This window comes from Oncorhynchus nerka, linkage group LG5 (genome assembly GCF_034236695.1).
Source record: "Oncorhynchus nerka isolate Pitt River linkage group LG5, Oner_Uvic_2.0, whole genome shotgun sequence".
Classification (NCBI taxonomy): Eukaryota; Metazoa; Chordata; class Actinopteri; order Salmoniformes; family Salmonidae; genus Oncorhynchus; species Oncorhynchus nerka.
Window position 1 is genome coordinate 61027998 of NC_088400.1, and position 60948 is coordinate 61088945.

The window sequence follows — 60948 nt, forward strand, 5'->3', positions numbered from 1 at the left end:
GATCAGTCTTCTCCTTGTATGAGCTGAAAGTTTAGAGGGACGGCCAGGTCTTGGTAGATTTGCAGTGGTCTGATACTCCTTCCATTTCAATAGTATCGCTTGCACAGTGCTCCTTGGGATGTTTAAAGCTTGGGAAATCTTTTTGCATCCAAATCCGGCTTTAAACTTCTTCACAACAGTATCTCGGACCTGCCTGGTGTGTTCCTTATTCTTCACGATGCTCTCTGCGCTTTTAACGGACCTCTGAGACTATCACAGTGCAGGTGCATTTATACGGAGACTTGATTACACACAGGTGGATTGTATTCATCATCATTAGTCATTTAGGTCAACATTGGATCATTCAGAGATCCTCACTGAAGTTCTGGAGAGAGTTTGCTGCACTGAAAGTAAAGGGGCTGAATAATTTTGCACGCCCAATTTTCAGTTTTGATTTGTTAAAAAAGTTTGAAATATCCAATAAATGTCATTCCACTTCATGATTGTGTCCCACTTGTTGTTGATTCTTCACAAAAAATACAGTTTTATATCTTTATGTTTGAAGCCTGAAATGTGGCAAAAGGTCACAAAGTTCAAGGGGGCCGAATACTTTCGCAAGGCACTGTATATCCATCCTTCCCTGCTTTTCTAAAATCTTCGAAAGCCAAGTTAATAAACAGATCACCGACCATTTCGAATACCACCGTACCTACTCCACTATGCAATCTGGTTTCCGAGTTGGTCATGGGTGCATCTCAGCAACGCTCAAGGTCCTAAACGATATCATAACCACTATCGATAAAAGACAGTACTGTGCAGGATAGGATAAAGTAATCCCTCTCACCCCCCCCCCTTAAAAGATTTAGATGCACTACTGTTCCACTGGATGTCATAAGGTGAATGCACCAATTTGTAAGTCGCTCTGGATAAGAGCGTCTGCTAAATGACTTAAATGTCAAATGTAAATGTAAATGCAGCCGTCTTCATCAACCTGGCCAAGGCTTTCGACTCTGTCAATCACAGTATTCTTATCGGCAGACTCAATAGCCTTGGCTTCTCAAATGACTGCCTCGCCTGGTTCACCAACTACTTCAGTGTGTCAAATCGGAGGGCCTGTTGTCCGTACCTCTGGCAGTCTCTATGGGGGTGCCACAGGCTTCAATTCTCAGGCCGACTCTTTTCTCTGTATATATCAATGATGTCGCTCTTGCTGCTGGTGATTCTCTGATCCACCCCTATGCAGACCACACCATTTTGTATACATCTGGCCCTTCTTTGGACACTGGGCTAACAAACCTCTAAACAAGCTTCAACACCACACAAACACTCCTTCCGTGGCCTCCAACTGCTTTTAAATGCTAGTAAAACTAAGTGCATGCTCTTCAACCGATTTCTGACTTAGAATATGTGGACAACTACAAATACCTAGGTGTCTGGTTAAACTGTAAACTCTCCTTCCAGACTCACATTAAGCATCTCCAAACCATCTCCAATCCTTTTTCACAACAAAGCCTCCTTCACTCATGCTGCCATACATACCCTCGTAAAACTGACTATCCCACCGATCCTTGACTTCGGCGATGTCATTTACATAATAGCCCCCAACACTCTACTCAGCAAACTGGATGTAGTTTATCACAGTGTCATCTGTTTAGTCATCAAAGCCCCATATACTATCCACCACTGCAACCTGTATGCTCTCGTTGGCTGGCTCTCACTACATATCCGTCGCCAAACCCACTGGCTCCAGGTCATCTATAAGTCTTTGCTAGGTAAAGCCCCTCCCTTATCTCATCTCACTGGTCACCATAGCAGCACCCACCTGTAGCATGCGCTCCAGCAGGTCTATTGCATGGGTCATCCCCAAAGCAAACTTCCTTTGGCCGCCTTTCCTTCCAGTTCTCTGCTGCCAATGACTGGAACGAATTGCAAAAATCTCTGAAGCTGGAGTCTTATATCTCCCTCTAACTTTAAGCATCAGCTGTGAGAGCAGCTTACCGATCAGTGTACCTGTACATAGTCAATCTGTAAATAGCCCACCCAACTACCTCATCCCCATATCTCTACTTGCACATCATCTTCACATCTATCACTCCAGTATTAATGATCAATTGTAATTATTTCACCTCTATGGCCTATTTATTGCCTACCTCCCAACATTTCTACACAAGACAGATGTTATTTCCGTTGTATTATTGACTGTACGTTTGTTTATTTGTAACTGTTGTTTGTCGCACTGCTTTGCTTTATCTTGGCCAGGTCGCAGTTGTAAACGAGGACTTGTTCTCAACTGGCCTACCTGGTTAAATAAAGGTGAAATAACATTTTAGAAAATGGGTTCAAACAATGCACATTTTTTAGGAGTCAGTCCAGAAAATAATACATCTTGTAATTGGTGAACATATGGAATCTTCTATAGCATGCCAGGGAACAGAAGCTGTAGGGTTCAACCAGGTCTTCAGGAAATTCATTTGGAATGATAGGTGATACATGTTTAGATTAGGAACTGCAAGTCCACCTGATGCTTCTGTTCTCTGTAGTGTTGTGTTTAATCTGTGGTCTCTTTCTCCCCCAAATGAACTTTTTTTTATGACAGAGTCAGGTTTAGACCAATAGTCTATATAGGAAGTATCAGGTTTGAAGGTAAGACCCAGATGCAGACTGTCGGAGTAACAATGTTTATTATGGCAACAGAGCAGGCAAACATCAGGTTAAGGCAGGCAGGGGTTGATAACCAGAGTAGTGGGAGAAAGATACAGGATGGCAGGCAGGGTCAGGCAGGATGGTCAGGCAGGTGGGCGGGCTCAGAGACAGGACAGGCAAGGGTCAAAACCAGGAGGGCGAGAAAGAGAGAGACTGGGGAGAAGCAGGAGATGAGACGAATAACGCTGGTTGTCTTGACAAACAAGACGAACCGGCAACAGACAAACAGAACGAACACAGGTATGAATACACCGGGGATAATGGTGAAGATGGGTGACACCTGGAGAGGGGTAGAGACAATCACAAAGACAGGTGTAACAGATCAGGGTGTGACAGAGGCAGTGGTAAAGAGGCAGCGGTAACATGGAACTCAGAAAATTGATACGAGGGAGGTCATTCATTTTAATAATTGAGATTCTAGCAGGCGAAGTGGTCATACCGGACCGTTTTCTTCACATTTTCAAACAGTACATTTGTATTTTACGGGGCTATACATTTGGGGGAGGTATTTTTCTTACCCGAGTAGCCTCGGTTCCCTGCCAAAAATACAATTTAACCATCTAGTGTTCAGCTAAATACGTCCTCCACAATAGTATGTGACTAGGCCACCAGTATGTCAAATACAGGTGGCCTAGTCAAATAATTAACCGTTACTCTCTCGCAGGAAACCTTCACTCTTGCGCAGACATTAAGAAACTAATCATGACCATTTGAAAAACAAGACAGAAGTTTGAGCGAGAATAAAGACAACTTTCGAGTAGTACGACATGCATAAAAGAAAGATGCCATTAATAAAGGGCTAGATGCGTCTTATATGGTGAGTTACCGAGTGGCTAGGACAGGCAAACCACACACTATTGTGGAGGACGTAATTCTTCCCGCTGCAGATATGGCTGGCACAATGCTGGGGGAAAAGACCCCCCCCCTAAAAGAGACAATGCCTTCAAACTTTCACAACGCATCAGTGGCACGGCATGAGATTCTGAAACAATTACTGCGTCGCATACAAGCCAGTGAATTATATGCATTACACCTGGATGAGTCACGACGTTGCGGGCCTGGCACAGCTCCTGGTATATGTTCATTACGTTTATGGGGGGGGGGTAAATTAAGGAAGACATCCTCTTCTGCAAACCACTGGAAACCAGGTCAACATGAGGATATTTTTATAGTGCTGGACAGCTTTGTGACAAATGGACTGGTGGTCCAGATGTGTTGGTATCTGTATTGATGGTGGAAACGCAATGACAGGGAGACAGAGTGGTAACGCGCGTACAAGCAGTTGCTCCTGACGCCACTTGGGTACACTGCAGTATCCACCGAGAGGCTCTTGCTGCCAAGGGAATGCCTGAAAGACATTTTGGACACAACAGTGAAAATGGTTAACTTTGATAAAGCAAAACCCCTGAACTCTTGTGTATTTTCTGCACTATGCAATGATACTGGCAGCGACCATGTAATGCTTTAACATACAGAAGTGCACTGGTTATCAAGGGCAAAGTATTGACACTTTTTTTTAAATTGCGAGACGAGCTTGAAGTTCTCTTTATTGACCATCATTTTCACTTGTCTGACCGCTTGCATGATGACGAGTTTCTCACACGACTGACCTGTCTGGGTGATGTTTCTCGCCTGAATGATCTGAATCTAGGATTACAGGGACTCTGCGCAACTATATTCAATGTGCGGGACAAAAGTGAGACTAAGATTAAGAAGTTGGAGCTCTTTTCTATCTGCATTGACAAGGACAACACTTTCCATCAGTGTATGATTTTTTTGGTGTGCAAATGAACTCAAGCTTCAGGACAATGTCAAATAGCGAAGCACCGGAACGAGTTGGGTGCGCAATTACATAGGTACTTTCCCGAAACGGATGACAACTCGATTTGTAATCCCTTTCATGCCCTGCCTCCAATCCACTTACAGTCAGGAATCAAACCAGGGTCTGTAGTGATGCCTCTAGCACTGAGATGCAGTGCCTTAGACCGCTGCACCACTTGGTGCAGTTTAAAATGTCTAAAAAGCTGTTTCCAATTTAGAATAAGGCTGTAACGTAACAAAATGTGGAAAAGGTCAAGGGGTCTGAATACTTTCCGAACACACTGTGTTTATATATTTGTTTTGAAAACTTGGGGGGGGCCAAATAAAACCACCCATGGGCCAAATTTGGCCCGCCATTTGGGGAACCCTGCCATATTGGCTGGTATGAAAAAAAAGGGACACAGGAATTGAAAGTGTAGTATTTATATTTATTGTAAATTACAAAATAGTTAATTCCGCATAGGGTCTAGTCTTCATTCTGATGGAGGAAACAGTCAGTCAATATCGTGATTGTTTTGTGAATTAGGTGTGTAACATTAGTAAATGTTAAGGGTTCTTTAATACTATGGTCATTATAGTTAAGGTTTGTGAATAGTAGTGTAGTGAGTGCAATGTTAGTGACTAATGTGACTGGAAGCATACCCTGTGATGAAACAGAGCTTTAGAAACTTTACATGACTGTATGCTCAGATTTTTATTTTACCTCTATTTAACCAGGTAGGCAAGCTGAGAACAAGTTCTCATTTACAATTGCGACCTGGCCAAGATAAAGCAAAACAGTTCGACACATACAACGACAGAGTTACACATGGAGTAAAACAAACATACAGTCAATAATACAGTATAAACAAGTCTATATACGATGTGAGCAAATGAGGTGAGATAAGGGAGGTAAAGGCAAAAAAAAAGGCCATGGTGGCAAAGTAAATACAATATAGCAAGTAAAACACTGGAATGGTAGATTTGCAGTGGAAGAATGTGCAAAGTAGAAATAAAAATAATAGGGTGCAAAGGAGCAAAATAAATAAATACAGTAGAGAAAGAGGTAATTGTTTGGGCTAAATTATAGTTGGGCTATGTACAGGTGCAGTAATCTGTGAGCTGCTCTGACAGTTGGTGCTTAAAGCTAGTGAGGGAGATAAGTGTTTCCAGTTTCAGAGATTTTTGTAGTTCGTTCCAGTCATTGGCAGCAGAGAACTGGAAGGAGAGGCGGCCAAAGAAAGAATTGGTTTTGGGGGTGACCAGAGAGATATACCTGCTGGAGCGCGTGCTACAGGTGGGTGATGCTATGGTGACCAGCGAGCTGAGATAAGGGGGGACTTTACCTAGCAGGGTCTTGTAGATGACATGGAGCCAGTGGGTTTGGCAACGATTATGAAGCGAGGGCCAGCCAACGAGAGCGGACAGGTCGCAATGGTGGGTAGTATATTGGGCTTTGGTGACAAAACGGATGGCACTGTGATAGACTGCATCCAATTTGTTGAGTAGGGTATTGGAGGCTATTTTGTAAATGACATTGCCGAAGTCGAGGATTGGTAGGATGGTCAGTTTTACAAGGGTATGTTTGGCAGCATGAGTGAAGGATGCTTTGTTGCGAAATAGGAAGCCAATTCTAGATTTAACTTTGGATTAGAGATGTTTGATGTGGGTCTGGAAGGAGAGTTTACAGTCTAACCAGACACCTAGGTATTTGTCCACATATTCTAAGTCAGAGCCGTCCACAGTAGTGATGTTAGACAGGCGGGCAGGTGCAGGCAGTGATCGGTTGTAGGGCATGCATTTAGTTTTACTTGTATTTAAGAGCAATTGGAGGCCACGGAAGGAGAGTTGTATGGCATTGAAGCTTGTCTGGAGGGTTGTTAACACAGTGTCCAAAGAAGGGCCAGAAGTATACAGAATGGTGTCGTCTGCGTAGAGGTGGATCAGAGACTCACCAGCAGCAACATCATTGATGTATACAGTTAAATTACATTGTAGCATTAAACACGTTTTGATATTCTGGAACCTTACCGTGGGAAAAGGTCCTCTACGAACCTTCTCTGTAGTCTGGAAACAAAGAGGCAACAAACAACTTTAGACTTGTTTGAGAAATGTTCTATCAACATAGTAATCTGAATGAATAATACCATACTAAGTCAGCAAGGTGACTGGCTGCCGTGATGCAGCTCTCCAGGCCATTCTCTGCTCTCTTGTGTTCCCTCACCATCTTCCTAGTAGCTAGCCAGATCTCCTTGCGCTTAGCTTCCTCCGTGGACGGATAGGTCTTTCCTGCAAGCATGAAAAAACGTCAACTTGTTTTACGGAATTTGACTTATTTAATACTGGGAATATCTATTTCAGTTAGTGTTGAACCAGTTTTACCATATTAACTTTCCATGTTTCAAACTCCTTGTGCACCTCTGCTTCAAATCAAAATCAAATTTATTTGTCACATACACATGGTTAGCAGATGTTAATGCGAGTGTAGCGAAATGCTTGTGCTTCTAGTTCCGACAATGCAGTAATAACCAACGAGTAATCTAACCTAACAATTCCAAAACTACTACCTTATACAAAGTGGCTAATGATATATGTTACATCAATTCCCATTATTAAAGTGGCTGGAGTTGAGTCAGTATGTTGGCAGCAGCCACTCAATGTTAGTGGTGGCTGTTTAACAGTCTGATGGCCTTGAGATAGAAGCTGTTTTTCAGTCTCTCGGTCCCTGCTTTGATGCACCTGTACTGACCTCGCCTTCTGGATGATAGCGGGGTGAACAGGCAGTGGCTCAGGTGGTTGTTGTCCTTGATGATCTTTATGGCCTTCCTGTGACATCTGGTGGTGTAGGTGTCCTTGAGGGCAGGTAGTTTGCCCCCGGTGATACGTTGTGCAGACCTCACTACCCTCTGGAGAGCCATACGGTTGTGGGCGGAGCAGTTGTCGTACCAGGCGGTGATACAGCCCGACAGGATGCTCTCGATTGTGCATCTGTAGAATTTCTTCAGCCTCCTGAGGTTGAAGAGGCGCTGCTGCGCCTTCTTGATGATGCGGTCTGTATAGGTGGACCAATTCAGTTTGTCTGTGATGTGTACGTCGAGGAACTTAAAACTTACTACCCTCTCCACTACTGTCCCATCGATGTGGATAGGGGGGTGCTCCCTCTGCTGTTTCCTGAAGTCCACAATCATCTCCTTAGTTTTGTTGACGTTGAGTGTGAGGTTATTTTCCTGACACCACACTCCGAGGGCCCTCACCTCCTCCCTGTAGGCCGTCTCGTCGTTGTTGGTAATCAAGCCTACCACTGTAGTGTCGTCCGCAAACTTGATGATTGAGTTGAAGGCGTGCATGGCCACGAAGTCGTGGGTGAACAGGGAATACAGGAGAGGGCTCAGAACGCACCCTTGTGGGGCCCCAGTGTTGAGGATCAGCGGGGTGGAGATGTTGTTACCTACCCTCACCTCCTGGGGGCGGCCCGTCAGAAAGTCCAGTACCCAGTTGCACAGGGCGGGGTCGAGACCCAGGGTCTCGAGCTTGATGACGAGTTTGGAGGGTACTATGGTGTTAAATGCTGAGCTGTAGTCAATGAACAGCATTCTCACATAGGTATTCCTCTTGTCCAGATGGGTTAGGGCAGTGTGGTTGAGATTGCATCGTCTGTGGACCTATTTGGGCAGTAAGCAAATTGGAGTGGGTCTAGGGTGTCAGGTAGGGTGGAGGTGATATGGTCCTTGACTACTCTCTCAAAGAACTCCATGATGATGGAAGTGTAGTCGTTTAGCTCAGTTACCTTTGCTTTCTTGGGAACAGGAACAATGGTGGCCCTCTTGAAGCATGTGGGAACAGCAGACTGGGATAAGGATTGATTGAATATGTCCGTAAACACACCAGCCAGCTTGTCTGCGCATGCTCTGAGGGCGCGGCTGGGGATGCCGTTTGGCCTGCAGCCTTGCGAGGGTTAACACGTTTAAATGTTTTACTCACGTCGGCTGCAGTGAAGGAGAGTCCGCATGTTTTGGTTGCGGGCCGTGTCAGTGGCACTGTATTCTGTATTGTCCTCAAAGCGGGCAAAAAAGTTACTTAGTCTACCTGGGAGCAAGACACCCTGGTCCGCGAAGGAGCTGGTTTCTTTTTGTAATCCGTGATTGACTGTAGACCCTGCCACATACCTCGTGTCTGAGCCATTGAATTGCGACTCTACTTTGTCTCTATACTGACGCTTAGCTTGTTTGATTGCCTTGCGGAGGGAATGGCTACACTGTTTGTATTCTGTCATGTTTCCGGTCACCTTGCCCTGGTTAAAAGCAGTGGTTTTCGCGTTTTCATTTTACACTCGAATGCTGCCATCAATCCACGGTTTCTGGTTTGGGAATGTTTTAATCGTTGCTATGGGAACGACATCTTCATTGCACGTTCTAATGAACTCGCACACCGAATCAGCGTATTCGTCAATGTTGTTGTTGGACGCAGTGCGGAACATATCCCAGTCCACGTGATGGAGGCAGTCTTGGAGCGTGGAATCAGATTGGTCGGACCAGCGTTGAACAGACCTGAGCGCGGGAGCTTCTTGTTTTAGCTTCTGTCTGTAGGCAGGGAGCAACAAAATGGAGTCGTGGTCAGCTTTTCCGAAAGGAGGATGGGGGAGGGCCTTATATGCATCGCGGAAGTTAGAATAGCAATGATCCAAGGTTTTACCAGCCCTGGTTGTGCAATCGATATGCTGATACAATTTAGGGAGTCAGATTGTTTTCAGATTAGCCTTGTTAAAATCCCCAGCTACAATGAATGCAGCCTCAGGATATGTGGTTTCCAGTTTGCAAAGAGTCAAATAAAGTTTGTTCAGAGCCATCGATGTGTCTGCTTGGGGGAGAATATATACGGCTGTGATTATAATCGAAGAGAATTCCCTTGGTAGATAATGCGGTCGACATTTGATTGTGAGGAATTCTAAATCAGGTGAACAGAAGGAGGCTATCTTGAGGCTAAGGAATAAGAGAGGTCTCGAGCATACAATTACCATTACAAATGAATGATTCATATATTCATTAACCTTATAAGTGCAGTGAATTGCAATAATGCTTCACCCTACCCTTCGTCTTGTAACCTTCCCAGTAGTCTGTGAAAGGAAGCAACATGCATAGTATCAAGTAAGCCTATAAGAAAAGTATCATTATTAACCAAATAAGCAACCTCCGAGTTAAACGTTTTTGTATAGTAGGCCTCTTCCTGACCGTGATCATACCCTGTCAGAAAGATGATTCATCCCCACGGTGAAGCTCTCCGAGCCATTCTCTGCCCACTTGTTGTGTTCCATCACTCTCGTCCTAGTAGCTAACCAGACCTCCTTATGTTTGGCTTCCTCGGTGGAACCATAGCTCTTCCCTGCAAATGGTTAGATAACATCTATCATTCAAACTTGTAGTCAACTATCACTGGTTACTATTTCTGTTTCAGTGAGTATTGAACCAGTTTTACAGTGTTGAACCTTTCACATTTCAAACTCTATCCACCTCCGCTTCCTCCACTCCACCTCAAGGCAGAAACAACCATAAGAAGCCCTTTAGCGACCTCCTCAAAAGTCTGGAGGTGTAAAACAAAAAGACACTCAAAATCAGACCATAAAATGTTAGACAAGCTGTTGTAAGAATATTCAAAAGACTGATCAATTTGATAATTATTTGACAGTAAATAAATGGTACCACCTTATCATGTCAGTAGTAATTCAGCCCCATGGTGAAGCGGAGCCATTCTCTGCTCTCTTGTGTTCCAGCACTCTTGCCCTAGTAGCTAACCAGATATCCTTACGCTTAGCTTCCTCCTCTGTAGAGTTATAGGTCTTAACAAAAAAAAAATGTCCATTTAGTAAATAAACTCAGCAAAAAATGAAATGTCCCTTTCACACCCTGTCTTTCAAAGATAATTAGTAAAAATCCAAATAACTTCACTGTAAAGGGTTAATTAACACTATTTCCCATGCTTGTTCAATGAGCCATTAACAATTAATGAACATGCACCTGTGGAACAGTCGTTAAGACACTAACAGCTTAGACAGATCGCAATTAAGGTCACCGTTAAGAAAACCTAGACACTCAAGAGGCCTTTCTACTGACTCTGAAAAACACCAAAAGAAAGATGCCCGGGATCCCTGTTCATCTGCGTGAATGTGCCATAGGCATGCTGCAAGGAGGCATGAGGACTGCAGATGTGGCCAGGGCAATACATTGCCATGTCTGTACTGTGAGAAGTGTAAAACAGTGCTACAGGGAGACAGGATGGACAGCTGATCGCCCTCGCAGTGGCAGACCACGTGTAACACATGCACAGGATCGGTACACCCAAACATCACACCTGAGGGACAGGTACAGGATGGCAACAACTGGCCGAGTTACACCAGGAACGCACAATCCCTCCATTAGTGCTCAGACTGTCCGTGATAGGCTGAGAGAGGCTGGACTGAGGGCTTGTTGGCCTGTTGTAAGGCAGTTCCTCACCAGACATCACCGGCAACAATGTCGCCTATGGGCACAAACCCACCGTCGCTGGAACAGACAGGACTGGCAAAAAGTGCTCTTCACTGACGAGTCAGGGTTTTGTCTCACCAGGGGTGATGGTCGGATTTGAATTTATCGTTGAAGGAATGAGCGTTACACCGAGGCCTATACTCTGGAGCGGGATCGATTTGGAGGTGGAGGGTCCGTCATGGTCTGGGGTGGTGTGTCACAGCATCATCGGACTGAGCTTGTCGTCATTGCAGGCAATCTTAATGCTGTGCGTTACAGGGATAGGGATTGATTGAATATGTCCGTAAACACACCAGCCAACTGGTCTGCGCATGCTCTGAGGACGCGGCTAGGGATGCTGTCTGGGCCGGCAGCCTTGCGAGGGTTAACACGTTTAAATGTTTTACTCACGTTGGCTGCGGTGAAGGAGAGCCCACAGACAGAGCAGTACTTGAGACTGTTTTAATAAAGTAAAAAGGAAAGTTCAGGCAAAAATATAAATCCACAACGTCAAAAGTAAATCCAAGAGAAAAAGGTAATCCTCCAAGTCAAAAGGTATATCCACAAGGTGGCAGGTACAGCAGAAAAAAGCCTCAGAAGATAATCAAAAATAAATAAATGAGAACAAAAACAGAATACCACAAGAGAGTCCAACTGGAGCAACAAATGTTCACAGCATCGCTGGGGCTGGGTGCTAACATTCAAACACAGAGCAAAGAACTGAAGAAAACTAAGGGTTTAAATACATTCCAAGGAAACGAGGCACAGGTGCAAATAATAACTGGAAACAAGGGAAAACAAAAGGGTCGAAAAGCACAATGGGGGCATCTAGTGGCCAAAACCGGAACAATCCTGGCCAAATCCTGACAAAATGCATCTTATTCAATCCCAAAGCAACAATCTCTGACAGGGCCATTTGGGAGCAGGCCTACCTATCGTCTTTGAATTAGTTGCACCCTCATTCTCAGAGTCCCTCTGCTCTTTCCTGTGTGGCATTTCACATTGAGGCCCCTTGTGTCACCGGTGGATGATGGAGCATTAGAAATACAGAGGACAGAGACAGTATAGGACTAGTAGGACAGAGACAGTAAAGAACTAATAGGACAGAGACAGTATAGGACTAGAATGAGACGGACAGTATAGGACTAGTAGGACAGAGACAGTAAAGGACTAATAGGACAGAGACAGTATAGGACTAGTAGGACAGAGACAGTATAGGACTAGTAGGACAGAGACAGTAAAGGACTAAGCGGAGAGACACAGTATCGGACTAGTAGGAGACAGTATAGAACCAGTAGGACAGTATAGGACTAGAATGAGACAGACAGTATTGGACTAGTAGGACAGAGACAGTATAGGACTAGTAGGACAGAGACAGTAAAGGACTAGTAAGACAGAGACAGTAAAGGACTAGTAGGAAAGACAGTGTAGGACTAGTAAGACAGACAGTATAGGACTAGAAGGAGAGACAGTATAGGATTAGTAGAGACAGTGTAGGACTAGAAGGAGAGACAGTATAGGACTAGAATGAGACAGTAAAGGACTAGAATAAGAGAGGCAGTACAGGTCTAGTAGGAGACAGTTTTGGACTAGTAGGAGACAGTATAGGCTTAGTTTGACAGAGACAATATAGGACTAGTAGGACAGACACAGTACAGGACTAGTAGGACAGAGACAGTATAGGACTAGTAGGAGAGACAGTATAGGACTAGTAGGACAGAGACAATATAGGACTAGTGGGACAGTGACAATATAGGAATAGTAGGACAGAGACAGTATGGGACTAGTAGGACAGAGACAATATAGGACTAGTAGGACAGAGACAGTATAGGACTAGTAGGACAGAGACAGTATAGGACTAGTAGGACAGAGACAGTATAGGACTAGTAGGACAGAGACAGTATAGGACTAGTAGGACAGAGACAGTATAGGACTAGTAGGACAGAGACAGTATAGGACTAGAATGAGAGAAACAGAATAGGACGAGTAGGACAGAGACCGTACATAGGAGTCCATTAGAGAAATATACATTTGGGTGAATTTGTCAGCTATGCTTATTCTAACTCTATCCTTGCCCCAAACTGCCGCTCTTATGGATCAGAATATAATGATGTAATTACGTGGGGAAGGTCTCTGTGGATTCTCCGCGTGGACCGTTCAGGCTGCTCAATGACGCACTTCTCCAGCGCAACTCTCTGGTCATCCTCACAATGTCAGTGTCCTTTTGGCTTCCGAGTCTGTTCCCTCGCCCTTGCTCTGGAAGGGCTCTTCTGAGGACAGACAGCTCTGTAGCTCAGCGTAGGAATGAAACAGTGTAGATACCACGATTCGATGGGGAGTAGAGACTAGGTGGTTTGAATTGAATTCACCCGCTTAGACACAGCTACTCATCCGTAGCTTGGGTAGAAAAAGATTTTTGTCTTCAAACTTGTTTTGGGTTCGTTGACTTTTTAGACCTCGGCTGCAGCTAGGGTCACTTAGTCTAATCTGTAAATTCTTCACTCACAGGTTTTATACCCTCAGGTCAGAAGTGGGCGTTACCGCCTTCAGGACAATTCTCTAGGCGTACCAAGTTATGGGCAAAGTCTAGATTTGACTCCTATCCAATTTTAGACAACTTCACATTTCATCTTTACCAAAACATTCTCTTTGATTTGGACATTTTCCATACAACGTACATTTGGACATTTTCCATACAACGTACAAACATAAAACGTATATAAAACGTACAAACGTATAAACATCAAACATATACTAGATAAACTGTTGACGTTACAATGTTTTCGTAATAACGTTATCTATTAACCTTTAATAACAAAACAAAAATGACATACATGTTCATAGTCCCTCCATCATCATGACCACCATTGTGGCTGACGGAAACCATTGTTCCAAAGTCCCTTTATTTCATGCTTAATGTTCTGAGGCTGGTTCTCCATAGTAACAGGACAAAGGAATTTGTCTGTGGCCTGAGATTTACCAGGGGCGTGAGGGGGTCATAAAACCCCCCACATTTTCAGACCCCTAGATCTCTCCTCTGTTGGGTTTGATCAGGACAGTCATGACAAGGTCATTTTTAGGAGAGGATGACATCGTGGAGGTTAACGGCTTGAGATTGAAAACACACAAGTGGCTCAAATTCAGCACTTCCGCACTGGGCAATACTGGGCAACACTTAGAGCACGTTAGCCCCACTTCTCACCCACTAAGTCAACAGAGACCCAGAGACTCACCACAACACTTGGTTCCAGGATACCGGCTCGCCGTTATCAATCAATGTTGTATTGACGCTACATGGCACAAAGTCAAAGTGTCCTCTAAGCAGTAGGATGGTGAGCAGAAAGCCAAGAGAGATTATATTGCTTCACCCGCATACTAATTCACTCCTTGTCTGGGTGCTGGGAATCTGGGATGCACTGATGAAGACTCCATTCCATAAGGTCAGAGCGGTGTGTGATCACACATTACCGCTGATGGATGGACGCAGCAAATCTCATCCTGGTGTCAGGTCAGGGTGTCACGGTGTCAGTCATGGAAGTATCAGCAAGACCTGGTGTAGGGAATACTGTAGTACTAGTCTGTAGTACTAGTCTGTAGTACTAGTCTGTCCCAGGCTCTTCAATGAATCTGTTATCTTCACCTTTGACTTAGGAAAATCAACTATTGTAGAATGTATTATCATCTGCAGGCAATTTAAATGCACCATATTTGATTTAAGAATAAAAGGTTCCATTTCAAATCCAAAACATTTAAAATCGTAAATGTATAATGATAAACGGCACAAACGGTCGACAATCGTAAACAGTTACTTTATACCCTCAATGTAGATATTTGGATTCGTTTTATTCTTATGCAATACAGTTAATTACAAAAAAAGTACAAACTCAAAGATCAAAGGTAGCCACTCAGACCTACAGTATTCTCAGACATACTGTTTACATGTAACGACAACAAATAAATACACATGAACAATTAACACTGAAGAATGTGTGACGGTTGACAGGATCCCTTCTGCAGAATAAATACTATTTGACCCGGCATGATGACCTGAACAGGCATTTCCTGGTTTGGCTCCTATAACCCTGAGGAGTTAGCTGATTGGTGCACCGGTGGTGACAAGTTTGTAATAGGCCCCTTTGAGGGCTATGAGATAGTCATATGGACCCTGTTCGATGACGAAGCCCCTGGACATTACGGCAATGATGTCAGAGTTCTGGATGGTGGAGAGATGGTGGGTGAACACCATGCAGGTTCGGCCCTCCCTCGCGTTATCCAGCGCCTCTTGCACCGTCTGTAGCGCGCACACACACACACACACACACACACACACACACACACACACACACAGTAACGGTTTTGACTTGAGGTTATTATTTATAGGGGTGCCAGGTAGGTTGTGCCTACCAGAGAAAACATTGGTTTCTCCTTTTGGTTTGGGAGGGTTTGAGTCCCATCTGGTCCGTCAAGTCTCAAATCAATACAAAGGACTTATGTAAAAGTCAGGGTGGAAATAAACTTTTCATAAACCCTTAAAATATTGGAAAGAACTTCAAAAACAACTATATTCTTTTGCGTGGGTTGTATTAGCAACATCAATGATTACACACACATATAATAGTATCACAATGAGTTCTGGTTCCTCCAGAAATGTCCTGTACCTCGGGCCTAAAAAGAGTCCAGCCTGGTAAAGGAGTTCAGGGAACTCAAGTGACCTTTGTCACGCAATGTTTGTCCGTTCATTCAGTGTAGCGTAAACCCAGTATTAATTAATCATACAATCAATATAACAATTATTTTACCACAGAACTTTAAAGCGTATCAACTCTTACTAAGTCCTCAACTACAACTAACTACATAAATCATCACCGTATACATCACAACAATCCAATCACGAAGAATGGAGAGGTGTAGTCCACGGACGGACAAAGAGTGGATCCGATCCTGGGTAAACTCTATTAGGCTACAAAACTTTAACGGCAACAAAACAAACTGAATAGAGACTGGTTGAACACATCCTCATTCACGTCTCCATCACAACCCCACTTTTACGCAGCTGATGCTGGCTATTTAATTGGGAATTAAGGGAAAGCGCCCTATTGGAAGGAGAAGCACTGAGACGGTTCAGGGCCGTCACAAACACACACACACACACACACACACACACACACAAAGCTTTTAGCTGATTTCACAATCACCCATGACTCACCATGATTACTTGATTACTGCCTCTGCCTCATACAATGGACCTAAGGCACAGGCAAATTGCATGCTTGCCTTGCCTCGTACCAATTCTAAAGCCATTTGAAATAGCTATCTGTAATAAAGCTATCTGTATAAATTTCAGTCTATCCTCATCAGGTTCAGGACTTCTTCTACTGCTCGTGATGATGACAGGCGGTTGTCATGGAGACATTACCTTCTCGCTCTCCGTGTCCAGGGCTGAAGTGGCTTCGTCCAGTAGCAGGATCTTAGGGTCGTGGATAATCTCCCTGGCGATCGCTATGCGCTGCTTCTGTCTCCGAGAGAGCTGGGATCCCTGGGAGCCCATCGTTGGTGTCATATTTCTAAAGGGGGAAATTAAAACTTTAAAAGACTACTGTGTCAAACAAAGGGCTATAGATGCCGGTTATACTCTGACAGAGTTCTTGTGACTAGAAGTTTGGCACAGAAACTGGACATTTGTATTTGGATCTTAGTGTGCGGGTATCTTTGATAGAAACAAAGATGTTAGAGTGACTTGATTTAAATGACACATCTAAATCGTTGGCGTTTCCTTCCTAATGGTGCTACAAACTTCATTTGCAATGACAGTATTGTTTTAAGTTAGTACGCTGACAGTGTTGTTTTAAGTCTTGTTTTAAGTTTGTACAATGTCATTGTTGTTTTAAGTCTTGATTTAAGTTAGTACGCTGACAGTGTTGTTTTAAGTCTTGTTTTAAGTTAGTACGCTGACAGTGTTGTTTTAAGTCTTGTTTTAAGTTAGTACGCTGACAGTATTGTTTTAAGTCTTGTTTTAAGTTAGTACGCTGACAGTGTTGTTTTAAGTCTTGTTTTAAGTGTGTACAATGTCAGTGTTGTTTTAAGTCAGTACACTGACAGCAGCATTACCTCAGGTAACGTCATGACAAAGTCGTGGAGTTGGGCTTTCTTGGATGCGGAGATGATGTCATTCAGGCTGACTTCACGCAGGTTGTCTCCGATGCTGCAGTCAAACAGAATGGGCTCCTGGGATACGATACCAATCTTGGAGTGCAGGTACGTGGCCATCAATAATCTGCAAATGCAACATGGAAAATCCAGTCAACTATCCTGTGAACTAATCCAGCTCCCAGGATACCCCCACCCTCTTACAGTCCTTATACCTCTAGAGACATATATGGGGATATTGCGTGCTGCTGAGAGAAACTGAGGACTCACCACTTTGCCCTGTTCGGGGTCATAGAATCTCTCCAGTAGCTGGACGCTGGTGCTCTTCCCACAGCCGCTGCTGCCCACGAAGGCCAGTGTTTGGCCCGGGCTTTACCGATACGTTGATGCAGTTCAGCATCTGGATGTCTGGCCGGGTCGGGTGTAGGTAGTGGAATACATCTTGGACAATGTGATTTCATGGTCTGTTTATGAAGTAGACAGACAGACAGGCAGACAGTTTCTCTCACCTGAAGACCAGGCTGTAGTGGAGGCCCTCCTGGCGCACCAGGTACCCTCCAAACCTGTAGGAGGCGCTGTTGGACATGAAGACAACACAATGGGCGAAGCCGTAGCAGGCACCGTACACTTTGGCCTTCTGCTTGGCGGCCTGGTACGGAGCCTCCAGGTGAGCCTCGTACATCTCCACAAAGCTCTGTTCCTTCCCCAGTTAACAAAGGTGATGGTGCGGATGTTGTTCAGGGCCTCACTCAGAGATCTACAAAAGATACCACAGAGATGTCGCAACCACCCACCACTACCACCGTGTAAGTCTAGAATAGGAAGTAGGAACTGTCTACAGTACAGGAACTCTAACACACTGTAAGGTAAGCCCTCCAGTGGGTTTACTGTGACAAGGTTTCAGGAAGCGCGCACCTGATGTCTATAACAGACATTACAATAGTTACAGGCTGAAATATCTTACAATATGACACAACGGAAGTTCTGTGGTAGTGACTTTGCTTGAACGACCCTAACAGAAGCTTTCGAGAAACATGTTGATAACGTGTTGATAACTCATGTGAGAAGTTAATGACAATTCACTTCCAGTCACAGTAGCACTATGTGACTCCAGCCTGTGTTACAAACAGCCCTGGCCAGTGAGTCGGTGGAGTACGGTGGAGTACGGTGGAGTACTGTAGCCTACCCGTCCTGCATCCTCCACAGCCTGTTTGTCCTGCTTGGCGAAGCCAGTGAGCATCTTAGCCTGGAAGCCTCCGGAAAGAGCCAGGGAGGGCAGGAAGCACATGATGACCAGGCTGAGCTTCCAGCTGAAATAGAAGGAAATGATGACGGCCACGCCAATGTTGGTCGGAGAGTTAACGATCATGCCGATCTGAGAGCCCGTGGCCTAGGAGAGGACGAGGGAGCGGTGTCAATCACTTTGGGTCGGATTAGGTTATTTACCCAGAATGCCAGATGGGTGAGGTTTTCTTTTGGGTCTGCTGCATTAGTTCCAAAGCACTCCATTAAATCAAGTATTTGAAAGACACTAATACTATTTGGTCTGGGGTCTGGTAACTGCCCTCTATGAGGACTATATGAGGACTATATGAGGTCCATACTGACCCCTTGGACCTGTGTGGTCAGAGCCCCAGGGCTGTTCCTGTGGTCATCAAACCAGCCCACCTCCTGACCCAACATGGCGTGGAAACTCATCCTCCTCAAGTGCCTTGTCAGCAGCTCCCCAGACTTAGAGAAGGCATAGCCCTGGGGCAGACACCGACACCATCTGATCAGGTTAAGGGAAATGAATGACAAAAAGACAGATGAAATAGGCTTCTCTTTTCACAGAGTTTAGAGAAGCGGGAGAAAGGATCCGGTTGATGTGAAGATTAAATATGTATTTTAGAACAAGTAACAAAAGAAAGGTGAGCATGGAGGGAGGGAGGGAGGGAGGGAGGGAGGGAGGGAGGGACATGTACTTGGAGCATATGGGTGATGAAGGAGGTCACTCCGACCAGCACAAAGAACATGCAGATACCATTGATCTCCATCCTCTGAACCTCTGGGTCTGGTATGGAGAATGTCTACAGGAACCAACCATTCCACTTCCGGCGCCGACAGAGATGGTCGCCTCGCTTCACGTTCCTAGGAAACTATGCAGTATTTTTTTTTTTTACGTGTTATTTATTACATTGGTACCCCAAGTAATCTTAGGTTTTATTACATACAGTCAGGAGGAACTACTGGATATAAGAGCAACGTCAACTCACCATCATTACGACCAGGAATACGACTTTCCCGAAGCGGATCCTGTGTTTTTCCCACCACCCGGGAGAATGGATCGGATCCCAGCCGGCGAACCAATACAACAACGCCGTAAAAGGGGAAGACGAAGTGGTCTTCTGGTCAGGCTCCGGAGACGGGCACATTGCACACCACTCCCTAGCATACTACTCTCCAATGTCCAGTCTCTTGACAACAAGGTTGATGAAATCCGAGCAAGGGTAGCATTCCAGAGAGACATAAGAGACTGTAGCATTCTTTGCTTCACGGAAACATGGCTCACTCGAGACACGCTATTGGATTCGGTACAGCCAGCTGGTTTCTTCACGCATCGCGCTGACAGAAACAAGCATCTTTCTGGTAAGAAGAGGGGCGGGGGGGTATGCCTTATGATTAACGAGACGTGGTGTGATCATAACAACATATAGGAACTCAAGTTCTTCTGTTCACCTGACTTAGTATTCCTCACAATCAAATGTCGACAACATTATCTACCAAGAGAATTCTCTTCGATCATAATCACAGCTGCATATATTCCCCCCCAAGCAGACACATCGACGGCCCTGAACAAACTTTATTTGACTCTATGTAAACTGGAAACCACATATCCTGAGGCTGCATTCATTGTAGCTGGGGATTTTAACAAGGCTAAAACAAGACTCCCTAAATTCTATCAGCATATCGATTGAGCTACCAGGGCTGGTAAAACCCTGGATCATTGTTATTCTAACTTCCGCGACGCATATAAGGCCCTCTCCCACCCTCCTTTCGGAAAAGCTGACCACGACTCCATTTTGTTGCTTCCAGCCTATAGACAGAAACTAAAACAGGAAGCTCCCGCTCTCAGGTCTGTTCAGCGCTGGTCCGACCAATCTGATTCCACGCTTCAAGATTGCTTCGATCACGTGGATTGGGATATGTTCCGCATTGTGTCAAACAACAACATTGACGAATACGCTGATTCGGTGAGCGAGTTCATTAGCAAGTGCATTGGCGATATCGTACCCACAGCAACTATTAAAACATTCCCCAACCAGAAACCGTGAATTGATGGCAGCATTTGCGTGAAACTGAAAAAGCGAACCACTGCTTTTAACCAGGGTAAGGTGACCGGAAACATGACCGAATACAAACAGTGTATCTATTCCCTCCGCAAAGCAATCAAACAAGCTAAGCGTCAGTATAGAGACAAAGTAGAGTCGCAATTCAATGGCTTAGACACAAGAGGTATGTGGCAGGGTCTACAGTCAATCACGGATTACAAAAAGAAACCAGCTCCTTCGCGGACCAGGATGTCTTGCTCCCAGACAGACTAAACAACTTCTTTGCTCGCTTTGAGGACAATACAGTGCCACTGACGCGGCCCGCAACCAAAACCTGCAGACTCTCCTTCACTGCAGCCGACGTGAGTAAAACATTTAAACGTGTTAACCCTCGCAAGGCTGCAGGCCCAGACGGCATCCCCAGCCGTGTCCTCAGGGCATGCACAGACAAGCTGGCTGGTGTGTTTACGGAAATATCAAATCAGTCCTTATCCCAGTCTGCTGTTCCCACATGCTTCAAGATGGCCACCATTGTTCCTGTTCCCAAGAAAGCTAAGGTAACTGAGCTAAAAGACTACCGCCCCGTAGCACTCACTTCCGTCATCATGAAGTGCTTTGAGAGACTAGTCAAGGACCATATCACCTCCACCCTACCTGACACCCTAGACCCACTCCAATTTGCTTACCGCCCCAATAGGTCCACAGATGACACAATCGCAAGCACACTGCACACTGCCCTAACCCATCTGGACAAGAGGAATACCTATGTGAGAATGCTGTTCATTGACTACAGCTCAGCATTTAACACCATAGTACCCTCCAAACTTGTCATCAAGCTCGAGACCCTGGGTCTCGACCCCGCCCTGTGCAACTGGGTACTGGACTTTCTGACGGGCCGCCCCCAGGTGGTGAGGGTAGGTAACAACATCTCCACCCCGCTGATCCTCAATACTGGGGCACCACAAGGGTGCGTTCTGAGCACTCTCCTGTTCACCCACGACTGCGTGGCCATGCACGCCTCCAACTCAATCATCAAGTTTGCAGACGACACTACAGTGGTAGGCTTGATTACCAACAACGACGAGACGGCCTACAGGGAGGAGGTGAGGGCCCTCGGAGTGTGGTGTCAGGACAATAACCTCACACTCAACGTCAACAAAACAAAGGAGATGATCGTAGACTTCAGGAAACAGCAGAGGGAGTACCCCCCTATCCACATCAACGGGACAGTGGTGGAGAGGGTAGTAAGTTTTAAGTTCCTTGGCGTACACATCACGGACAAACTGAAATGGTCCACCCACACAGACAGTGTGGTGAAGAATGCACATCAGCGCCTCTTCAACCTCAGGAAGCTGAAGAAATTCGGCTTGTCACCAAAAGCACTCACAAACTTTTACAGATGCACAATTGAGAGCATCCTGTCGGGCTGTATCACTGCCTGGTACGGCAACTGCTCCACCCACAACCGTAAGGCTCTCCAGAGGGTAATGAGGTCTGCACAACGCATCACCGGGGGCAAACTACCTGCCCTCCAGGACACCTACACCACCAGATGTCACAGGAAGGCCATAAAGATCATCAAGGACAACAACCACCCGAGCCACTGCCTGTTCACCCCGCTATCATCCAGAAGGCGAGGTCAATACAGGTGATTCAAAGCAGGGACCGAGAGACTGAAAAACAGCTTCTATCTCAAGGCCATCAGACTGTTAAACAGCCACCACTAACACTTTAAACAATGCCACTTAATGTAATGTTTACATACCCTACATTACTCATCTAAATCAAATCAAATCAAATTTATTTGTCACATACACATGGTTAGCAGATGTTAATGCGAGTGTAGCGAAATGCTTGTGCTTCTAGTTCCGACAATGCAGTGATAACCAACAAGTAATCTAACTAACAATTCTAAAACTACTGTCTTATACACAGTGTAAGGGGATAAGGAATATGTACATAAGGATATATGAATGAGTGATGGTACAGAGCAGCATACAGTAGATGGTATTGAGTACAGTATATACATATGAGATGAGTATGTAGACAAAGTAAACAAAGTGGCATAGTTAAAGTGGCTAGTGTGTATGTACTGTACTCGATACCATCTACTGCATCTTGCCTATGCCGTTCTGTACCATCACTCATTCATATATCTTTATGTACATATTCTTCATCCCTTTACACTTGTGTGTATAAGGTAGCTGTTGTGAAATTGTTAGGTTAGATTACTCGTTGGTTATTACTGCACTGTCGGAACTAGAAGCACAAGCATTTCGCTACACTTACATCAACATCTGCTAACCATGTGTATGTGACAAATCAAATTGGATTGATTTGAGGAATAAACACACATACACACATACACTTATTAAGTTAATGAACCGATATTCAATGAAGACGGTCTTGGTTAATACTCCACCCCTCCACCTTACCGCCAGAATCTGACTGAAGAGCAGGGAGTACACTGGGTTGACTCCCCCGTTGGCAGCAGCTCCGATGGTTCCAAACAGCATGTAGGGCCATTCAGGGGCATTGTACTTCAGGATCCTGGTCACTGGAGCATGCTCAACATGCTCCTCCACCTCCTCTACAAAGGCACTCTGGACACATACACATGTGTATGGACTGTGGATACATGTCTAACAAATGCACACGTGTAAACTGTAGATTACCTGGAAAGGGTAAGTAGTAAGTAACCCCCGTTTAACCCTGACTTCCATACCAACCTCCACACACACACACACACACAGACCTTGTCAGCATCTGCCTGAGATACAAAGGATTATGCTTCTGGAATGATGTTGGACAGGTGTGAGCGGGTCCTCTTCCTGATAGAGGCTCTGCACATGTCAATGCACTACCAAGATACAAAATGGCATCATCAGTCAGTATTCTGGCACAAAATGTCTGCCGTGCTTCACCCAGATGTGTGTCGGATTACAAGGAAACCAGATGTGAGTGAGGCCTTGTGAAAAGGATGTGAAGTGCATCATGAGAGATGTAGTTCTACAGTACCTGAGACTGGCCCTGTATCTTCTATAAGGTACGCACCAACATCTCCATCTCCCTGGATAAATTCTTCTGCTCTGGCTCGTCGTTGCCCGCACTGACACAGGCAAAAGGAGGGAGGTTATTACACAAAATGTTGTAAGAAATGTTTTGTTAAAAATGTTTCTGCACATTCATTTCTCTCTTAATACTTTTTATGTTGACAAAAGTGCGTTCAAGTCAACTTTAGAATTTTGGCAGAGGATGGGGATGCATTGATCTCATAGGGACCTACTCTGTCTGGCCTTCCAGTTGAGAGCCTTGTCTCCTTGGCTTTGTAGGGTGACCAGAGTGAAGTAAACACCCTTCCTCTCCAGCAGCTCATCATGCTTGCCCCTCTCCACCACCCACCCATGCTCGTAGCCCACGATCACGTCCGCGTTCTTAATGGTGGACAGGCGATGGGCTATGGAGATGGTGGTGCGGCCATTGCGTACCTTATAGAAGATAAACACGAGACCGTTATCCTACCTGGCTACTGTAAATATGGTTATTTTCATGGTTGCTTTTCTACCATTTGTCACGTCCTTAGGTCTGATCCTGTTATATGAAAGATGATACGAAAACACAATCTATCATCAGAGTTATCCTAACTATTATTACTGTAATTAATTGATCCTAGCAGAGACACTTCCTGGTCACTTCCTGCTTTATTTAGGGAAGAGGGTGCTATTTGGGACGCAACCACCCACTTTGTCCAGAGCCTCCTGTACCACAGCCTCACTCTCATTGTCCAGAGTGGAGGTGGCCATGTCCAGCAGTAGGATCCGGGGGTTCCTGACCAGGGCCCGGGCGATGGCGATACGCTGCTTTTGACCGCCGCTCATCTGACCTCTGCCCTCTCCCACTAGCGTGTCAAATTTAGCTAGCCATTTCACACCAGTTACACTAGCCCTCAATGTATAGCATGCTAAATTATGTCAACCTCACCTGTGGTAGGCCCAATATAAAGTTGTAGGCATTAGCCTCTTTGGTGGCATGGATGATGTCATCCAGGGTGACTCCGGGGTGACCGTAACGGATATCCTCACCGATGGTTGTGGCGAACAGCACGGGCTCCTGCTCCACGATGCCCATCAACGAAAGTAGCCATTGGATGTTCAGGCCTCTGATGTCATGGCCATCCAAGGTCGCCTGAGACCAGGCATAAACAAGGAGAAAGAGAGGATGGGAGGGAGGGAGAAAAATGGGATATTTCAAATGTCTCTACACTATTTCCTCTAAAGACTCTCTCAATGATACACTTTAGTGGAGGTGCACTTTTGTATTGATAGAGGTAGCATTATTTTACTAATGTGTTACATCATGTTAAATATAAACTCGGCAAAAAAAGAAACCTTCTCATTGTCAACTGAGTTTATTTTCAGCAAACCTTGTATGAACATAACAAGATTCAACAACTGAGACATAAACAGAACAAGTTCCACACACATGTGACTAACAGAAATTGAATAATGTGTCCCTGAACAAAGGGGGGGTCAAAATCAAAAGTAACAGTCAGTATCTGGTGTGGCCAACAGCTGCATGAAGTACTGCAGTGCATCTCCTCCACATGGACTGCACCAGATTTGCCAGTTCTTGCTGTGAGATGTTACCGGGCTCCGGGCTCTTCACTGGCCATGGCAGAACTGACATTCCTGTCTTGCAGGAAATCACGCACAGAACGAGCAGTATGGCTGGTGGCATTGTCATGCTGGAGGGTCATGTCAAGATGAGCCTGCAGGAAGGGTACCACATGAGGAAGGAGGATGTCTTCCCTGTAACGCACAGCACTGAGATTGCCTGCAATGACAACAAGCTCAGTCCGATGATGCTGTGACACACCGTCCCAGACCATGACGGACCCTCCACCTCGATCCCGCTCCAGAGCACAGGCCTCGGTGTAACGCTCATTCCTTCGACGATAAATGTGAATCCGACCATCACCCCTGGTGAGACAAAACCCTGACTCGTCAGTGAAGAGCACTTTGTGCCAGTCCTGTATGGTCCAGCGACTGTGGGTTTGTGCCTATAGGCGACATTGTTGCCGGTGATGTCTGGTGAGGACCTGCCTTACAACAGGCCTACAAGCCCTCAGGCCAGCCTCTCTTGGCCTATTGTGGACAGTCTGAGTACTGATGGAGGGATTGTGCGTTCCTGGTGTAACGCTGGAAATTGTTGTTGCCATCCTGTACCTGTCCCGCAGGTGTGATGTTTGGGTGTACCGATCCTCTGCAGGTGTTGTTACACGTGGTATGCCACTGTGAGTCAGATCAGCTGTCCGTCCTGTCTCTCTGTAGTGCTGTCTTAGGCATCTCACAGTACGGACATTGCAATTTATTGCCCTTGCCACATCTGCAGTCCTAATGGGGCATCTTTCTTCTGGTGTTTTTCAGTCCGTAGAAAGGCCTTTTTAGTGTCCTATGTTTTCATAACTGTGACATTAATTGCCTACAGTCTGTAAGCAGTTAGTGTCTTAACGACCATTCCACAGGTGCATGTTCATTCATTGTTTATGGTTCATTGAACAAACATGGGAAACAGTTTTTAAACCTTTACAATGAATATCTGTTTAGTTATTTGGATTTTTACGAATTATCTTTGAAAGACAGGGTTCTGAAAAGGGGACGTTTCTTTTTTTTCTGAGTTTATGTAATGGAAGATAATTTACCATGCCCTCCTTCGGGTCGTAGAATCGTTGGATGAGCTGCACGGCAGTACTCTTCCCCGCTCCACTGAGCCCCACAAAGGTGGTCGTCTCGTCAGAATTCACTGCTACACTCAGCAGGTCCAGGATCTGACACGGCACAAAACAAATTACAGACTGCATCTTTAAGGAAATATTCCACGATCGCCCTGCGATACAATAATCAGATGCATGTCGTCGTTATAGGAAATACAAAGCCACAATACCACGACTTCAGGTCTGGATGGGTAGTGAAAAGGTGACTCAATGTCCCCTTTGACCTTGTCCAGTTTGTACCCTGCTTCTGAGAGGCAGTCGATGTCCGGCGCAGTGACACAGCCAGACAAATGGCAGTGTAAACCACCAGGGCTGTTTAAAGTGAGCGTGTACACAGTAAATTGATATGAAATGAAATTCTCCAACAATGTTGAGATTCCCACCCTGTCGATGGTCTCAAAGATGATGGTAGCAGCTCCTCTTCCTGCAGCAAATGCCTCCAGACGTGGAGATGCCTGCCCTAAGTTCAGGGCTGCTATCAGCACACCAAAGAAAATCTGCGATGACAGACAAGACACAGGACAGACGAGGTGATTATTATTAATTCAAAAACCAAAGAAATTTGATTCACAGTCTATAGCTGATCTACTTATGGACTCTTTCTAAAGTATACTTCATGGTGTAGGCCGTATGGTTACAAAATAGTACCTGTAACAGTGTTCCAGGCTGTACTCCTGTGTGTCCACCACTGGGCTGGATCCGTACCAAAAGGTCAGGGCGTAACACAGAAAGATGATAAACCACATGTAGCCTGTGAAGAAGCCCATGATCAGGCCCTTCCTGATGCCCCAACGCTGAGCTGAGATCAGGTTCTTGTCATACCTGGGAGAGAGAGAGAAGGGGATAGAGGGTTAAAGATGCAATCTGGGATCTTAAGCACGACAAAATCGTAACATATCGTACGAATTGGATTCGTAACATATCACACGAATTCCAACAAACAACTGTGATTTTTTTTGCAGGACGTAACATATCATACTAAATGGATGATGTGGTACACAATTGGATGATGTAGTACACAAAAAGCAGGGACCCGTTTTGGCTTGTAAGCACTACTTTCAAAACTACTTGCTGAAATTACACAATGGAGCGTCCCTTTAAACTGGGATAGAGGCCCAGCACTGGATATAGTATGTAAGGTGGTGCTACTACTTGCCACTTAAGGAGAAAACAATTAATGGAATTAAACAGTATATTGTGAGGCTAATCAACATAAAGAATGTCAAATTTGGCTGGCGAGTACTTACACTTACAAATTCAGCAAGTAACTAAAGAAGAAAATGTTGGGGCAGTTTCAGTCATGTTATTATATTACCTCTCCACTTCCTTTAGCTCTCCTCCGAAAGCGGACACTTTTCTGATGGAAGTGAGCACCTCGTCGGCCACGGCTCCAGCCTTAGCATAGGCCAGCAGCTCCTGAACTGTTAGCTTGGCTACAAACTAGACGAGAGCAGAGGAGGTAAGTAGAAAGGTGCAGTCAGTACAGTACACTTACTAACTCCCACCACAATGGAGCTCATTAAGAATCGACACATAGTAAATGAATCATGTAAATCATAGGCCTAGTCCTAATACTCATAAATGAGCTTTCCTTCTCATCTTTAAATTTCATTGTCTCCTTTACTAAGTGACCACTAGTAAATTACTTTCATCTATCCATTCCTAACAGAGTTAAACGGAGAAGACGTAAGGAAAGGGACCATTTCAGTGTATTGGGACAGGAAGTGACCACATTGATTGACGTTGACCATCCTACCAGAGCCATGAGGGCGGCCCCTACTCCAATGAGAGGGCTGGCTGCGGTGATGATGAGCGTTAGCTTCCATCCCTTCACAAAGCCAATCGCAAAAACACACACGAAGGTGGTGAAGCGCTGGATAAAGATGCTCACTTGATCCACCATGGCACCATTGGTCTTGTTGATGTCGCTGTGAAATAGCGGGGCACACCACAGACAGAGTCATGAGAATCATTAACGTTTTTCCAGGTCAGGTTCAGGAACAACTACAGGTGTAGATTCTTAATTTGACCCAGTTTGCTACAGCAGGAAAATAATCCTGCAGCAACATGAAATGTGAATTATTATGTGGACCATAGTTAAAACCTCTTGAGTGTAGGGGGCAGTATTTTGATGTTTGGATGAAAAACGTACCCATATTAAACTGCCTATTTCTCAGGCCCAGAATCTAGAATATGCATATAATTGTCAGATTAGGATAGAAAACACTCTAAAGTTTCCAAAACTGTCAAAATATTGTCTGTGAGTAAAACAGAACTGATATTGCAGGCGAAAATCAAACCAGGAAGTGGCTTCTATTTTGAAAGCTCCATGTTCCATAGCCTGCTTTCGCTCCATTTAAAGGGATATCAACCAGATTAATTTTCCTATGGTGTGAACAGTCTTTAGACATAGTTTCAGGCTTTTATTTGGAAAAATGACCGAGAAAGTTCACATCGCGTCATTGTATGGCTGGGTGCCAGCAGCGTTTTACTATTACTATTATATATTGTAAAAACAACCTGAGGATTGATTATAAAAAAAACATTTTAAATGTTTCCTCGATCATTACGGATACTATTTGGAATTTTCGTCTGCGATGGCGTGACCGCTCGAGCCTGTGGATTTCTGAACATAACGCGCCAAAGGAGGTATTTTGGATATAAAAATAATCATTATGGAACAAAAGGAACATTTATTGTGTAACTGGGAGTCTCGTGAGTGCAAACATCCGAAGATCATCAAAGGTAAGCGATTTAATCTATTGCTTTTCTGACTTTCGTGACCAATCTACTTGGCTGCTAGCTGTTTGTAATATTTTGTCTACTGAGAGAGATGTGCTTACATAAACGCTTGGTATGTTTAGCTGAAAAGCTTTATTGAAATCTGACACACAAGGTGGATTAACAACAAGCTAAGCTATGTTTTTCTATATTGCACTTGTGATTTCATGAAAATTAAATATTTTTAGTAGTTAAATTTGTATTTGGCACTCTGCAATTCAGCGGTGGTTGATCCCGCTAACGGGATGGATGCATCAAGAAGTTAATTAATGGACATTTTTGTAGGGGTTGATAAAGGTTTTGTTAGGGCAAATAAAGTCTGAAATTTCAACTCCCAACCAAAATGATTGGATCTGAGTATCTTTATACTTTATAGAACTGCAGAATTTCCCTAACAGTTTGTTTTAAAACTCAAATACACTACACTACCTGCTTTGCAGGAAAAACTCAGCAACAAAAGAGTGATCAAATTAAGATTCTACATCTGTACTGGTCCTAAGCATGACAAGAAATGCAAAACTTTCCCAGAACTTTTTCTATTAAAACCTAAAAGTGGAATTTTGGTCTGTGTTTTTCTCTTACTCTGACATGTGTGTGTTTAACTCTCCAGTCGAGGTGCAGTCGAACCAGCCAATCTCCATCCTCATCACCTTCCTGAAGTACATCTTTCTGATGATCTGGATCTTTTGCGCTGTAGACGTCACCCACAATGTGATCTAAAAGAGAAATAAGGCATTCAAAGCAATCAAGATCTAGCGCTCTGTCATCAAACTGCTTGAACTCAGTATGTTGATGCCAACTATATACTTACTTGAAGGTATCCTAGCAAGGAAACTGCGCATCCGATGGCAACGTAATAGTAGGCAAAATTGGTCATCTCATACTCAATGTCCAGAAGCCTGAGAATGAATGTCATACAGATGTAGGTTAAAATATAAAATATATATTTCTATCCTCAATCCTTGAAATAGAAATTCCATGTGTAGCAACGTTCTACTCTTCTGTGCAGCGACGAATAGGACTTACCCGCATGTTAAATTCTTCATCTTATCAGTCTTGGTGCTATCCAGCCAGTCTGTCCATACTGACTGGTTCTTCCACTGTATGGTGTTGTTGATACGTTCCTTCCTGGGGTCCAGGAGCTCCTGTAACTCGATGTTGTACTCGATGAAGGTGTCGGTGAGCATCCAGAACACCAGCAGCATGAGAGGCTTGGCGGAACCGTGGAGGAAGGCACACACACTACCCCCCAGCATCGTCAGGGTCTCCCGGCATGTGGCGAAACGGAACTGCAAATACACACACACACACCGAACACACACACACACACAACCAACCAATGTGTCAGTCATCACAACAGGCGTTCTGATAATCTGACCTACCGTCTCAGTATGTACTACCTGGACAAAATATGCATGCTTTAACCACTGTAACCATGTAGATGGTAATATAGTCATTGCTAAAAATAAAGGCACCCCATTGGAACCTGCCTGTGTGTGATGAGTCTGTCCCATGATGCTCCATTCTCATATTGTACCTACCATTCTTGTACATGTTTCTGATGATTTCCAGTCCAGTTGTGGTTTAAAGCTCTTATGTACAAGAATTATGAGCCAGCTCTCCCACACAAATGAGATGAAATAAAAACATCTTCATGTGACCTTCACACAACACTACACAACTGCACAGGGAATTCACTGAAGGAACCATAGAGTTAGGTACTGTTTTGTTTTATCTCTATGAAAAAAAATACAAATAAAATACTTTACCAGCTGAAAGAAGCCAATCCTAATAGCAGCTTCATTCTTCTTGTTTGGAGACCTGAGACAATCACAGAGAAATTAGTCAAAGCCTAAAGGACATGAGTGGGAATAATGTAGGGGGTGAAGATGGACTTACTTTGTGTTCTGTTCCAGGTTCCCCATCGTACTGCAGCGGCGAAACAAAGAACAAGCTATTAAATGTGACCTTGTTTTTACATGTCACAATTCTGAGAAACATGATAAGAAATGGGCTCCCGACTGCATCTCAGTGCTAGAGGTGTCACTACAGACCCTGGTTCAATTCCAGGCTGTATCACAACCGGCTGTGATTGGGAATCCCATAGGGTGGTGCACAATTGGCACAGCATCGTCCGGGTTTGGCCGGAGTAGGACTTCATTGTAAATAAGAATTTGTTCTTAACTGGCTTGCCGAGTTAAATAAATAAATAAATTGTTTAATTTATCAATTTTACCAGCAGGAACCCAAATCGCACAGAATATAAGTCATGACAAGTGTTGTTGTTTTTATCTGAGGAAGATGCACTTACATGTATGCGTTGTTAGGTTCTGTAATAAAGAGATGATAAAGAAATATTATACTTTTTGAATGCACTGTTTATGTCAGGAAAATGACATCAAAATGATGCATTGAACATAATCATATTTATGCAGGTGTACCTTCATCAAAACCATTGTTTTCTTCTCCCAGCTTTTTGATGCTCTGTAATTTCACTGATTCAGCAGGCATCCTGGACTGTCTACAATACATTTATAAGAGGAACAATATATAATAAAAATGATTTACATCCAAAATACATCCCATTTGAAATGTATTGTATTATCACTGAGATACCTACCAACTTGTTGTTTCCCAAATCCAATAAAAAAACTACTTATCTCCTCTTTGCACTAAAACCCTTGTTGGATTCTGCTTCTTTACATTATAGTCGATCCAATTGTACAGTACACTAAGGGTCTCCAGTCCGTACTAAGACATGTGCAGCCGAGTCCACCTGACAGCCTGGTGCCACCACTGTGTGTCTGTAGAGATGGCAGGTGGTCACTGATAGTGGGTAAAGAGTAGACTGATAGTGTGGCTGTGGGCTGGAAGACGCTGAGGCCCTCTGCACCACGTGCAAGCCAGGTCCAGGCTGGAGCTTGGGGTCATACGATCGTGTTTAGAGGTAAGTGTCCTGTCGGTTCGTACTGCCCAAGGGGCCGATGATCCAGCTATGCAAAGAGTAGGCGAGAGCATGGTACAAAAACCAATCCAGACCCTTGTACTACAAAGCTCTCCTTGCAATGAAAAGAAATCAGGGTTTTACACTTGCAATTGCACTCATGGTATATGTGTTTTTTTTTAATTAGGGCTAAATGGATGTTATGAGAACGTCAGCTAATCATTTTCAAGAATATATAACAAGTAATGATATTAAGTCACAATCACAATCTGAGGAAATATACCGCAGGTGAAGAAGCCAGATGTGGAGGTCCTGGGCTGGCGCGGTTAAACATGTTCTGCGGTTGTGAGGCTGGTTGGACGTACTGGCAAATTCTCTAAAATGACGTTTGGAGGCAGCTTATGGTAGATAAATGAACATTTAATTATCTGGCAACAACTCTGGTGGACATTCCTGCCATCAGCATGCCATTTGCACGCTCCCTCAAAACTTGTGTTGTGTGACAAAACTGCACATTTTAGAGTGGACTTTTATTGTCCCCAGCACAAGGTGTAATCCACCCACCTGTGTAATGATCATGCTGTTTAATCAGCTTCTTGACATGCCACACCTGTCAGTTGGGATGAAAACAAATGTGTGCACAAAATTTGAGATAAATAAGCTTTTTGTAAATATGGAACATTTCTGTTATCTTTCATTTCAACTCAGGAAACATGGGATGAACACTTTACATGTTTCGTTCATATTTTGGTTCAGTATATTTGAAATGATAATCCACGACAACCATATTTTAAAATGTAAAACACATTTTCTGTAAAAATCATATTTGTATTAATTATATCGGGATTTTATATGCAATGTAATAGGTAGGCCTAATTTTTTAAAATATTGTCATCTATTAGACATTGATGAAATATGGATAAAGGAATACTTTCATATTGCTTCCATATTGAAGTCAAGAGAATGTTAAATGGTTTCAAGTTCCTGTCAAAGGAGGTGGAATCAAATCATTTTTGACCTAATTAATTCTAATGACATAACTTGGCTCCGATTGGTCAGAACTAGACATGTGACGTCCTTGCGCAGAGTCCTTGTGCAGAGTTTGGTCTTGAGTAGTTTATGAAAACTGTTACTTTTGTTGCGCTGGCGTGGAACATTTCCGACTGGTAAGACTTCAATATTCCACCAGACTGTAGTCTTCTTGAACATGCAGAAGTTGAGGATAGGCAATCTATTATAATTGATCGAACAAATATTTATTATTATGTGATGGGCAGTGCGCATTCATGTTATTGAAATTGAGAGTTTGACAGCTCTCAGCTCTCTTTTCAATGAAAAGGCATTAATGACAATAGTTGGACATTCTTTAGGCCAACTCGTCACTATATAATCCTACTTGCAGTGTTTTTTTCTTCAATAGTAAAAAAGTAATTTGATATGGTTTCATTGGATTTTCACTTCTGTCAACGCCCTGACTGCACATATTGTGTTAGTTGAAACACCGAGAACTTGCATATAACATGAGATTACACTCAAATAGAAATGCAGGAGTATTGCACAGATTCCTTCCAGTTTATTTGAACCACATTTTCAATAGTATTTGTTAATTGTGGTTTTAAGGACATTTTGGCAAGAGATCGGCTCATTTTGTAGTGGATAATTTACAAAGAGCAACTGCACAAGAGTACACGTTGAAACAGGCACATAATAACTGTTGAAACTTGTTCTGTTCCAGCTACGGACTGTATAGCTACAATAACGTTATTACTATAAACTACTGTTACAAGACGCATATTACTGATGAACTGTAAAACAGTAGAAACTATTACACTCAACGGAACGACTTGATTAGTGTAGTGTCAACAACGCAGCCAATGCCAGCTAGCCTACATAGTCAACAACGCAGCCTCTGCCAGCTAGCCTACTTCAGCAGTACTGTATCATTTTAATCATTTTAGTCAATAAGATTCTTGCTACGTAAGCTTAACTTTCTGAACACTCGTGACGTGTAGTCCACTTGTCATTCCAATTTCCTTTGCATTAGCGTAGCCTCTTGTGTAGCCTGTCAACTATGTGTCTGTCTATCCCTGTTCTCTCCTCTCTGCACAGACCATACAAACGCTCCACACCGCGTGGCCGCGGCCACCCTAATCTGGTGGTCCCAGCGCACGACCCACGTGGAGTTCCAGGTCTCCGGTAGCCTCTGGAACTGCCGATCTGCGGCCAACAAGGCAGAGTTCATCTCCGCCTATGTCTCCTCCAGTCCCTCGACTTCTTGGCACTGACGGAAACATGGATCACCACAGACAACACTGCTACTCCTACTGCTCTCTTCGTCTGCCCACGTGTTCTCGCACACCCCGAGAGCTTCTGGTCAGCGGGGGTGGTGGCACCGGATCCTCATCTCTCCCAAGTGGTCATTCTCTCTTTCTCCCCTTACCCATCTGTCTATCGCCTCCTTTGAATTCCATGCTGTCACAGTTACCAGCCCTTTCAAGCTTAACATCCTTATCATTTATCGCCCTCCAGGTTCCTCGGAGAGTTCATCAATGAGCTTGATGCCTTGATAAGCTCCTTTCCTGAGGACGGCTCACCTCTCACAGTTCTGGGCGACTTTAACCTCCCCACGCCTACCTTTGACTCATTCCTCTCTGCCTCCTTCTTTCCACTCCTCTCCTCTTTTGACCTCACCCTCTCACCTTCCCCCCTACTCACAAGGCAGGAAATACGCTCGACCTCATCTTTACTAGATGCTGTTCTTCCACTAACCTCGTTGCAACTCCCCCAAGTCTCCGACCACTACCTTGTATCCTTTTCCCTCTCGCTCTCATCCAACACTTCCCACACTGCCCCTACTCGGATGGTATCGCGCCGTCCCAACCTTCGCTCTCTCTCCCCCGCTACTCTCTCCTCTTCCATCCTATCATCTCTTCCCTCTGCTCAAACCTTCTCCAACCTATCTCCTGATTCTGCCTCCTCAACCCTCCTCTCCTCCCTTTCTGCATCCTTTGACTCTCTATGTCCCCTATCCTCCAGGCCGGCTCGGTCCTCCCCTCCCGCCTCCGTGGCTCGACAACTCATTGCGAGCTCACAGAACAGGGCTCCGGGCAGCCGAGCGGAAATGGAGGAAAACTCGCCTCCTCACGGACCTGACATCCTTTCACTCCTCCTCTCTACATTTTCCTCTTCTCTCTCTGCTGCTAAAGCCACTTTCTACCACTCTAAATTCCAAGCATCTGCCTCTAACCCTAGGAAGCTCTTTGCAACCTTCTCCTCCCTCCTGAATCCTCCTCCCCCCCCCTCCTCCCTCTCTGCAGATGACTTCGTCAACCATTTTGAAAAGAAGGTCAACGACATCCGATCCTCGTTTGCTAAGTCAAACGACACCGCTGGTTCTGCTCACACTGCCCTACCCTGTGCTCTGACCTCTTTCTCCCCTCTCTCTCCAGATGAAATCTCGCGTCTTGTGACGGCCGGCCGCCCAACAACCTGCCCGCTTGACCCTATCCCCTCCTCTCTTCTCCAGACCATTTCCGGAGACCTTCTCCTTACCTCACCTCGCTCATCAACTCATCCCTGACCGCTGGCTACGTCCCTTCCGTCTTCAAGAGAGCGAGAGTTGCACCCCTTCTGAAAAAACCTACACTCGATCCCTCCGATGTCAACAACTACAGACCAGTATCCCTTCTTTCTTTTCTCTCCAAAACTCCTTGAACGTGCCGTCCTTGGCCAGCTCTCCGCTATCTCTCTCAGAATGACCTTCTTGATCCTAATCAGTCAGGTTTCAAGACTAGTCATTCAACTGAGACTGCTCTTCTCTGTATCACGGAGGCGCTCCGCACTGCTAAAGCTAACTCTCTCTCCTCTGCTCTCATCCTTCTAGACCTATCGGCTGCCTTCGATACTGTGAACCATCAGATCCTCCTCTCCACCCTCTCCGAGTTGGGCATCTCCGGCGCGGCCCACGCTTGGATTGCGTCCTACCTGACAGGTCGCTCCTACCAGGTGGCGTGGCGAGAATCCGTCTCCACACCACGTGCTCTCACCACTGGTGTCCCCCAGGGCTCTGTTCTAGGCCCTCTCCTATTCTCGCTATACACCAAGTCACTTGGCTCTGTCATAACCTCACATGGTCTCTCCTATCATTGCTATGCAGACGACACACAATTAATCTTCTCCTTTCCCCCTTCTGATGACCAGGTGGCGAATCGCATCTCTGCATGTCTGGCAGACATATCCGTGTGGATGACGGATCACCACCTCAAGCTGAACCTCGGCAAGACGGAGCTGCTCTTCCTCCCGGGGAAGGACTGCCCGTTCCATGATCTCGCCATCACGGTTGACAACTCCATTGTGTCCTCCTCCCAGAGCGCTAAGAACCTTGGCGTGATCCTGGACAACACCCTGTCGTTCTCAACTAACATCAAGGCGGTGGCCCGTTCCTGTAGGTTCATGCTCTACAACATCCGCAGAGTACGACCCTGCCTCACACAGGAAGCGGCGCCGGTCCTAATCCAGGCACTTGTCATCTCCCGTCTGGATTACTGCAACTCGCTGTTGGCTTGGCTCCCTGCCTGTGCCATTAAACCCCTACAACTCATCCAGAACGCCGCAGCCCGTCTGGTGTTCAACCTTCCCAAGTTCTCTCACGTCACCCCGCTCCTCCGCTCTCTCCACTCTCTCCACTGGCTTCCAGTTGAAGCTCGCATCCGCTACAAGACCATGGTGCTTGCCTACGGAGCTGTGAGGGGAACGGCACCTCAGTACCTCCAGGCTCTGATCAGGCCCTACACCCAAACAAGGGCACTGCGTTCATCCACCTCTGGCCTGCTCGCCTCCCTACCACTGAGGAAGTACAGTTCCCGCTCAGCCCAGTCAAAACTGTTCGCTGCTCTGGCCCCCCAATGGTGGAACAAACTCCCTCACGACGCCAGGACAGCGGAGTCAATCACCACCTTCCGGAGACACCTGAAACCCCACCTCTTTAAGGAATACCTAGGATAGGATAAAGTAATCCCTCTCACCCCCCCTCCCCCTGAAAAGATTTAGATGCACTACTGTTCCACTGGAGGTCATAAGGTGAATGCACCAATTTGTAAGTCGCTCTGGATAAGAGCGTCTGCTAAATGACTTAAATGTAAATGTAATGTACTGGGTGACTCACTTTTTCTTGAGTCATTTTCTATTAAGCCCCACCCACCATTCCTCAGTGTACCAAACAAAGTGCTTGGGCCATCACAGCAAGTTACAGAAATATGCACATTACACAAAATGCGCTTAGACATACATCAAGTGGAATGATAGGATCTGCCTTTTACATTTACATTTAAGTCATTTAGCAGACGCTCTTATCCAGAGCGACTTACAAATTGGTGCATTCACCTTATGACCTCCAGTGGAACAGTAGTGCATCTAAATCTTTTCAGGGGGAGGGGGGGTGAGAGGGATTACTTTATCCTATCCTAGGTATTCCTTAAAGAGGTGGGGTTTCAGGTGTCTCCGGAAGGTGGTGATTGACTCCGCTGTCCTGGCGTCGTGAGGGAGTTTGTTCCACCATTGGGGGGCCAGAGCAGCGAACAGTTTTGACTGGGCTGAGCGGGAACTGTACTTCCTCAGTGGTAGGGAGGCGAGCAGGCCAGAGGTGGATGAACGCAGTGCCCTTGTTTGGGTGTAGGGCCTGATCAGAGCCTGGAGGTACTGAGGTGCCGTTCCCCTCACAGCTCCGTAGGCAAGCACCATGGTCTTGTAGCGGATGCGAGCTTCAACTGGAAGCCAGTGGAGAGAGTGGAGAGAGCGGAGGAGCGGGGTGACGTGAGAGAACTTGGGAAGGTTGAACACCAGACGGGCTGCGGCGTTCTGGATGAGTTGTAGGGGTTTAATGGCACAGGCAGGGAGCCCAGCCAACAGCGAGTTGCAGTAATCCAGACGGGAGATGACAAGTGCCTGGATTAGGACCTGCGCCGCTTCCTGTGTGAGGCAGGGTCGTACTCTGCGGATGTTGTAGAGCATGAACCTACAGGAACGGGCCACCGCCTTGATGTTAGTTGAGAACGACAGGGTGTTGTCCAGGATCACGCCAAGGTTCTTAGCGCTCTGGGAGGAGGACACAGTGGAGTTGTCAACCGTGATGGCGAGATCATGGAACGGGCAGTCCTTCCCCGGGAGGAAGAGCAGCTCCGTCTTGCCGAGGTTCAGCTTGAGGTGGTGATCCGTCATCCACACTGATATGTCTGCCAGACATGCAGAGATGCGATTCGCCACCTGGTCAGAAGGGGGAAAGGAGAAGATTAATTGTGTGTCGTCTGCATAGCAATGATAGGAGAGACCATGTGAGGTTATGACAGAGCCAAGTGACTTGGTGTATAGCGAGAATAGGAGAGGGCCTAGAACAGAGCCCTGGGGGACACCAGTGGTGAGAGCACGTGGTGAGGAGACGGATTCTCGCCACGCCACCTGGTAGGAGCGACCTGTCAGGTAGGACGCAATCCAAGCGTGGGCGCGCCGGAGATGCCCAACTCGGAGAGGGTGGAGAGGAGGATCTGATGGTTCACAGTATCGAAGGCAGCCGATAGGTCTAGAAGGATGAGAGCAGAGGAGAGAGAGTTAGCTTTAGCAGTGCGGAGCGCCTCCGTGATACAGAGAAGAGCAGTCTCAGTTGAATGACTAGTCTTGAAACCTGACTGATTTGGATCAAGAAGGTCATTCTGAGAGAGATAGCGGGAGAGCTGGCCAAGGACGGCACGTTCAAGGGTTTTGGAGAGAAAAGAAAGAAGGGATACTGGTCTGTAGTTGTTGACATCGGAGGGATCGAGTGTAGGTTTTTTCAGAAGGGGTGCAACTCTCGCTCTCTTGAAGACGGAAGGGACGTAGCCAGCGGTCAGGGATGAGTTGATGAGCGAGGTGAGGTAAGGGAGAAGGTCTCCGGAAATGGTCTGGAGAAGAGAGGAGGGGATAGGGTCAAGCGGGCAGGTTGTTGGGCGGCCGGCCGTCACAAGACGCGAGATTTCATCTGGAGAGAGAGGGGAGAAAGAGGTCAGAGCACAGGGTAGGCCAGTGTGAGCAGAACCAGCGGTGTCGTTTGACTTAGCAAACAAGGATCGGATGTCGTCGACCTTCTTTTCAAAATGGTTGACGAAGTCATCTGCAGATAGGGAGGAGGGGGGGGAGGGGGAGGAGGATTCAGGAGGGAGGAGAAGGTGGCAAAGAGCTTCCTAGGGTTAGAGACAGATGCTTGGAATTTAGAGTGGTAGAAAGTGGCTTTAGCAGCAGCGACAGAAGAGGAAAATGTAGAGAGGAGGGAGTGAAAGGATGCCAGGTCCGCAGGGAGGCGAGTTTTCCTCCATTTCCGCTCGGCTGCCCGGAGCCCTGTTCTGTGAGCTCGCAATGAGTCGTCGAGCCACGGAGCGGGAGGGAGGACCGAGCCGGCCTGGAGGATAGGGGACATAGAGAGTCAAAGGATGCAGAAAGGGAGGAGAGGAGGGTTGAGGAGGCAGAATCAGGAGATAGGTTGGAGAAGGTTTGAGCAGAGGAAGAGATGATAGGATGGAAGAGGAGAGAGTAGCGGGGAGAGAGAGCGAAGGTTGGGACGGCGCGATACCATCCGAGTAGGGGCAGTGTGGGAAGTGTTGGATGAGAGCGAGAGGGAAAAGGATACAAGGTAGTGGTCGGAGACTTGGAGGAGTTGCAATGAGGTTAGTGGAAGAACAGCATCTAGTAAAGATGAGGTCGAGCGTATTGCCTGCCTTGTGAGAGTAGGGGGGAAGGTGAGAGGGAGAGGTCAAAAGAGGAGAGGAGTGGAAAGAAGGAGGCAGAGAGGAATGAGTCAAAGGTAGACGTGGGGAGGTTAAAGTCGCCCAGAACTGTGAGAGGTGAGCCGTCCTCAGGAAAGGAGCTTATCAAGGCATCAAGCTCATTGATGAACTCTCCGAGGAACCTGGAGGGCGATAAATGATAAGGATGTTAAGCTTGAAAGGGCTGGTAACTGTGACAGCATGGAATTCAAAGGGGGCGATAGACAGATGGGTAAGGGGAGAAAGAGAGAATGACCACTTGGGAGAGATGAGGATCCTGGTGCCACCACCCCGCTGACCAGAAGCTCTCCTGGGTGTGCGAGAACACGTGGGCGGACGAAGAGAGGGCAGTAGGAGTAGCAGTGTTATCTGTGGTGATCCATGTTTCCGTCAGTGCCAAGAAGTCGAGGGACTGGAGGGGGGCATAGGCTGAGATGAACTCTGTCTTGTTGGCCGCAGATCGGCAGTTCCAGAGGCTACCGGAGACCTGAACTCCACGTGGTCGTGCGCTGGGACCACCAGATTAGGGTGGCCGCGCGGTGTGGAGCGTTTGTATGGTCTGTGCAGAGAGGAGAGAACAGGGATAGACAGACACATAGTTGACAGGCTACAGAAGAGGCTACGCTAATGCAAAGGAGATTGGAATGACAAGTGGACTACACGTCTCGAATGTTCAGAAAGTTGAGATTACGTAGCAAGAATCTTATTGACTAAAATGATTAAAAATGATACAGTACTGCTGAAGTAGGCTAGCTGGCAGTGGCTGTATTTATACTTTTACTTGAGTAAAGTAAAATAGTATTTGTGTTTTAAATATACTTAAGTAACAAAAGTAAATGTATTTGCTAAAATATATTTAAGTATCAAAAGTAAAAGTATAAATAATTTCAAATTCCAGATAGCACGATTTTCTTGTTTTTTAAATGTACGGATAGTCAGGGGCACACTCCAACACTCGGAAATAATATAGAAACAAAGCATTTGTGTTTAGTGAGTCTGTCAGATCAGAAGCAGTGGGGATGACCAGGTATTTTCTCTTAAGTGCTTGAATTATACAATTTTCCCGTCCTGCTAAGCATTCAAAATGTAACGAGTACTTTTGGGTGTCAGGGAAAATGTATGGAGTAAAAAGTACATGATTTTCTTCAGGAATGTAGTAAAGTAAAAGTAATCAAAAATAGGAAAGTACAGATACCCCAAAAAAGTAGTACTTTAACCTATTTTTACTTAAGTACTTTACACCACTGAATGTAGCCTAGACTTTCACAATAAATCCATTATTTACTTTAAACAGGTCTAAAAAAGCATGATATGAAGAAAATTATAGTATATTTCAGAAGAAAAGAATAACATACTCTGAGTTGTCTTGATGTGGCTATGCCAAATGGCTGTGGGCTACACTAGTTCATTTAGCAGATAAGATTAGCTTATAATTCCATGGCATTATTTTATATTATGAAGAATAAAATTGAACAAAGCTGAATAAAATATGAATATTTTTTCCAAACGATTTGAGGGAGTGCGCACATGCGGCGGCTATTCTGTGTTGAGCGGTTAACAAAGAGATAGGTACTCCTATATGCTTAATTTAAAGTTATTAATGTAACTTTAGTAGTTCTATAAATGTTTGGGTATTTGTTTAGATTTTTAATTTATTGGAAGGCTGCATGACGAGACTCTAATGATGATTTGAAAAAAGTCGCTTGAAAGGTATGAGCTCTGCTTTGTTTTTTTGCATCTGTACACACTTCATCAGTCTCTCATTCACAATTTGACAAGCACTTGATAATGCCTCGATTTTAACGGCAGCATCCCCTTTGTGGCCGTAATGCACCCTAAAAAATCCATGCATTTTGCAGCCCAGAGTGCTGTGTTGTGCCCTTCTCCATGAGTGCTGCGCAATCCACAAGGCTCTCATCACGTGATCGGGTCTTTCTCACAGGCTATAAGTTAAGACAGACCCATTGGGGATGCAACTATGTGCATCCTTATCCAATTCCGTGTTGCATATTGAAGATATTGGAAGAACTGTTCACATTTACTTTTCATCAGCCAACAAGATGAGTAGGCCTAACGAACAGCAAAATCACTAGCCTATGTCAGTCTACTATCCCCCATAGAACAAAAGTTGACTATTCAATTCTGTGTGAGAAATAAATATTCCAAACATAGTCTGGGACAGTTGTGTGATGCGATAGATCCCAAATGAATACAACCAGTAGCATCTAAAAAACTGTTTTATACAATGTGGCTGACACAACAGATCAGAACCTTTAGCTTAAAATGTTGATAAACTAGAGACGACTTATTAAAAGGCTGCCTGTCTCATCCTGTCCCAGACATGTTTCTGTACCTCCTTGGACTGGTGGTGTTTTACTACTTGTACCGCTGGTTCCGGGAGATCCCCAGAGTCCCAGACAAAGGAGACAAATATGTCTACATCACGGGGTGTGACTCTGGTTTCGGCAACCTACTGGCCAGACATCTGGACGAGCTGGGTTTCTGTGTGATCGCATCCTGCTTCACAGAGAAGGGAGAGGAAGATCTGAGGAAGGCCTGTTCAGGCAGATTCACCACCCTCCACCTGGATGTCAAAAAGAACGAGAGCGTCGACAAAGCAGCTGCTTTGATTAAAGACAAAGTTGGGGCTAGGGGTGAGTGTCAGTGTTTATATTGAAAATTAAACAGTCCTATCATCATCATTTGTTTCCAGTCAAATGATGCAATATTACCAGTTCAGTTACATGTGTTGACATTCATGTTGAGTGCCGGTATCTTTAAAAATATATTTTTTTACCCCTTTTCTCCCCAATTTTCGTGGTATCCAATTGTTAGTAGTTACTATCTTGTCTCATCGCTATAACTCCCGTACGGGCTCAGGAGAGACGACGGTCGAAGGCCATGCGTCCTCCGAAACACAACTCAACCAAGCCGCACTGCTTCTTAACACAGCGCGCATCCAACCCGGAAGCCAGCCGCACCAATATGTCGGAGGAAACACCGTGCATCTCGCGACCTGGTTAGCGTGCACTGCGCCCGGCCCGCCACAGAAGTTGCTAGTACGCGATGAGACAAGGATATCCCTACCGGCCTAACCAGGACGACGCTAGGCCAATTGTGCGACGCCCCATGGACCTCCCGGTCGCGGCTAGCTGTGACAGAGCCTGGGCTGGAACCCAGATTCTCTGGTGGCACAGCTAGCACTGCGATGCAGTGCCTTAGACCACTGCGCTACCCGGGAGGCCCGAGTGCCGGTATCTTTGTCCTTATGTGAAATAATGCATGTTCATAGAGCTACTTAATGACCTGTCACCTTCTAGGCCTGTGGGCTGTGGTGAACAACGCAGGCGTGGCCATGCCCTCGGCCCCATGTGATTGGCTGACCATTGATGACTACAAGTCCATGCTGGACGTGAACCTGAACGGGGTCATCGCAGTCACCCTGAGTGTGCTGCCCCTCATCAAGAAGGCCAGGGGTCGCGTGGTCAACGTAGCCAGTGTGTTCGGCAGGATCAGTCCAGGTGGAGGACCTTACACTGTGTCTAAGTTTGGAGTCGAGGCCTTCAATGACAGTCTCAGGTGAAACAAGAACATTATCCTATCCATGCCATATTTTTCATCCGTGTTTTAATTTATTTTATTTTTTTACATACATTTTTTATTTATTTCACCTTTATTTAACCAGGTAGGCAAGTTGAGAACAAGTTCTCATTTACAATTGCGACCTGGCCAAGATAAAGCAAAGCAGTTTGACAGATACAACGACAGAGTTACACATGGAGTAAAACAAACATACAGTCAATAATACAGTATAAACAAGTCTATATACAATGTGAGCAAATGAGGTGAGAAGGGAGGTAAAGGCAAAAAAGGCCATGGTGGCAAAGTAAATACAATATAGCACAATAAAACACTGGAATGGTAGTTTTGCAATGGAAGAATGTGCAAAGTAGAAATAAAAATAATGGGGTGCAAAGGAGCAAAAATAAATAAATTATACAGTTGGGAAAGAGGTAGTTGTTTGGGCTAAATTATAGGTGGGCTATGTACAGGTGCAGTAATCTGTAAGATGCTCTGACATTTGGTGCTTAAAGCTAGTGAGGGAGATAAGTGTTTACATTCAGTAATCTAGCAATGGTGAACCATAAGCAATACAACTTTGACTGTTTGACTTCAGCGAATGAAACTATAAAAATCTGTAACATATCAGAGGAAATTTTGTAAACAGAAGTTTTGTTACCTTGTTTTTCAGGAGAAACATGGTACCTTTCGGAGTCAAAGTCCTCTGCATTGAGCCAGGCTTTTTCAAGACCACCATGACCGACTGGATAGTCCTGGGGAAAAGCTTCAAGCAGCTGTGGGAGAAGATGCCACAAGAAGTCAGAGATGATTATGGACATGATTATTTGGACAAGGGTAAATATAAAAGTTTTATTTTCCTACATTCTGGAATGTATTAATTTGCACAAATGTTTTCTATAGCCTATGCAAAATGTGGCTGTTTTTTAATTCTGTCTGCCCTCTGTGACATCAGTCTTGCAAAGGATTTGATCTATTCAGAAAGCATTATTCACCCTGATGTTCTAGTGTAAGTGGCCATATTGAATAGCTAAAGACAAACCTTCCCTGTCCCTTCTAGTGGAGGTGAGGATGAGGGAGAAGCTTGACAAGATGTCCGACGCCGACCTGATGAAGGTGGTGAGCTGTATGGAGCACGCTGTCGCTGCAGTCCGTCCTCGCACCCGTTACTCGCCAGGGTGGGACGCCAAGTTCTTCTGGATCCCGATGTCCTACATGCCAACCAGGTTCGTTGACTGGCTACTGCTCAAGAAAGCCATCATTCCAGCCAAGGCTGTCTACTAAGGCTGACGTAAGATTGCCAGTGTTTATATACTGTCAGAACAAATACTTTATTGTGCTGTGCTACTGCTTGTCTTCAATGTATAAAACACTTTTTGTATCCTACGGTGTGCAGGCTGAAATACAGTATGATGTAAGCTTTGCTACAGACATGGTTTAATCTCTGACAAATAAATACATTCCAAAATTGCTATTTGGTACCACTTGTTTGCCCTCTTTTATTCAGTGCATTCTCTATGCCAGTATCAAAGATAGTGGTGAAACTGAAGACAGTTCACTCAGGCCGTTCATCATTGGAGAAAAAAAATCTTAAGGGAGTGGCTCTACCATGGACACCAATTCAATCGCAGCTGGGTCTGGTCTACTTAATTCATTGACTTCCATTGAAACAGAAAATTAGTGGGATGTCTCACTTCCTCTTCCATCTCTGGCCAGTATGACATGGGCAGTGTTGGGTTGGTCTTTGAGAACTTTACAAGATAAATGGGGATTAAGGTCAAGGTTTGACAGTCTTTGTCCTTGGTGTGCTGATATTGGTATGTTGAAGGTTAACCTGCAATAATTGACCAAAAAGGAAGTTTACAAGCTTTGAATCATTCAGAATCTTTCAACTTCACTGATATTAGCCGCTATGATTCAAATACCTCTACGTTCAGGAATTAAATATTAAATTCTACAAAAAATGTAAATATTGGTAGAAGATAAGTAGGTCTATGAAAGATTTACACACTTATTTTGATCTTGCAGCCAATGTCAGGTTTCTACCTTAAATACATACAGTACCAGTCGAAAGTTTGGACACACCTACTCATTCAAGGTTTTTTTTCTTTATTTTGATGATTTTCTACATTCTAGAATAGAGAATACATCAAAACTATGAAATGGGGGATCACGTGACCCTTGAACGAGATGGCCCCGTGAACTAAGAGCTCCGCACAAGTAGTTTCCAATTCCTAATCTTACCTCCATTCCAAGTTCACACTCATTTAGCTTTAGTAAGAAAAAGTCATGGCGGCTACAAAAGGCGACACTACAGGTGACATTTTTACCCGGACTCGAGTATTAGCGACGGAAAAAGCCTCCAAGAAGAAGCTAGCTTCAGAAAAAAACTAGCGCCATTAGCCAGGAGCAAGAGAACCCGCTCCCCCACGAGGCACAACGAATGCCAACCTCGCACTCTGTCGAATACATCCTCTCTGAGTTGAGATCCCAACGTACAGAACTAAACACCAAATTAGATGCCATTAACTCTCAGCTCAGTGCGATAGGGGGCAAGGTGACAATCCTGGAAAACGCATTGCCTGACATCAACAACAAGAACCATAAACGCGGGGCGCCTGGACGAGGCAGAGGGGCGAATCCTATCCATGGAAAACTTATTGACAGATGCCATGGAAACAATAGCATATGCTAAAAAGAAAATCGAGCATCTGGAAGAGAAAACAGAGGACCTGGAAAACAGGGGGCGAAGGAATAATTGTGTTCTATTCAATCTGGGCGAAAAAGAAGAGGGAAACATGCCACTGATCCGCTACCTGCAAGACAAACTTCCCGAGTGGCTCCACCTGCCACCGACAGGCCCATAGAACTCGAGTTCACCGAGCACTGAGGCCCCCACCAGCAGCCAGACAACCACCGAGCCCAATCACCATACGTTTCCTGAGATTCACCGACAAGGAACGAGTCCTACAGGCGGCGAAAAACAACACCATCACAGTGGGAAACGCCAAACTCGCTTTACACCAGGACCTGTCAGCTGGAATACGCCGAAAGCGCCGAGAATTTGACGAAGTGAAGAAATACTCCATTGACCGAGGCATCTTCAGGGGATTCAAATACCCAAACGAGCTCAGGATTCTTCACCAAGGAGCCTTGCGACACTTCAAAACTCCCGAAGAGGCAAAACGTTTTTTGAAAGACAATCCTGGCCAATGAGAAACAGACCAATGACTAAATGCGATTAATGCCATTACTAAAGGAGGTAAGACGACATATAGCCGATATCCAGAGACCCACCCCCTAAATGTCATTACAGCCGTCCAATTTATATTTATTTTCCTTTAACTGAGAGGGATGGGCTGTATAGCCTAACCTAGGCCTACTAATGTTTCAGCCTACTTTTATTTCCCATTTTGTTTTCCATTTTTTTTTAAATATCTTCAAATTAGACATGTAATTTCCTCATTTACCTCCAAGAGGAGGTTTAGAACTCAGTTGAATGAAGTTGAAACCCTTCTTGTCACAGCACAATCCATTAAAGGCAAAATATCTTGCATCTATAGACTCCTTTCTGAGAAAGGAAGCTCCTCCTTTACTCCTTTGAAAATAATCTGGGAAAAGGACCTTGGTCTGACTATTAGTGATGAGTTATGGGCGGAGGTTTGCGACAAGGTATACTGCTCCTCTACCAGTGTAAAAATGAAAGAATCTAATTACAAATTTTATTATACTCCTTTGAGACTCCATAGAATGAAAACAGATATGTCTCCTAACTGTAAAAGATGTACCTCTGAATGTGGAACCTATATGCATGTATTTTGGAGCTGTAGGGAGATTGCCAGATTCTGGCAATCTGTACATACCGCTGCACAGAAAATACTAGAGGTACAGTTTGATATGACCCCATGTATCTATCTTCTTAATGCCCAGCAGGACTTTGTTCTTGATCCTGACAGAGAAAATTTGCTTATGACTATTACATACTTTGCTAAGAAATGTATTCTTCTATTGTGGGCCTCTAATACCCCCCCTACATTTAAAATGTGGATTGACCAGATTGTTGACTTCCTTCCTCTTGAAAAGCTCACTTATGACCTCCACAAGAGACAGCCCAAGTTTGATAGACTCTTGTCCCCACTATTCAACTATATTTCAAACTGGACAGAGTGAACGGGGTGACTAGGGAAATGCGCAGATACATTTTGTGTAAGGTACTGTAAAACCTAAAAACGAATTATTGGCCCATCGTCTCAGCGAATGCTTGAAATAGCTGATAAGAACCTTGATAGTGCTGCTGCAAGTGTTATGTTTTTTTGTTTGTTGTGTGTGTGTTTTTATTTTAATTTAGTTTTTGAGTACGTATGTGTGTGTGTATGTATATGTGCGTATGTATGTATGTATGTATGTATGTATGTATGTATATACAGGTACCAAGGAAAATATATAGATTAAGAAAAATAAATGCTTTTATTTGACTTTATCATTCATTTTAATTGTATTTTAATTTTTTCAAATGTATTATTTTTTGACTTTTTATTTTTTTAAAGCCTGTCACATCTGTGAACGTGGAATGTGTTTTGTTGGTTGATTGAAAAACAAGAACTTAATAAAACTTTAAATTGAAAAAAAAAAAAAAAACTATGAAATGGAATAATGTAGTAAGCAAAAAAGTGTTAAATCAAAATATATTTTAGAATCTTCAAAGCATCCACCCTTTGACTCAATGACAGCTTTGCATACTCTTGGCCTTCTCTCAACCAAAATCACCTGGAATGCTTTTCCAACAGTCGTTATGGAGTTCCCACATACGCTGAACTGCTTTTCCTTCACTTTGCGGTTCAACTCATCCCAAACTATCTCAATTGGGGTGAGGTTGGGTTATTGTGAAGGCCAGGTCATCTGATGCAGCCCTCCAACACTCTCTTTGGTCAAATAGCCCTTACACAGCCTGGAAGTATGTTTTGGGTCATTGTCCTATTGAAAAACAAATGATAGTCCCACTAAGCGCAAACCAGATGCTGTGGTAGCCATGCTGGTTAAGTGTGCTTTGAATTTTAAATAAATCCCCGACTATCACATGCAAAGCACCCTCACACCACCTCCATGCTTCAGTGGAACCACACATGCGGAGATCATCCGTTCACCTACTTTGCGTCTCACAAAGGCACTGCAGTTGGAACCAAAAATCTCAAATGTGGACTCATCAGCCCAAGGACAGAATTAAACCTGTCTGACATCCCTTGCTTGTGTTTCTTGGTCCAAACAAGTCATGTTATTGGTGTCCTTTTGCAGTGGTTTCTTTGCAGCAATTCAAACATGAAAGTCTGATTCATGCAGTCACTTTTGAATAGTTGATGTTGAGATGTGTTAATTTACTTGGGCTGCAATTTCTGAGTCTGATAACTAATGAAATGATACTGTAGCAAAGGTAACTCTGGGTCTTCCTTTCCTGTGGCAGTCCTCACCAGAGCCTCACAAAACAGATTGGCTCAAACGCATTAAAGAAATTCCACAAATTAACAAGGCACACCTGTTAATTTAAACGCATTCCAGGTGACAACCTCATGAAGTTGGTTGAGAGAATGTCAAGACTGTGCAAAGCAGTCAAAGCAAAGGGTGTCTACTTTGAATCTCAAATACAAGATAGTTCACTTTTTGGTTACATGATTCCATAGTTGTCTTCATTATTCTACAATGTAGAAAATAGTACAAATAACCATTCAGTAGGGGGTCCAAACTTTTGACTGGTACTGTACATTAAACATGTCCACGACCATTTCTCTGCTCAGCAGGGCTATAGAGTTCAAGCTTGTCCTCCACTCGCTTGTCATAATGTAGCTGCAAAGAAAAGTTGCCTAGTATCAGAACGAATGCCAGATGGCCTTTACAATTGCAGCTGTGGTAGGAATCTGGATTGTATGTTAGTGCTGTCTAGTTTGTTTTTGAAAACATCTTCATAGCTGTATTTAACTTGAGCAACCCAATCAATTTATTTGAATGGATCCATTACTCATTGAAAGTCTAAAAAGCAGTACATCTTTCCGATTTGAGTCTTTGTACACCAGCAGCAAACAATACTTGGTTGAACGAGGTGTCACACCGGTTTGAGGGTACAATGATTCTCTACATGGCTTGTCACAAATTAAAATTAGGCAAACTATTAGCAACAAGCTAATGGCAATGATTTCTGCATATTGCACCTATGTCAACATGGCTTGTCTCAGCAGTAAGCCAACAAAGACAGCCAGCATTTTATAGTTATTGTAAGTCTTAAAATGCATCACATGTTGGTCTAAAAAGCATCTTACAAATAGATCACTGCACTTTGTGCAAGGAATGACAAACTCCCCTCAACTTTAACAGCCATTTTATTTATTCACTCAAGCATTGTACAAAGCCTTTGAACGCCATCTAGTGGATCAGTGCTGTAGGATGACATTTTACAACCAGTCTGACAGCACCAAGACCAGAATAGCATTGCAACATTTTAAAAAATGCTACAAAATATACAGTCGAGACCAAACCAAATTGTCAAGACAGATCTTTATTCCATCTTTCATTGGAAACATTAAATATAACTTTTTTGGATGACAATACAGATATTTGTTGCATGTGACATTCTTACAAATCAAGTGTGCCTTCTACACAACCCTGTGTTTTGCTTTTCTCCCTCCTCCCCTCAGTTAGATTAACTTATGCGAGATCCTTAGCCATCTGTGCAGCCTTCTCAACCACCTCCTCAATGGGTCCGACCATGTAGAAAGCCTGCTCGGGCAGTGCATCATACTCACCTGGAGGGAAAGAATGACCACACTTAGCTCAAGACAATCAGAATTTCACAGACAACACCAAGGAAATTCATAAGTTTAAAGGTAGACTGACCGAAATGTTGCCAATAGCAGCACTGCAGATATTGCGATAAGCGAGTTGCAAGACTATGTGCATGATTTGACTCAGTTACATGGGAGCCACGGCACCAAAACAGCAAAGTTCAACCTCATGCCTCCAACACTCTTAGTAGTTGCAGAAATTGACCTACTAAGCTTTTTACTTCACGTATCTACGTCATATCACAGAGTATCTTTAAAACAAATCACAAGTACTACGTACCATTTAGAATGCTCTGGAAGCCACTGATGGTCTCTTTGAGTGGCACCAGCTTGCCAGCGTGACCAGTGAAGACCTCCGCCACCTGGAAAGGCTGGGACAGGAAACGCTGGATCTTGCGGGCGCGAGACACAATCAGCTTGTCCTCCTCAGACAACTCATCCATACCCAGGATGGCAATGATATCCTGCAGGGACTTGTAGTCCTGAGAGGCGAGAGTTGTAGGCATAATGTTAGGGGCAAGGTCGGTCATTCATTAGTAGAAGCTAAATACTGCCGCTTTCCATGTCTGTAGCTTGTGAGGTGTGTAACACTGTTGCTTTTAAGCATTTTACGCCATTGTTATTGCTCTGTCTGCATGCTACGTGTTGCTTGTCCTACATTGCTCTGCATGTGCTCATTGTCATGGGAATGGTTTAATAACCTGCCAGTGTGTGCAGTTAAAATTTGCCAGGTGGCTAAATCCAGCACTTCTACTGAAACAAATTAATGTGCACTGTCCCTGTTTAAAAAATAAATAAACTCAATGGTTGGGGTGACCGATACACTGGGGGGCTATAAGACACTAACCTGGAGGATCTTCTGCACGCCACGAGCAACATCATAGTGCTCGGCGCCAACAATGTTTGGGTCCATGATACGGGAGGTGGAATCCAGGGGATCCACCGCGGGATAGATACCCAGCTCAGCGATGGCACGGGACAGCACCGTGGTGGCATCCAAGTGAGCGAAGGTGGTGGCAGGGGCAGGATCAGTCAAATCATCAGCCGGCACATAGATGGCCTTAGAGAAGACAGGTTGTTAGTGACAAGTAGCGTTTCAGTCTTGAAGCAATGTCAGACTATTGGGTACTAGACTGCCATGTTAGCATGGCCCTCCAACAGGCCTATGCTGCTTGAACTCCAGCTTACCTGCACAGAGGTGATGGAACCCTTCTTGGTGGTGGTGATTCTCTCCTGCATGGTACCCATGTCAGTGGCAAGGGTGGGCTGGTAACCCACAGCGGAGGGGATTCGACCCAGCAGAGCAGACACCTCGGAGCCAGCCTGGGTGAAGCGGAAGATGTTGTCGATGAAGAGCAGCACATCCTGACCCTCCTGGTCACGGAAATACTCAGCCACAGTCAGACCAGTCAGAGCCACACGGGCACGGGCGCCTGGGGGCTCGTTCATTTGTCCATACACCAGTGCTACCTAGGGGTTTGGAGGAGAGGGCACAGTTAGAGAATACATCTAGGTCAACCAATAATAGAAACTGACGCGTCGCACACACACCGACAGTTATTGCGCAAAATAGTACACAGCATCATCTGGATATGTATACAAAATTCACCTTTGCGCCCCTTTCTGTCAAGCAGTCTACGCACACATTCTATAAATCCAGCGTATGTACCACACCGAACACAACTACCTCTGCAAGGAACCATAGCATTTCAATGGAAATTAATGCAATTCTGGTGTACCAAAATGCAATGACGCTGTCGGTGTGTTCGAAGGGTAAAGCTGATGTGAACATCAAGTCATGTGGGTAATGAGGTCAACTTTCCAGACTGGTGATATGTTACTTAAAGACAGAAAATGTAACTTTTTGGGAAACCTGACTTTGGATTTATGCAACCAGGAAATGTCAGAGCAATTCCTATATATTGCACCTTATATTTTGACATTCAACTGGGGGCATATTTTTCCCCTGTGACAGCTTTAAATACCATCAATCTGTACAAGACTCCTTAGAGGAACCTGCTTATGACTGTCAAATGTAACCAGTTGGTCACCTTGGAGGTGTCGTCCTTCAGGTTGATGACACCCGACTCAATCATCTCATGGTACAAGTCATTTCCCTCACGGGTACGCTCTCCCACGCCGGCAAACACAGAGTAACCACCATGGGCCTTGGCCACGTTGTTAATCAGCTCCATGATCAACACAGTCTTGCCCACACCAGCACCACCAAACAGACCTATAGAAAGGAAAGCAACTTACTGTCATTAAACTTTAATTAGCTAATTGCAAAAAAATGAATGAGGATGTTGGTTGTCCCACGTACCGATTTTGCCTCCCTTGGCATAGGGAGCCAGCAGATCTACCACCTTGATGCCAGTTACCAGGATCTCCTGCTCCACACTCATGTCAGTGAACTCCGGGGCCTCAGCATGGATGGCTGCTGTCCTAAACAACAAAATAAGGTATAATCAGAGCCAACACTTTCCAATTGTGTATCATTCAGAGTCTCAAGACAATTCTAGTAGTCATACATTAAAATAATTGAATATGGATGTAAATATTGTGATTGCCATATCTAAAACTATAAATTGGCTGATAGACAAAGTGCTTACTGCTTAGTGGAGATGGGTCCCCTCTCGTCAATGGGCTCCCCAATGACGTTCATGATTCTGCCCAGGGTCTCAGGACCAACTGGGATTCTGATGGGATCGCCAGTGTCCACAACCTTCTGTCCACGGACAAGACCTTCTGTACCATCCATGGCAATGGTACGCACAGTGTTCTCACCTGAAAGTCAACATAACAAATTTCATCCCAATAAGCTGTTATTGATTATGCAATGTTGGTACAATACCTTTGCAAACAATGGCTGTGTTTACACAAGTAGACAAATCCTGATCTCTGCCCAATTATTGGCTTAAAATAAAGACAGTTCTACACAAATTAGGCTGCCTCTAAATGCAGGTCAAATGATTTACCAAGATGTTGTGCCACCTCCAGCACTAGCCTGGACTCACGACCAGCAACTTCCAGTGCATTGAGGATGGGTGGGAGGCCCTCATCAAACTGGACGTCGACGACGGCACCGATGACTGCTACGATCCTTCCATGGGCGAAGGCGGCAGCAGCAGCAGGTGCAACGTAGTCTCTACCTGTAAAAGTGCATTGACCAAAAATCGTATGACCTTGTTGTGAGTGAAATATCAATAATACGCCATGTCTGCTGACCCTTGCCAAACTAGCCTACACAATGCAAGGAGTTGGAAATGTAACATCACCTGTGTAGTTAGCCATGTGCACAAGAGAAAACACCAGACCTGCCAACCCTGTCCAACTTTTTAGAGTACCAGACACAGGCAGCAAATTGGAGATTCAACTAGCATAACCCCAATTCGGGGTGTGGTTTCCTTTCCTGAGTACTACAATTATAGAATTGTACCAAATGATGCCTAAAAATGTTGGAATATTTTTGACAGCATTCCATTTACACATGGTAAAAGTCACTAACACGATCTAACTAGAAACACAAAAGGCCTTCATTCTCAGAGTTTGTTAAATTAAACAAATTAGGTACAAAAGTCTTATCCACGATAAAAACCCATTAACTGATATGATAAGAACACATTTCTGAAGCTGAGCATCAGCATCAAATATACATATCCATAAAAATACAGACCGCAAACTGGCTACACAAAGCTTAAGTAGGCTAGCACAAAGGGAATCTGAACGCTGTTCGCTAGAAGAGGCCAGTGTTTCAGCCCATTTCTTTGCAGCACATCCATATTTCAGATTTTCGAAATTGAGAAAAACTCAAATCTAGTGCAAAGGCATTTTAGATGCATTGCCTCTATAGCTGATAACGGACACTCATTCTTAGTCCCGCAGTTTTCTAAACTGCAGACTCCATTTAATGCTTAGATGCATATATTTATTTTTGATTCTACTTTTTTTTTAAATTGTGGAGTGGATCATAATTACAGTTAGTCTATGAGGTTGCGTGATCCGCGTAATATTACGTAGAAATAAAACTAATGGGACGCATAATTAAATGTATCACTCGCACAAATGAGACCATTAATTTTTGTATTTTCGTTTAAATCTTTCACTAAAAAATGCGAGTGAACTGCTGGCACTTAAGAGCCCACTGAATGTCCATCTTATGTTCGCTAACGTTAGCTTGAAACAATGCGTTTACGTTTCCACAACACAGGGAGTCGAAAAGGGATTTGTCCATGTGTTTACGTACAGCTGACAGTTGAAAAATTCAGCATCACAACAAACAGGAGGGGCTACGTCGAATAATGATGTATTAATCGCCATGTCCGTAGACACAAAATCCGTTAGTTGTCTGTGTTGCAGCTCGAGAATCTGGACGTTAGATTTACTCAGTGGGTTAATTTGATGAAAAATGAAATACAATAAAATTCGGGCCCTATTCATTTCGAGGGACTTTTAACTCGGATGTCGTACCTGACAGAATTGCGTAGTTGGTACGCAAAATGGGTGCATGTTGGGAGGTCTGAAACACCGAAGCAAACTCAATGTCAAGTATTTTCGGCCATGTTGTGCAGGAGAAATGCTACAGCTCAGCAGTTAAAGTAATCAGCAAGCTAGTTAAAAAAAATATTAGAAAACTAATACCTTCGAAGACCGACACATGTCAAGCCAACCGAGTTACTAAGGTGACATTGGTATTTTTGGACCTTCGCATAATAAGTTAACCCTAGCTAGTTGTCAGGTGGCTAGCAAACTACTGTAACGGTACATTAACGAGACAACGTATGAATAAGTCGAACTGCTAGTTAAAGCAAAATATTTTGAAATTCATTTCTACTCGTTATAAACTATTTGACTACGAAATAACACCGACAGTGATTCATTTACGAATTGAATGACACTTGACGTTGGCTGGCTAACTAGCCACAGTATGGACTCGCAAGCCTCCAAATCTCATGTCATACAAAGGTCATTTCAATTTACACAAAAATCATGTCACTCAGCTATATGTACTTAAGTCAAATATTAATATTACTACTAAATCGAATGCATGGCGTAAGTTCCACGCTCAACATTAAACTAGTAGACGAAATTAAGCATGGTAAAAAATGTGAGGCCTGCTACACTGAAGAAAGCCAGCGTTTTGCTTTGGGCTAAAGTTGACTAGCAGTTAGCCTAATACCAGTTCTGTTCCAAACGGTTTTTACAATTCATTAGCTACCTCTGTAATATGCTTGCAAAACTTACGTCCAAGGACAGATGGAGAGCCAACGAGGGCCTTCAGGGGCTGGACCCCAGGCTTAAGTGCCTGGAGAGCCCCGGTGCAGCAGCGTCCAACAGCTCCTAACATTGTCAAAATGGCTGAAGGTGGAAAGAGACGAAACGACTTGTGCCTTTATAATGAATGACCGCGGAGCAGAACTGAGCGTGCGCGCAACTCCAGAGCCAAACTGAGCAGGCGCACTTCGTGATTTATTTTGCATTGATTGCTACTTCCCCATATTACTGTCATACTACAACACTTGTAATTGTCTTCGCAACATTACAAATCACGTATCATGTCAATGCAGCAAGAATAATAATGTACAATGTTCTGACAACCTAGATAACAACATTCAAACTCAAGGTCACTATAGGCGTGTGTGTGTGTGTGTGTGTGTGTGTGTGTGTGTGTGTGTGTGTGTGTGTGTGCAGTAAGTGAATATCCATCTCCCCAAAACACAGCAACACACAAACATACATTGCCTTTGGAAACTATTCAGACCCCTTGACTTTTCCCACATTTTGTTACATTATAGCCTTATTCTAAAATGGATTTAAAAAATAATAATCTTCAGCAATCTACGCACAATACCCCATAAAGACAAAGCGAAAACAGGTTTTTAGACTTTTTTGCAAATTTATTACAAATAAAAAACTGAAATATTATATTTACATAAGTATTCAAACCCTTTGCTATGAGACTCAAAAATTGAGCTCAGGTGTATCCTGTTTCCATCGATCATCCTTTAAATGTTTCTACAACTTGATTGGTGTAAATTCAATTGATTGGATATTAAAAGGCACACACCTGTCTATATAAGGTCCCACCGTTGACAGAGCATGTCAGAGCAAAAACCAAGCCAAGAGGTTGAAGAAATTGTCCGTAGTGCGCTGAGACGTGATTGTGTCGCGGCACATTTCTGGGGAAGGGTACCAAAAGATTCTGCAGCATTGAAGGTCCTCAAGAACACAGTAGCCTCCATCATTCTTAAATGGAAGAAGTTTGGAACCACCAACACTTTTCCTAGAGCTGGCCGCCCAGCCAAACTGAGCAATCGGTGGGGAGAAGGGCCTTGGTCAGGGAGATGACCAAAAACCTGATGGTCACTCTGACCGAGCTCTAGAGTTCCTCTGTGGAGATGGGAGAACCTTCCAGAAGGACAACCATCCCTACAGCACTCCAACAATAAGGGCTTTATGGTAGAGTGGCCGGTCAGAAGCCACTCCAAAGTAAAAGGCATATGACAGCCCACTTGAAGTTTGCCAAAAGGCATCTAAGGACTCTCAGACCATGAGAAACAAGATTCTCTGGTCTGAAACCAAGATTAAACTCTTTAGCCTGAATTCCAAGTGTCACGTCTGGAGGAAACCTGGCACCATCTCTACAGTGAAGTGTGGTGGGGGTGTTCTTCAGGGACTGGGAGACTAATCAGGATCGAGGCAAAGATGACTGGAACAAAGTACAGAAATCCTTGTCCAGAGCGGTCAGGACCTCAGACTGGGGTGACGGTTCTCCTTCCAACAGGACAACACAGGAGTCCCTTTGGGACAAGTCTCTGCATGTCCTTGAGTGTCCCAGCCAGAGCCCGTACTTTAAACCAATCAAACTTCTCTGGCCCAGGAGTGTGAAGGTGAACGGAAAGGCTCTGGAGCAACGAACCGCCCTTGCTGTCTCTGCCTGGCCGGTTCCCCTCTTTCCACTGGGATTCTCTGCCTCTAACCCTATTACAGGGGCTGAGTCGCTGGCTTACTGGTGCTCTTTCATGCCGTCCCTAGGAGGGGTGTGTCACTTGAGTGGGATGAGTCAACCCCCCCCCCCCCCCTTGGGTTGTGCCGTGGCGGAGATCTTTGTGGGCTATACTCAGCCTTGTCTCAGGATGGTAAGTTGGTGGTTGAAGATATCCCTCTAGTGGTGTGGGGGCTGTGCTTTGGCAAAGTGGGTGGGGTTATATCCTTCCTGTTTGGCCCTGTCCAGGGGGTATCATCGGATGGGGCCATTGTGTCTCCTGACCCCTCCTGTCTCAGCCTCCAGTATTTATGCTGCAGTAGTTTGTGTCGGGGGGCTAGGGTCAGTTTGTTATATCTGGAGTACTTCTCCTGTCTTATCCGGTGTCCTGTGTGTATTTTAAGTATGCTCTCTCTAATTCTCTAATTTCTCTCTCTCGGAGGACCTGAGCCCTAGGACCATGCCTCAGGACTACCTGGCATGATGACTCCTTGCTGTCCCCAGTCCACCTGGCTGTGCTGCTGCTCCAGTTTCAACTGTTCTGCCTGTGATTATTATTATTTGACCATGCTGGTCATTTATGAACATTTGAACATCTTGGCCATGTTCTGTTATAATCTCCACCCGGCACAGCCAGAAGAGAACTGGCCACCCCTCATAGCCTGGTTCCTCTCTAGGTTTCTTCCTAGGTTTTGGCCTTTTCTAGTGAGTTTTTCCTAGCCACCGTGCTTCTACACCTGCATTGCTTGCTTTACATTTTACATTTACATTTAAGTCATTTAGCAGACGCTCTTATCCAGAGCGACTTACAAATTGGTGCTTTCACCTTATGACATCCAGTGGAACAGCCACTTTACAATAGTGCATCTAGGTCTTTTAAGGGGGGGGAGAAGGATTACTTTATCCTATCATAGGTATTCCTTAAAGAGTTGGGGTTTCAGGTGTCTCCGGAAGGTGGTGATTGACTCCGCTGTCCTGGCGTCGTGAGGGAGTTTGTTCCACCATTGGGGGGCCAGAGCAGCGAACAGTTTTGACTGGGCTGAGCGGGAACTGTACTTCCTCAGTGGTAGGGAGGCGAGCAGGCCAGAGGTGGATGAACGCAGTGCCCTTGTTTGGGTGTAGGGCCTGATCAGAGCCTGGAGGTACTGAGGTGCCGTTCCCCTCACAGCTCCGTAGGCAAGCACCATGGTCTTGTAGCGGATGCGAGCTTCAACTGGAAGCCAGTGGAGAGAGCGGAGGAGCGGGGTGACGTGAGAGAACTTGGGAAGGTTGAACACCAGACGGGCTGCGGCGTTCTGGATGAGTTGTAGGGGTTTAATGGCACAGGCAGGGAGCCCAGCCAACAGCGAGTTGCAGTAATCCAGACGGGAGATGACAAGTGCCTGGATTAGGACCTGCGCCGCTTCCTGTGTGAGGCAGGGTCGTACTCTGCGGATGTTGTAGAGCATGAACCTACAGGAACGGGCCACCGCCTTGATGTTATTTGAGAACGACAGGGTGTTGTCCAGGATCACGCCAAGGTTCTTAGCGCTCTGGGACGAGGACACAATGGAGTTGTCAACCGTGATGGCGAGATCATGGAACGGGCAGTCCTTCCCCGGGAGGAAGAGCAGCTCCGTCTTGCCGAGGTTCAGCTTGAGGTGATGATCCGTCATCCACACTGATATGTCTGCCAGACATGCAGAGATGCTTGCTGTTTGGGGTTTTAGACTGGGTTTCTGTACAGCACTTTGAGATATCAGCTGACGTACAAAGGGCTATATAAATTTGATTTGACTTGATTCTCTGGAGAGACCTGAAAATAGCTGTGTAGCAACACTCCCCAACCAACCTGACAGAGCTTGAGAGGATCTGCAGAGAAGAATGGGAGAAACTCCCTGAATACAGGTGTGCCAAGCTTGTGGCGTCATACCCAAGAAGAATCGAGGCTGTAATTGCTGCCAAAAGTGCTTCAAAGTACTTAGTAAAGGGTCTGAATACTTATGTAAATGTGATATTTCAGTTTTATTTTTTATAAATGAGCAAAAATGTCTAAATTTGTTTTTGCTTTGTCATTATAGGGTATTGTGTGTGGATTGAGGGGGGAAACAATTTAATCAATTTTAGAATAAGGCTGTAACCTCAAATCTGGATAAAGTCATGGGGTCTGAATACTTTCCGAAGGCATTGTACAGAGCTCCACACCCAGTGTTTAGAACACTGTGTGCACAAGCTCGATTTCAGCACATACACTATCTTTCCACTAGAGTGTGGGGCTGCACTATACATTTTGGTGCTTCCTCTCTATCTTCATCCTCACTTTTGTTGAAACGTAGAATTAAGTGTGGTAATGAATGCTACCAACCAGTGTTAGAATCCCAGTAATGTAATAGATGGAATATCCTGTAATGGGAAGTGAAGTAGGCTACATGCCAACTGTGAAGGAGAGCCTTCACTATGGACAATTTATTTTTAATATATGGATTAAAGGTATTAATTGCAGTTTTTAAACTGTCAATTATTGTGTTGCAGTGTTATTTTCTGTTTTGATTCATACTTATTTTCATCCATAACCTGCACTTTCTATAATCTCAACTTTTCCTGTTATATCGTATTGCCTAATTTGTGGGAGTGGCTAATCGGCACACGATCCTGCAATGTTTAATCGGGGCCTGTGTTTTCTTGAAAAGGTGTGTTTCCTGACTGTGTGGAAGAGCCATTGATTTTAGCCACCAGCCATGTGCGTTTACTTTAAGTCTGCAGTTAATAAGTACTTTTATAACTATTTATTTCTCAGTTCTTCTTTTAAGCCTTTTAGATAAGGTATCTGCCACCAACTTCCAAATAAAGATTCTCCTGTCCTTAACTATGAAAATGGATGAATGTTACTGAAGTACTGTGGTAATGATTTCCATGCCCCTGTCTCCTCAGGCTTTGTCTACACATGAGTCAGGCTTTTCAACATTCTTAAGATGGTTTTGTCTGGTTAAGAAAGACATACACACTCTATACCTCGGTTCATCGGGGCGTGGGCTCTATATCGAAAGTATTCCACAGGGATGCTGGCCCATGTTGACACCAATGCTTCCCACAGTTGTGCCAAATTGGCTGGGTGTCCTTTGGGTGGTGGACCATTCTTGATACACACAGGAAACTGTTGGGTGTGAAAAGCCCAGCAGAGTGGCAGTTCTTGACACAAACCAGTGCGTGCACCTGGCACCTACTACAATACCCCGTTCAAAGGCACTTAATTGTCTCAATGTCTCAATTGTCTCAAGGCTTAAAAATACTTCTTTAACCAGTCTCCTCCACTTCATTTACACTGATTGAAGTGGATTTAACAAGTGACATCAATAAGGGATCATAGCTTTCACCTGGATTCACCTGGTCAGTCTATTTAATTGAAAGAGCAGGTGTTCATAATTTTCAGAGGCCTTGTGTTTTCTATGGAACTTTCTATCTGGTATTTGGCATATTATCTGGTATCTATAAATGGATAACTAACCGTTTGTAACCCTTTATAAATCGTTTTCTGTATACCTGAATATGTTACTGAAATATGCACGGGTACTTTCGAAGCATAGTTTCATAAGTACATATAGGATCAGAAACCAGACTCTGGACTAGATTGGATGCTACAACATTCCCTGCCAGCCACAATTGAGGTTTTCATATGTTTGCCACACCTCTCTGGAAATCCTTCACCGGCTGTTTCATGCTCTTCACACCCATGTTCGAGGCGCTTTCAGCCGACACCTCCATTCATCATAATGAAAGCAGCATGTACTGCGTTTCATGACAGTCCGTGACATGACCACTTTGATGGGAGACGATCTACAGGAGACCTTTG

General features: G+C 44.7%; 2 protein-coding genes and 2 pseudogenes across 2 annotated transcripts; 1 reads left to right on the forward strand and 3 right to left on the reverse strand.

The window, feature by feature from the left end:
* Positions 1 to 4968: 4968 nt before the first annotated feature.
* Positions 4969 to 14353, reverse strand: LOC115129871 (cystein proteinase inhibitor protein salarin-like; annotated as a pseudogene).
* A 450-nt stretch (positions 14354 to 14803) lies between these two features.
* Positions 14804 to 26704, reverse strand: LOC115129762 (bile salt export pump-like; annotated as a pseudogene).
* A 6291-nt stretch (positions 26705 to 32995) lies between these two features.
* On the forward strand, positions 32996 to 44785 carry LOC115129764 (retinol dehydrogenase 7-like). The gene is made up of 5 exons (XM_029660460.2): positions 32996 to 33101; positions 42065 to 42379; positions 43046 to 43304; positions 43978 to 44141; positions 44365 to 44785. Exons 2-5 carry the CDS (start codon positions 42067 to 42069, stop codon positions 44586 to 44588), a joined length of 960 nt encoding a protein of 319 aa, XP_029516320.1. The 5' UTR covers positions 32996 to 33101; positions 42065 to 42066; the 3' UTR covers positions 44589 to 44785.
* A 4869-nt stretch (positions 44786 to 49654) lies between these two features.
* LOC115129765 (ATP synthase subunit beta, mitochondrial) lies at positions 49655 to 55508 on the reverse strand. The gene is made up of 9 exons (XM_029660461.2): positions 55379 to 55508; positions 53113 to 53286; positions 52747 to 52921; positions 52458 to 52579; positions 52186 to 52370; positions 51323 to 51604; positions 50982 to 51194; positions 50415 to 50616; positions 49655 to 50095 (listed from the first exon to the last, which is right to left on the reverse strand). The coding sequence occupies exons 1-9, from the start codon at positions 55479 to 55481 to the stop codon at positions 49998 to 50000; spliced, it is 1554 nt and encodes a 517-aa protein (XP_029516321.1). The 5' UTR covers positions 55482 to 55508; the 3' UTR covers positions 49655 to 49997.
* Positions 55509 to 60948: the final 5440 nt, after the last annotated feature.

Bases quoted from the DNA above. Each gene is read 5' to 3' on its own strand.
- LOC115129765 (XM_029660461.2), bottom strand. From the start codon at position 55,481: ATGTTAGGAGCTGTTGGACGCTGCTGCACCGGGGCTCTCCAGGCACTT. The intron at 53,287-55,378 runs GTAAGTTTTGCA...GCACTTTTACAG, and splicing joins CTCTCCATCTGTCCTTGGAC to GTAGAGACTACGTTGCACCT. The intron at 52,922-53,112 runs GTAAATCATTTG...GTTGACTTTCAG, and splicing joins GGAGGTGGCACAACATCTTG to GTGAGAACACTGTGCGTACC.
- LOC115129764 (XM_029660460.2), top strand. From the start codon at position 42,067: ATGTTTCTGTACCTCCTTGGACTGGTGGTGTTTTACTACTTGTACCGC. The intron at 42,380-43,045 runs GTGAGTGTCAGT...GTCACCTTCTAG, and splicing joins AGACAAAGTTGGGGCTAGGG to GCCTGTGGGCTGTGGTGAAC. The intron at 43,305-43,977 runs GTGAAACAAGAA...CTTGTTTTTCAG, and splicing joins GCCTTCAATGACAGTCTCAG to GAGAAACATGGTACCTTTCG.